The sequence below is a fragment of the Sebastes fasciatus genome, chromosome 1 (assembly GCF_043250625.1).
Source record: "Sebastes fasciatus isolate fSebFas1 chromosome 1, fSebFas1.pri, whole genome shotgun sequence".
In the NCBI taxonomy this organism is placed as follows: Eukaryota; Metazoa; Chordata; class Actinopteri; order Perciformes; family Sebastidae; genus Sebastes; species Sebastes fasciatus.
The window spans coordinates 8028280-8083467 of record NC_133795.1 but is presented as its reverse complement, the minus strand read 5'-3'; the positions used below and the strand labels follow the sequence as shown (position 1 = coordinate 8083467).

The 55188-nt window shown below is 41.2% G+C and overlaps 5 protein-coding genes and 2 non-coding genes across 8 annotated transcripts; 5 read left to right on the top strand and 2 right to left on the bottom strand.

The window, feature by feature from the left end:
- Window positions 1–8766: 8766 nt before the first annotated feature.
- On the bottom strand, window positions 8767–16515 carry rpn1 (ribophorin I). Its single transcript, XM_074611294.1, has 10 exons — window positions 16143–16515; window positions 13426–13490; window positions 13001–13307; window positions 12707–12916; window positions 12425–12617; window positions 11595–11694; window positions 11350–11488; window positions 10218–10337; window positions 9841–10086; window positions 8767–9750 (listed from the first exon to the last, which is right to left on the bottom strand). Exons 1-10 carry the CDS (start codon window positions 16374–16376, stop codon window positions 9568–9570), a joined length of 1797 nt encoding a protein of 598 aa, XP_074467395.1. The 5' UTR covers window positions 16377–16515; the 3' UTR covers window positions 8767–9567.
- An 867-nt stretch (window positions 16516–17382) lies between these two features.
- trnaf-gaa (transfer RNA phenylalanine (anticodon GAA)) lies at window positions 17383–17455 on the top strand. The gene has a single exon. It is a non-coding gene; the product is annotated as a tRNA-Phe (tRNA).
- A 2244-nt stretch (window positions 17456–19699) lies between these two features.
- Window positions 19700–26834, top strand: rab7a (RAB7a, member RAS oncogene family). The gene is made up of 6 exons (XM_074611173.1): window positions 19700–20124; window positions 22665–22727; window positions 22967–23093; window positions 23941–24159; window positions 24801–24929; window positions 25260–26834. The coding sequence occupies exons 2-6, from the start codon at window positions 22675–22677 to the stop codon at window positions 25353–25355; spliced, it is 624 nt and encodes a 207-aa protein (XP_074467274.1). The 5' UTR covers window positions 19700–20124; window positions 22665–22674; the 3' UTR covers window positions 25356–26834.
- Window positions 26831–30359, bottom strand: hmces (5-hydroxymethylcytosine binding, ES cell specific). Its single transcript, XM_074611058.1, has 6 exons — window positions 30171–30359; window positions 28678–28821; window positions 28363–28578; window positions 27923–28077; window positions 27648–27840; window positions 26831–27533 (listed from the first exon to the last, which is right to left on the bottom strand). Exons 1-6 carry the CDS (start codon window positions 30357–30359, stop codon window positions 27345–27347), a joined length of 1086 nt encoding a protein of 361 aa, XP_074467159.1. The 3' UTR covers window positions 26831–27344.
- On the top strand, window positions 30273–40704 carry LOC141752638 (tubulin monoglycylase TTLL3-like). 2 transcript variants are annotated; one of them, XM_074610823.1, is made up of 15 exons: window positions 30273–30413; window positions 31957–32086; window positions 33843–33988; window positions 34760–34846; window positions 34965–35077; window positions 35156–35312; window positions 35399–35454; window positions 35600–35728; window positions 36791–36905; window positions 37018–37291; window positions 37385–37533; window positions 37616–37859; window positions 38572–38831; window positions 39828–40003; window positions 40112–40704. In XM_074610823.1, the coding sequence occupies exons 3-15, from the start codon at window positions 33898–33900 to the stop codon at window positions 40115–40117; spliced, it is 1857 nt and encodes a 618-aa protein (XP_074466924.1). In that variant the 5' UTR covers window positions 30273–30413; window positions 31957–32086; window positions 33843–33897; the 3' UTR covers window positions 40118–40704. The 2 variants fall into 2 exon arrangements, with proteins under 2 accessions (XP_074466924.1, XP_074466854.1); XM_074610753.1 differs by having other exon boundaries at window positions 40108–40704.
- Window positions 40705–43158: 2454 nt separating this feature from the next.
- Window positions 43159–52333, top strand: uqcrc1 (ubiquinol-cytochrome c reductase core protein 1). The gene is made up of 13 exons (XM_074610932.1): window positions 43159–43319; window positions 45728–45868; window positions 46002–46088; window positions 46845–46974; window positions 47576–47774; window positions 48021–48100; window positions 48214–48329; window positions 48930–49073; window positions 50348–50508; window positions 50929–51014; window positions 51424–51512; window positions 51613–51688; window positions 51794–52333. The coding sequence occupies exons 1-13, from the start codon at window positions 43257–43259 to the stop codon at window positions 51856–51858; spliced, it is 1437 nt and encodes a 478-aa protein (XP_074467033.1). The 5' UTR covers window positions 43159–43256; the 3' UTR covers window positions 51859–52333.
- LOC141780507 (small nucleolar RNA SNORA26) lies at window positions 47153–47273 on the top strand. The gene has a single exon (XR_012596681.1). It is a non-coding gene; the product is annotated as a small nucleolar RNA SNORA26 (small nucleolar RNA).
- Window positions 52334–55188: the final 2855 nt, after the last annotated feature.

Below are 55188 nucleotides of genomic sequence, written 5' to 3'. Positions count from 1 at the left end.
CCATCAGCTGGAGCAAACTTTCTCATTTTACAGCTAAACAGTAGACTACAAGATGTTTCTGAACACATCTGAGGAGAGAAATAGGCATTACAGTAACAGTATATTGATTCATATTTGATCAGCGCTGCCTAGTTTCACCGTTTGATCAGAGTTCGTGAGTGATTGACAGCTGCCTCCGTTGAATGAACAGCCAACAGGAACGCTCTCAATCTGAAATGACCTGTGATTGGCCAAAGTCTCCTGTCATGAGCTAGATTTTTTTAAAGCCTGAAAACAGAGACATGAGGAGGTGCAGAAGTCTAGTTATCTCTCTTGAATTACAATATGCTGAAAGGTTATTATGGAATTTTTGCCAAATAATGCCAAAAACATTCTGCCTACTGAAGCTTTCATGTGTATTTGCACTAGGGCTTGTGGGACATTGTAATAATGAAGCAGCCCAGAGAGGGAGGGAGACTATTGCACAGCTGGAATGTTCCAGCTGGGATTCCCGGTGGCTGGACAGGAAGTTAGAGGAGCTCTGACAGGAAGTGTGCTCTCAGGGAGGGCCAGCGTCGGGTGGAGAGAGAGAGAGATGTTTCCTGTTGGCTCTCTCCACATGTTTAGACGCCTCGCTCATTCTGTCCGCCCCCCCCCTGTTTCTCGGTTCGCTTCACACCCAACATGAGCACATACATACCGGTATGCAAATGCTTTTACCAGCATCCGCCCTACGTTCACAGTATTAAATTATAGGAATGCTATTAGAGGACAGTGGTGAGCCGAGACAGTACATCATGTATGCAGGGTAGGATTGTGTCACAGGATACAGATGTCACCACATGAAGTGAGGCTTCCTGCCCATCAAAGCAGTCAGTGCCAGTTTAATGGACTCAGGTTCAGCAGCCCACAACAGTGGTGATCATGGAAATAAGGCAAGAAAATTTCAAGAGGGAGAGGAGAGGAGGAGAGAGCAAGTGGGGGAAGATTGTAGGTAGAGATGTGATGGAGCGATATGTGGATTGCAAGAGGAAAAATCTCTTTGTCTCTCCTGAGCTCAGTGGACAATCAAAGTTTCCTATCAGCTCTGGAGTAGGGGAAATTGGCTGCCCTGGGAAGGAGAGGGCCACTCTCACAGCCAATGGGAAGTGCCCCTGTCACTCTAATCAGGCCCGATAGAGAAAGTAGGAAACGTGTGCGCGTGTCCGTGCACGCGCTCGGACAAGAGTGCTTTTTTAACAGAGGGCGGCTTTGTTTCACTCGGCCTTCATGTGATCCAAGATGATACAAAGTCTAAAGTAGCGTTAGACCTTCATGTGCCGCTCATCCTCTGCACTGAGGGACATGTATGGGTGCGTTTTTTGGCAAAAACTTGCCCTGAGAGGCATGCCCATCGGGGCTTTGATGGAGCGCCATGTGGCAGAGATCAGCGGGTCTTAGTGGGAGCTGTGGACAGTTGCACACAAGGCCTGCAAGGGAAGAGGATTACTGTCTCATCGATACAAATCCATACAGAGAGGGAGGTTGACATCAATATGCACACAGATATAAGCAGAGCGCAGGGGCTTTGAGCAAAAAGTGTAGTAAACATCTGCACCAGAGGAGTACGACTGTGGACTTTGATGCTCGCCGTCCATCTTTTCCCGCTCTCCCTCTGTCCCCCGCCTCCTCCGTGCCAGACAAGAATGCGTCTCTCTGCACCCAGGGCCCAATCCTCTGTTTGAAGTCCCATCTCCATCTCTGCGCACCCTGCGCTGTCCTTCCCTTCCTCCATCTTTTGCGTCCGTCTGACTGTCTTGTCTGTCAGCCCCGCTCCTCCCCGCCCGCCGCAGCTGCGACGAGGGGCCCACAGACGCCTTCATTGTCCTCCTCTTACTCGCCCTCACGCTTCTGCACCCGGCCAGATCACACCTGCCACCTGCACAGGACGCGGGGCCCCGGGACCTTAGCCGCGGGGGCTTTCATCCATCCCATCACCTCGCCCTTCAGAGCCTCTCATCCCCTCATCCCGGCACCCTGTCACTGAGGAATGGCCGGTGCAGAGGGCCAGGGGCAGAGCGGGACACAGAGCTGCTGTTGTGGAGGATGTGTGTTTTAAGCAGAGCCAGAAAGAATCAACGCAGGTGAGGCGTGTTTGAGGGCGAGTTTGGAGCTCAGATTCGAGTCATATTTCCTCTTTTCGATGACATCCTTTTACGGCTGCTGGGTAGCAGGATTGACTGAATTGTCGTGAGGAGCGTGGACCTCAGTGTGTGTGTGAGTGTGTGCATAATAACATGCTGACAGTGAGGGTGGTGGCTCTGTCTCAGTGATTTATGAGAGTGTGCTGTGAAGGGTCTTCTGAGCAGGATATTGTTCCCTGACTGGTGACTTCTGCCTCTCTCTTTGTGAGTGTGTGTGTGTGTATTTCAGAGCGAGAAAGATTAAGAGGGAGAGTACTGCAGGTGAGCCCTCAATGTAATCAATCACCACCACGTCACGAGGCCCGGGGCTCGTGGATTACCCCTCCAACTGATACCTAGTTTGACAACACATTTCTTTTTTGCATATTCATTATTTTTCTGGCAGATAAAGAAAGAACACACTCTGCATCTTTACTATACTTCAGGAAAGGAAGATAATAATCAACTGGGGTGTGGGGTGGGACCATGACAGCTCAACCACATGGCCCAACCAGTCCACCACCCTGCACAAACCCCCTCATCCACCTCAAACACACACTCACACACACGGTTTGCCACATCAGGATACAGTGCTGCACATGAATTCCGGTTTAAACAGTATTCTGCTCGCTTTACGCCAACAGATAAACCGCAGTTCTTCTGCGACCGGTAATCACATCCTGGGCCAGAGGACAGGGCTGGAACTGAAAAGCGTGAGGTCCCAATCAGCCAAATACCAAAACAAGACTGTCAGTGATATAACGTGAGTTGTATGGGGAAACAAATGTATCAACAAAACATGAGCCTTATACAGCCATGCCCTTTAATGAAGCAGGTAACAGTCCAGCAGTATGATACTTGCTAACTTCAGATACAAAGACTTTTCAATGGCTTCATGAAATTGATGGTCTCAAAGGTTTAGGTTAAGTTATGACATTGGATCTTAAAAGGCCTCGCCTACGTAGGATCAGTGCTTGTAGTTATCTAACTTTTAAGAATTACACTGAAGAACACTTCATCCCAGTGGTTCTCAACCTTTTTCCTTAAGGGACCCCTTTTCTATCATTGAGTAAACTGACGACCCCTGACTAAGTGATATATTTTATAGGTATTTCATATTATGTTCAATGCATAACAATAACAGAAGCTGATGAACAGTACAATCAACCCAAATAGTGAACGCAATAACTGCAAGTTTGTGTAAAACGAGTGATTTGGATGAATTTTGAGCTGATTATTTCCTCTGAATATTGTATCAGAGATGAGTTTTCCTTTATTTTAGGAGCTTGTATGTATTTTCTCAATTTTTAACAATCATTTAACACACTTGGGATCAGCTACAGCTCCCCAACGCCCCTGAATAGGATAAGCGGCTACAGATAATCTTAATATACTTGTTTTGTTTTTTTGACAAATTCTGTGTTTTCTCCTCCCTGACACTTGGTCATCGTTCTATCAGCTCTTTGGTTGATTTGACTGCGTACTTTTCTAATGCAGGACGAGGCTGTTTAGCAGAGAGGGATGTCTTAAATAACAATCCAAACTTTAAAAATAACAGTTTCATTTAATTTTCTTCACAGAAATGAATAAAATGCAGAGATATAGGCCAACTGTATGTTTTTTAAAAAGTTGTCTTACACCCCTTAAAATCAAGAAGGCCTCGCGACCCCTAGTTGGGGTCGGGACCCCCAGGTTGGGAACCAGTGCTCTAAGGAGACAACTAAGGAGTGAAAAAGTAATTTGTTGTGAAAGTGAAGAATAGGACACATTCATTGAGGGACTTACTCCCACTTATAGATGATCACATGAGTAATCATGCCTATGCTCTGACAATGAATGACAAGTCTACCCAGTAGTCTACTATTCTGCCCCACAAAGCCAAAACAGTAACAATATATTTGGTGACAACTGAGTTAAGACCAGAATCAAACATCTGTTTTACTATATAAAAGATATTATGCCAAAGAAGTGTGTAATTTTTGATTAAGCATGCAACATGTAAAAAACAAACTGCAGTGATTGAGATACCCTTAGCTAAAGCTAATTTACTCACATTTTCCTGTAATGAAATAATCAAATTTGATGCTCCAACAAAGAGATTGTTTTTTATTGTACCGCATAAATAAGACGGGAACAATCATAATCATAATGGAGAAGAAAGTAAACACCAGATAAACTGGTCCTGCTAAAAGCTAACTAGCCGAGCTTAGCAGAGGAGCAGTAACTGTCATCTCTGCAGTCTTCACGTGATTTCATGTTGTTAAAGGGACTATTTGTAAGATTCAGAAATGCTTCTTAACAGCGACATCTGTGGCCTTGAAATCAACGAAAGTCAGCGTCGAGCTCGCGCTTGCTCGCTCTACATAGACATGAACGAGCATCGCTCAACACAGTGAGGCGACACACGTCAGCTAAAACCACAATATCTCAATATATTTCAGCTGCTTGGCAGTAATGTTAGCTGACCAGACGAAGGTCTCTCCATGAATCAATGCTGATCCTAGTGTTGGCTTTTCCTGCTCAGCGCAGGCTTCAGCAGCGGGGCTCCTCAACGAGTTACGTTATCGCCTCCCGACCGTAGCCGGCAGCCGAAGACACTGGCACCCGGTCGGTAACGAGACGATAACGTAACTCGTTGAGGAGCCCCGTCACTTCACAAGACACGGGAAACCTCTGTTAGTATGGAGGAGCTGCAGCATTTATTTCTGCACAAACGTCCACTCTACATTCACTAGATATTCTCAGAGGTAAACTAACTCTTCTGCAGTGTGTAGTGAGCGCGCGTTCACGTCTAGAGGTGGCGCGAGACAGCGAGGACGCGCGCTGTCTGAGTGAAGGAGAGCAGGCAGCGGAGACGAGGCTCCGGCCACACGCGAGCGCGCATATGCGAACGCGCATGTGTGCCGACCCGCTACATTTATACGATTAAAAAGTTACAAACAGTCCCTTTAAGCTTCCTTTAAATCACATTTACATGTATTTGCTTAAAGATGTATTTACTAAACTAGCTCATTAGCTCAAATGGACAAAAGAGCTAAAAAAAACAACAAAGAAAAACATACAGCGCAGTATCTAAATGATTTTTAGGGGGATAATATTAAGTTTTTACAACTTATACATCTGTTACACAAAGAGCCTGAAAACCCTTTTTCCAAACTTCTGTTTCTGTAGTTACTGTCTGCTATCTGCCTTTGTAAGGCAGTATTTAAGTAATTTTATTTGTGTGGTATTGTTGTTTAATGTCTCCATTAGCATTTAACATAAGATATAAACAATCTATATATTGATGATATGTAAAATATAAATACAGATCAAATCATAGGAACTTGGCCGATCCCTAATTGGCTGGTAGAGGTGGTAGCCTACATTAGAGAAAACATAAAATAAGGTTTGTTTAATACCACAGTGACAAGTGTAGACAATGTAAGTGCATGGAAATTGATTGCAAACAATATCAATGCCAGCTTTATTTTATCCTCCCAACATTTTCTTAATTTTACATATTGCTTCAGATTACATATCGGTCATCATGGTCGATGTTATGTTGTTGTCATTGCAAGACGCAGAAGCTGCATGCTCAGCTCCGTCTCTGGACTCTCTTAACCAATCCAAAAGACTTATGAAGCTCTCTTAAAGGGACTATTTGTAACTTTTTAAGCGTATAAATGTAGCGGGTCGCCACACATGCGCGTTCGCATACGCGCGCTCGCGTGTGGCTGGAGCCTCGTCTCCGCTGCCTGCTCTCATTCACTCAGAATGCGCGCGCGTCCTCGCTCCACCTCTAGACGTGAACGCGCGCTCACTACACACTGCAGAAGAGTTAGTTTAGCTCTGAGAATATCTAGTGAATGTACAGTGGACGTTTGTGCAGAAATAACTGCTGCAGCTCCTCTAGACCAACAGAGGTTTCCCGTGTCTTGTGAAGTGACGGAGCTCTTCAGAGAGTTTCGTTACCCTCTCGTTACCGACCGGGTGCCGGTGTCTCCCTGCTCTCTCCGGCTGCGGGCGGAGAGAGCAGGGAGACATGCTGCAGAGCCCCGCTGCCTCAGCCTGCACTTAGGCAGGAAAAGCCAACACTAGGATCAGATCTAAATCATGTTCATGGAGAGACCTTCGTCTGGTCAGCTAACATTACTGCCAAGCAGCTGAAACACAGAGTGATATTGTGGTTTTAGCTGACGTGTGTCGCCTCACTGTTTTGAGCGATGCTCCTTCAGGTATATTTAGAGCGAGCAAGCGCGAGCCCGACGCTGACTTTCGTTGATTTCACGGCCACAGGTGTCGCTGTTAAGAAGCATTTCTGAAAGTTACAAATAGTCCCTTTAAATTTAAGTCAAAGGACATTTGATAACAAACTTTAGATATATTTAGACTGTGAGTTGGATGGAATAAAATTGAAGGGTTTTTCTTTAACTTAAACTTAAGTTCAAAATGTTATTTTAACAATTTGATAAATACAGGCTTTAGTCCCAAAATCCAGGTTAGATTAATTTTTTTAACTGCTGTGGTGTAAGTATGAATATCCATCATGGTGTTGATCCTATGATGGAGAGCAGGCCACAGAGCTTATTGACTAAACTGATGAGTTCTTTTATTTTTATTAAAAAAATAAAGTATTTTCAAGGCCAATAATTCTTTCTATAAAACCTCTTAGATCCTCAAATTTTAATGTTTTTTCAGCCCCCAAACAAACCCTTCAATCACATCAGTCCAGCACTCAAACTCACAGAGTGACCTGGCTGATAGCATCATGACAGACAGCGAGCAGACGTGAGCTCAGCGGTTTGTTGGACACAGTCGCTGGTGTGGAGGTGGACGTGTGCGAGCAGCAGCAGTCTGTCTGCTGTGAGAATGAGACTCTGCGGCTCTCCGAACTCTCACCGCTCCAAATCTCCACTTAAGTACAAACACACAAACAGAAATGCTATTGTGTGGCCTTTCACCAGCACCGAGCATCAGCGCTAACAGACATTGTCTTTGCTTTCCCCCCGCTGTGTATTTTCAGAATGATTATTGTACGGCACATACAATACGTTAACATGATCATTGTGAGGGGAACGGGGCCGGTTATTATGGAGCAGGAAATGACCTGCCGGGACCCTCTGGTGACCTCACAGGGAACGCGGTGACCTCAGACTGACCCTTGTGTTTGTCTGCAACTGTGATCGAGGCAGGTCGGCTGCTCTGCTGACTGGGGAAGAGAGGGCGATAGGTGGGGTTTCTCTGAAACAAACGAGGAACGCAACAATGTGCTGGAAATTCCCCCTGAGGTGCCAGTTTTTAAAAAAAAGGGGCACCAGACATATGTAGCTGATTTATATTCTGGGATGTCAGGATGACATTTTATCTGCAGAGGATTCAATGGCAGGGTCAAAAAGCCTCCAATGTGGTTAAGTTCTTGACACAAGTGCGCCCTCTTTTGATCAACCAAGGGTACTGCCGGGGCGGATCTGGCTCAGAGGTAGAGCAGGTCGCCTACCAATCAGAAGGTTTGATCTCCGGCTCCTCCGGTCCACATGTCGAAGTGTCCTTGAGCAAGATACCTAACCCCAAATTGCTCCTGAAGGCTGTGCCATCGGTGTGTGAATGGGTGAATGCTGACATGCAGTGTAAAGCGCTTTGAGTGGTCGGAAGACTAGAAAGGTGTTATATAAATGCAAGTCCATTAGTTTTACTGCTTCCCCAAATGCACTAATACACCAGCTGTCAACTAAAGCCCCATTTCCACCGCAGGAACTTTCCCCCAGAACTAAGAACCTTTTGAGGAACTCATTGCATTTCGACCACAGGGACCACGGTCTAAATTAAGGTAAATTAAGTTCTGAGGCCTTTTTACCCCCCAAAAAGGCCCTGGTCGGAGATTAGTGCTTTCTGAAAGTACCGGAACTTTCAGGGTGGAGTTTGCAGGGATGACCGTCACTGATTGGTGAAACACAGACGCACCATTCATAAACAAGAAAGTACTCTAGTATCGGTTTATGACCATTTTAGGACTAGGGGAGAACATTTCTTTTTGTTTGACGACATTGAAAGTAAATTTAGGCTCTGCTGTCGGGCTCTTGACTCATTTAAAAAAAATACAAAAAGAGAGAGGGATTGCGAGGGCGAGCTGCAGAGAACGATGTCACGCGGCGGTGAAAAAGTTGTTTTCTGATTGTTTCACGGAGTTAACTTTCTAAAGCACAAATACATAACCATCAAACACTCAACAGATGGTTTATTGTGGAGACAGACGCTCTCGGTTTCATTTTCCTCCGCTGCATTTCATTCATTACATCCAACATGCAGCAGTAAATATATGCAGCAGTAAATGTCGTCGCAGTGAGACGAAACTTTACGTTTTCCGTTTTTTTGATGAAACATGCGGACACACTGAACTGCAGGCTGCAGAGTGTGTTTACCGCTGTAACCACCAGTCTCATGCTATGTTGCTTTTTCATACGTCTGCGGACTAATTAGCTTAATCTTCACAGGTCTTTGGACCGCGGTGGAAACGCAGACAACAATGGGCTGAAGGAACCTTTTAATTCCCTGAAAAGTATTTCCAGGGACTTTTGGTGGAAACCCATCTCATAACTCCATCGTCCATCTCCATGTGTAATCTAACAAAAACATGCTAAATGAGGACTTTCTCAAAACTTTATTTCAAATTGAACAGCTTTCCATATCAGTGCCCATTTCACAAACACCTATGTCCCATCTCCCATGTCTTTCATCACATACGACCTAATCTCATGTATTCACTAATCTCATGGTCAAAACTTACAAAACAAAATCATACAAAATGTAGAAAATATGACTGAGGAACATCAAAAACAAGCATTTGGGATGACACGGAACTAGAGCTTCAAATTTGTTCAAATATTAACGTCAGTCCAGGGGTCGAGTAGAAAAAAGTTGAAGTGCAAAAGAGATACGATTGGAAGAAGATCACCTTCATACTCAAGAACTAGAAATGATTCAATCTTAAGAGTATGTGAGTAAAGACATGAGAACGAAAACACTTGGGCCCTTCTGCTATTAGTTTCCAAAAAAAGTCCCATAACCATACACACTTAGGAGGGAAAAAAAATACAAAGTCCAGATTTGAACATCAAAATGAAAACGTGTCAAGTCTGAGCAGTGCGACAAAGTTTAAGTTTAGCTCAACAAACTCAAAAACAGACAAACAAAACAAAGTTGTGACGTAGCTGCTGTAGAGCCGAGCGTGCAGTGACCTCAAGTTTATCACAAGGCACAAGTGTTTGGATAAACCCATCACTACCAGAAGATGAGATGTTAATTGTCCATGTCTGGCTTCAAAGATGGTAAAAAGAAAGAGATGGTGTCACATTTAATTTAACTCTCATTCATACAAACAGTTGGTTGTATGTTGTAGCCGGGATGGTGTGTGTCTGTTTATGTGTGCGAGTGTGGCCGGAGTAGTTTAGAGGGCGTCCAGCAGACTGTCGACGCGGCCGACGAGCTCCTGCCTCTTGCCCGTCAGATTCTTCTCGCTCTCGATGTAAGCCTCCTTCTTGACCTTACCGGCCACCAGCCGCTCCGCCTCCTGGCTGGAGCGGCACACCAGCTCCTTCACCTGGCCGTCCAGCTTCTGCACCTCCCCGACCTGAGAGCACAGAGAGAGGGGAGTTAACATTACTGTACTTTCAGATTCACGCCATTTCAAATCTGTGCTCTCAAAACACACGTCACTTGCCTTATCAGCCAAGTCGGAGCCCTCGGCTTTGAGGCGGGCCTGCAGCGAGCTGATTTCATTGGTGAGGGTGCGGTGGTCGGCCTCCAGCGTCTTTCGACCGCTGTTTAGCGCCCCCGTGTCGCGGGACTGCTTGTAGCGGTTGACCACCTCGTCCATGTGTCGGTACAGACCCAGACGCTTGTTGACCAGAGTCAGCACCTGCTCGGTGATGGAAGCCACCTTCATACGCACCTCAGCCGCAGGATCCTGAACAAAGATAACAAGCATGAACACAGATTTAAAACTGTGAAGTGACAAGAACTGATTGAAGATAGAATTATGCAGAACATCTGCCAAAAAGGCTCCCTTTATACAAAAACACATGACTGTTGTCATACCTTTGTGATGGCAAAGTCCAGGCGGACATAGATGATGACGGTGAAGAAGAGGATGTAGAAGGCCCCTACGACCAAGAGAGGCTCCTGCAGCATCAGGATCCTATTGAAATTATAATGAACCTGTAATCACAAAAAATAGGTTTATTAACTCAGATTTGTATACAATTTCACAGCTCATATTATAATAGCTTTCTTTCTTCTTATTTTAGCATTTGATGCTTTTATTAGATAGTTATAGTTGACAGATGTGAGGAAATGAGAGAAAAGGGGAACAACATGCAACAAAGGCCGTATTAGAACTAGGGACGTTTGCAGTCAATGGTCTGTCTTAACCCCCTAAGTCATGGAGGCGCCCTGTAAGAAGAGAGCTAATTAACCCAAACAATTATTTGATTCATAAGTTTGTTGATAGACAAGATATTAATACTCTGATCATTTATCAAGTAAAAATACAAAACCTATGCTGATTAAAGCTTCTCAAATAAATCTAAATAAAAATACGAGGCATTGCATGATTTTCTCTGTAACATCTTGTAAATTGAAAAACCTTCTTTTGAAAGTACAGTATAGCCAGACAGATCTTAATAACAGCACTGAACAGCCCCTAAAGACTGATATTCAATAGATCCCACAAACAAAAACAAACGGGTCATTTAGCTGTTCTTTCCTGAGCCTTGTTCCACAAGGCAAGTTTACCAATTTATATAGATAACTTTGCTGAAAAAACTCAGAACCTCCTCAAATCTGGAACTGATGTAAAAAGTTGTGTTCCTTATCTTTTACTCAGCAAAGTTATCCAGATAACTCAGTAAACCAGCTTCTTGGAATATTTTGTCCTGAGGATGGCTCCATAGGTAAGACCAAAGGGTCTTTACATTATTTTTTAAATCAAACAAGTTCATACTACTGGTGCCACAAAATAACTCAGTGCACTTTAAGATACCTTGTGTGCAAGAGTTACATTCTTGAAGCTAAAAAAAAAAAAGCTTCTGTATAACATTAATAACACTGTAGTAGCTACATGTTATGTTAGTCAAAGCAATCTTCTAAAAATCTGCTGGTAATAATACATATGTGGGCATATGATATAGAATTAATCCAAATTCCCGTCCATTTCCACCCGTCCTCTTACCACAACATCCTGAATGTGATGCTCCACCAGGTTGTTCTTAGTGGCGATCAGCACTGGTCGGCCAAACGTATCCAGATACGTGTAGTGCAGCTGGTTTGGCAAGCGATCAATTTTGTAAGGTGTTTCCACGTTGATGTTTCTGATAAGACATGACAAAGAAATATGTGAGAACTCAGCATCAAACACTGCAGAAATCTCTACTAAACTAAACCGAACATGCTGTAGATCTGCTTGCAAACACCGACCTGGCCCCCTCTGGGAGGATGATTTTCACAGTGAGGGAGTCGATCACCTGGTCATCATACACATGGTCAACTAGCCTCATCTTCAGTGCATACTGGTCGCCTAGAAGATAGAATGATGGGACACATTAGCAACACACCCTGGGTGGCTATTTTTCCTCTCACTTTTGAGTGGTCCTTACAGAATATAGGTGGTAGGAATCATTCTCCTTTGGCTACATCCACACTAGTAGGTTTTAGTCATAAAACTGCGTTTTAAAACGAAAACCATCTCCGTCCAGACGAGCCTTTTAGGGCAGCTTCAGAATTAATCTCGGTCCATACTACCATGCCTGAAAATGCACATCACATGACGATTCACATGCTGGGCATGCTGAGCATGCATGTGCAGGTGTAAACAGGAAACAACGCGGTTGGTTGTTCAGTTGCAGAAAATACTATGAAGTACAGCAATGGTGAAAAGGAAGACCAGAGATGTCTTTGCTTGGACCGACGACGAGGTGGAGCTGTTACTGAAACTAACACACTAGTATAAGCCGACAGATATTGTTTGTTTTCTTCTGTAAAAGGTTCACAGGATAGCGGCGTTTGTGTCTGCGTCATCGTTCTTAAAAGGTCTCCGTTTCTGTTTGTCCAGACTAAAACGTAACACCGGAGTTTTAAAACAAAGTCAGCAGCATTTCCAAATATCTCCGTTTTAGGGGCTCGAAAACACCGGAGTAGTGTGAACACTAGGCAAAAACGTTACAAAAGTTATGCTTTTCAAAATGAAAACGTATTAGTGTGGATGTAGCCTATGTTTCAGTTGATTAAATTATCAAAAGTCAACTCACCCAGGGTGTAGAGGTACTCGTAGCTGGGCAGATTGTAGCCGATGATGTAGTGGGTCTTCCAGCCTCCGAACAAGGGGAAGCGAGGCCTGACCTCCACCTCCACTGAATCCTCCAGAATCTGCAGATGGGAGGTGGAGATGTTGCCAATCTCATCTCTGTAGTAGACGTCCTGGGCCGAGGCAGGGAGGATAGTCTGTTGAGGAGAAAGAATATATAGTCGTCATCATCACCTTTAAAAGTTAAAACAAGTCAGATGACAGTGGTTTATGTTTAATACAACACCTTGAAGGACTTGACGGATGAGATGCCGCTGTCTGACTGACGCTGATAGTCGTAACGTGAGAAAGGCCCCTTCAGGACAGCTCCTGTGTGCCTCAAGTTGATGGTCTCTTCCACAGCTATGTTGCCCCAGTGAGAGACCTCAATGGTCCGAATGATGCTGCTGATGGTGAGGAAGGGCGAGTTGTTTTCGTAATGGATCTTCATTGTATCCTGGACAGGAGAGAACATACACAACATTTTAGCAACTTTCTCGCAGCTTCAGTCGAAGTTTGCCTAATCTGGTCAAAGCCGTACCTCGCTGAACGGAGCCACGTCACGGAAAGGTCCGTACTCAATGATCTCATCGTTCTTGCTGGGGTTACCCAGCTTGGTGTAGGTCTCCACAGTCTTAGAGGCCAGGCGGACACGCGTAGTCTGGCTTCGAGTGGGGTACGGGGAGTACAGGTAGTGGTTCCCCATGAAGACCACCAGCTGGCGCTCAGCCTGTGTGATGTGTGAGGGGAAGGGCTTCAGGACGTGGCTTAATGTCATGTCCACCTTGGCTTTCAGCTGAGCACCTGCTGCCAGACTGGAGGGCAGCAGCACTTTGAAAAAAACGCCACTGTATGGGAACAGAGAGGAGCATGGGTAAATACATTTGCATAATGCTGTAAAATATCAGTTTCTCAGGAACTAAAAAATTTAATCTTGTTTTCAGGAATTCATTTTTGGTCTCATACCTTTGGCCCTGAATTGTTGTCTGTTGGAGTTCCAGTGTGCCATCCTCCTCTTCATCACCCTTCACCTGTGGAAACATGGTGGTTTGAGTAAAGAAAAATACTTTCAAGTTAAACCTGATTGACAGCTGCTCAAAGACGGCATGCTCCGGCTCGGCTCGGCTCGGCTCGGCTCTGATTGGTTGTTTTCCTCCGGTCTGTGAAATCTTTCAGATGCCATTAGGAGCCCCGGAGGACACAGAGACACATGATTTTTTTCCCAGCATTGCATACTGTAAAATTTCACCGGGTATAGTATGCAATTCACATACTATTGGTTTCATACTTAGGTTTCGGACATACTAAAATATCTCACATACTGTTTTAGCGTACTAAATAGCATGTTAGTGTGGAATTACGGACGCAAACTTTCTCATTTTACAGCTAAACCGTGCACTACAAGATGTTTCTGAAAACATCTGAGGCGAGAAATAGGCATTACAGTAACAGAATATTGATTCATATTTGATAAGAGTTTGACCATTTGATCGGAGTTCACGAGTGATTGACAGCTGCTCAGAGACGGAAAGACTCCAGCTCGGCTCTGATTGCTGGTTTTCCTCCGGTCTGTGAAATCTTGCAGATGCCATTAAGGAGCACCAAAGGACAGAAACACACATGATTTTTTTCAGATTACCTGTCTCATGCACTACTGTCAGGATATTGTGATTTTATAAAAATAACTTTAAAAAAAAAAAAAATCATATTTAGGCCAATTCTACCTACTCCTACCTAAACTACCTCTCAGATATGCTTCAGCAGTACACACCTACAAGACCTCTAAGGTCACTGGGAAAACATCTATTAGTAGTACCCAAGGTCAGAACGATACATGGTGAGGCTGCTTTTAGCTCCTACGCTGCTCAACTGTGGAACAAACTTCCAGATGAGATCAAATGTGCACCAACAGTGGTCACTTTCAAATCTAGACTCAAGACCAAAAACTGTTCTCAGATGCTTTTCTTAATTGATCAAATGCTGCACTTTAGTGTCTTTTGATTGTTTTTATCATCCTTTTAATTTTTTTCTTTTAACTTACACTTTTATTCACATTTTCATCTCATGCACTTTGTGCTCTTTTATCTTAATAATAATAATAATAATACATTTTATTTATATAGCGCTTTTCTAAAAACTCAAAGACACTTTACATAGATAAAAAGATTATAAAACAAGGACATCATAAAAAAAGATATAAAACACAATATTAATTACACATTAAAAGCAGTTCTAAAAAGGTGAGTTTTGATGTGTGATTTGAATTTGGTCAGCACTTTGTGCTCTTTTATCTTGCTTTTATATATGTAAAGCCCTTTGAATTGCCTTTGTGTATGAAATGTGCTATATAAATAAACCTGCCTTGCCTACTGCTGCTTTAAATACAGGACAAGTTTGTAGTCTGTAATGCAATTAACAATAGTTCCTTGAAGGAGCCCTGTGTTTAGCTATTATTATATTAGATATTAATATGTGTTTAGCTTATAATTCTGTCTAAAAACAGTTACAGTTTCATTCATTGGGTGCAGAGGGTGGGCAGGCCTGCAGCAGTCACACCCGGAAGTGAGCTGCTCAGCTCATACGTGTCATTCAGCCACTGACAGAAGCGTGCAGCGCTAAGGAAGTTAACATCACACTAACATCAACCACATCCTTAGCAATGCAAAATGAATGATCTAATCCAGGTTGAGCTGTTGCAGGTACATTTCTGTGCAACCAATGAGCTCATACCAACACTGTGAACACCATGCACTAAGAAATACAACATTACATGCTGCATAGTAGCTAACTGGCTGTTTGACTTCTTACTGGACCAGATCACATGAAGCCCAGCTAGTAGCTGTGATTTCATACATTCAGTTAACACACTGTAACATCATATATCAGCATGCAAATGCAACATTTCTTTACAGTTACCACTGGAAAGCTGCTCTGGTGGATCTGCTATACAGCTCTCATAGTAGTCTCATGATGTATTTTGCAGAAAGGCACAGAGGAGCAAGTCCATTCAAACATTTAAAACACTTTTACATAATGAAAATCAATAAAGTTTGCAAAACTTAAACATGTATTTACTACAAAATGCAGCAATGATGGTACCTTATGTGCTTTTTGTCCAAGATTACCTATTTTACAAATGCAATTACCTCTGTTTACATTACATCTATTTTTTATATTTTAGACTTCTAGTGTTCTGTTTATATTCATTTATTTATTACATCTACTTTACCTGTTTTATATTTGCTTTATAACTATGTGTGTTTTACCTGTTAGATATGTTTTATCTGCCTCGTTTAGTCTTGTCAAGTATTTGTTTTAAAGCAATGATCAGAAGAAGTGGCAGCTGTGAATCTTGTATTTAATACAATGATAATAAAGCTTTCTATTCTATTGTATTGTATTTATCAGGGCCTTATTGTAAAGACACTGGGTTCTACTACAGACTGGTACCAGGTACTACAGGTACCAGGTTTGGTACCTCTACATCATATATTAGTATACTAGTAACCTGTGCAGTATTGCTGCTGTGCACTTAGAGACAATGCAACATACAGAGCAGGAAGTTTCTGCACAGCCATAAACAGAGCAGCCTGCTATGAAGAAGCTAACATGCTAATGGTAGCAGGTCGGTTACAGACAGTAAGAGGCTGTTCTGTGTTATTTAGTTTAATATTGAGACTCACCGAAGCTCCGATGTGAGCCAGGTGCGGTGCCAGGTCAGGCTCCACCGCTAAGATGAAGCTGTGGACGGCAGAGTGTCCCTGGTTGGACATCACGATCTCGGTGGTGATCTTAGCCAGATGAGTGCCCAGATCCACGGTCCTCTTCACGTCCTCGTTCAGCATCTCCGCTGAGACCTGAGCGCTCACAGCGGCCAGCAGGAGAGCCAAGAGAAGAGGAGACTTAACACCCGTCATGGTTGTTGGGAGAAACACTCAGAAGCTGATATAACCGGGATAAGAGCGGACAGACTGTGAAGGAAGGAGGAGAAACGTAGAGCAGCAGAGAGAAAGGCCGCCGTGCCGCTCTACATCAGAAAAGGATGACGCTTCATTCGGTACGACGTGATGACGTCACGGCGCGCTATTTACGACGCGCTTTGCGTCGGGCGGAAGTGATTGTTTAGAAATCTGACAGAAAAACAATAATGTTAAGATGTTTTTTAAGATAAACCCATTTAATATAACGCGACTTTTTATTTTGTTTACGAAATTGGAAATATTTTTTTTAAAAATTGATTTAAAAAGTGTTTTGTTTTTTTACTTTTTTTATTTATTGACTCCAATTAAACCACACATGTACTTTCTTCTCAACGTTAAAAATAATTTCATCATTCAATATCGATGATTAAAACAAAGAATATGCCGTAACATAATCATCATATGTAAATCCAAAAGCAATATTTTATGTTGGAAAAAAAAATAAGAAATAGATAAGAGAAGAGAAGATGATGTCATGGGATGTCCGTGTCTTGCACAGGACAAAAATATACCTTATGGGTAGTGGGCGACAAGTGCATGAGACTGATATAACAAATGCTCACCGACAAAGACTTTGTTGATTACAAATATGATGCAATTTGAATGATTTTATTTTTTTATTTTACGATATTTGAAAAAAAAAGAAATTCCTGAAACTGATTTAAAAGTGCTGTTTTCTTTTCTTTTCTTTTTTTAACTTTTTATTTATTGAATTTACCTGTAAATGTTGGTCCCTGTTGGACTGTCTGACTATGAAATACCTTGAAATGGTAGTCAGTGACCTTTCCTACTGATGGCAGCTGTCAGTTTACCGTCAGCATAGCAATAACAGATGTTTGTGGCGCGTGACAGACTTCTGGTCATGTAAATACATAACCATAGATACAGTACGGGTGCGACCTCTGTGGTTATGATGAAACACTTCGGCTGTGAGTGTGTCAAAGCCGAAATAGCTCAGTTGGGAGAGCGTTAGACTGAAGATCTAAAGGTCCCTGGTTCGATCCCGGGTTTCGGCAGTGATGGGTGACATTTTAAACATTGTGGTGAGTGACTTAGTCCTGTTAATGCTGTTACTGAATGGGGTGATAGACAGTTGGTAATGCACCAGAAACCTGTTTGCCAGAGCCACAATAGAAAGGCACCTGCGAAACTGTTAGAGTATGTTTTTGATGAAAATTGCAAATACTTTTAAATACATATATTTGTGGATTTCTGATACATTTATTTAAAAGAATAAATATATGTGTGTGCATCAGAAATATATTTGTGAACCTTATTTTTTAAATGTGGAATTTTTTTACATTTATATACAATGATAACTATTTTTTTCGTGCTTTGAAAAATATTTTTGTGGAGAGAGTCATGTATATACATATACATAAATCACAAAATACATTTGTGAATCGTTCAGTGTGTATTCATTAACACTGAGACTGATCTGACTCCATATGAGACAGGGTTAGCCAATTGATCACACATTATTCGCCTCATAACACTGAGACACTAATTGGCTACGATAATTTATAAAATGGGGTTCAAAACAAAAAGTAGTTTTTTTAAGGAGGTGGATTAGTATTTTATTCACAGCAAAATAGAAATCTGATGACACACAAAGTTTGAATTAAGAGCTAGCCAAAGAGCCATGGCAAGCCAAGACCCTGACATCAGGATATCCTACGTAAACGTAAACTTTATTAGATTTTTCATATACATACATGACATTTGACCTCTATATAATTTATAAAATGGGGTTTAAAACAAAAAGGTTTTTTTTTAGGTGGAGGATTTGCATTTTATTCGCAGATAAATAGAAATCTGATGACTTGAGATGTAGTTGACTGTCATAATAAGTTAAAATAAAAGTCAGTATTAGAATACAATCTAGATACCAGGGGACATAAATTAAGTTTAGGACATAGTAATTGTAATTCTATTGCATTTAACCCATCTTTAGCAGCAGTGGGCTGCTGTAAAGCACCCGGGGAGCAATTTGGGTTCAGTTCAGTGTCCCGCTCAAAGACACTTCTACATGTAGACAGTAGGAACAGGGGATCGAACTGCTAACCTTGCGGTCAGTGGCTATAAGGCTGGAGAGAAGGACAACAATTGAGGCAGTAATCATGGCAGAAGGGGGATCACACTTTTGTCTCAGGCTACCTTGCAGGTTATTCTGACCAACGACATTGCTAAAAGAAAAAAAACACATATTTTGCTTGCAGCATTATAATTGATGTGTTATCGTGACATCTCAGGTTCCTGGAGGAACTAGATGTGTCCAGCGCATAACGTCAGCCCTCACGACCAGAGCTTGTTTTGGAGGAAGTGAACACAGCTCGGCTGGCAGCTAGCCTGTTAGTTTGACCTAACCTAAGGAATCCATTGGTACCAACCATGTCATACTAGCTTGTCGTGAAGGAGGCTAATTAACGCTCCAAACTTGAGCTAAATTTTGGCAAGGAAAAACTGTCATGGCCATTTTTAAAGAGATCCCTTGACCTCTTTAAAAATGGGTTCTGTTTGGGTACCCGCGAGTCTCCCCTTTATAGACATGGCCACTTTATGATAATCACATGCAGTTTTGGGGCAAGTCATAGACAAGTGACAGCTGTTGTTGCCTGTTGGGCTTGAGTTTGCCATGTTATGATTTGAGCATATTTTGTATGCTAAATGCAGTACCTGTGAGGGTTTCTGGACAATATCTGTCATTTTTTTGTGTTGCTAATTTATTTCTAATAATAAATATATACATACATTTGCATAAAACAAAAATGTTTCCCCACTCCCATGTTGATAAGAGTATTAAATATTTGACAAATCTCCCTTTAAGGCACATTTTTTAACAGATAAAAAATGTGCGATCAATTTCCGATTAACTGATTGACAGCCCTAATAGAATATATACTGTACATGAATAAAAAACATAGAGGAATCATAAGAAAATATAAATAAGAAATATGTATAACAGCAGTGCTAATAATAATGCTGAAAATACGATCTATCATTAACTGTGCTAAAATGCAAGAATAGTATAAATAAATAAGAATGTTAGTGTTCTGTATGAATAAATGCAGTAATAATGCCGATAATGAGTATACCAGATTATTGCACATCTGAATTATTATAGGTTATTCTGACCAACGACATAGCTAAAAAACAAAAACAACCACACACATTTTTTGCAGCATTATAATTGCAGCATTATAATTGGTGTGTTATTGTGACATCTCCTCTCTCAGGTTCCTGGAGGAACTAGGCGTGTCCAGCCCTCACGTGACGTCAGCCCTCACCGACCACAGCTTGTTTTGGAGGAAGTGAACAGAGCTCGGCAGCTAGCAGCTAGCACAGTTAGCTTGTTGACAGGAAAAGCAAAGCGAGCGTCAACGGGAGCAGAAGCGAAACAGACCAACAGACCATTGTACCAAACTGAAGGGAGATACACATCGGCAGTGGCAGCGTTGACTTTGATAAGCAGGGTTAGCTGCGAGGCTAGCTGTCTGAGGTTATCCAGTTAGCTGTCGACGTGTTGTTTTCTCACGGCGGACGGTTAGAAGAGCTGCTAGCCTGTTAGCCTGTTAGCTTCTTAGCCTGTTAGCTCGTTAGCTAGCCTGTTAGCTAACGCTTCCAACCAGAGGCAGAAGACAAAAAGTCTACTTTTGATCTTTTCTACCGCAGGATCATCACTCAGGTTGGTTTCTTGTGACTTCTTTTATTGTGTTTACTAACTATATACATTCACAATACAGCTGTGGTCAACCAAGTGTGACATTTGTTAATAAAACCTTTGCTTAGCTAACTAAACGTTAGCTTAAATTAAGAAGTGTCACTGTTAGTTGACACAGTTTGGCTTTAATAACACTGTCCACCAACATATGTGTCATTGTTTCATTGCATTTGCCTACTTATCTAGCTCTAGATATCCTAATGTGATGTTTATTCTACCCTGATAACAGTGTGTTTGATGTCTTTATGGTTGCAAATGTTGACTCTCTACTTTATAATGTGAGAATATACATATACAACCAGATAGGTGGACAGATTGATCATAACTATGGATTATACCGGTGTGTGTATTGTTTTATTTAGAGCATTTGCTTCCTTATCTAGATATCCTAATGTAGTGTTCATCCCACCCTGCTAACAGTGTGTTTGATGTCTTTATGGTTGTAAATGTTGAGACTCTCTGCTTTAGTATACAAAGTGAGAATATGTACAACCAGATAGGTCGACAGATTGATCATAACTATGGGTTATAATGGTGTGTGTATTGTTTGCAACTACAGCTATTTGCTTGTGCTAATCATGCCTACTGCCAAGTCATGGTTCCGTTAGTCCTGTGTTTTAACACCATGTGACCAGTTCCTGACACAGTGTCATGGGGTGCAGATTATGGGAGCCGCGCAGACAGCTCTGTGCTGGTTTTGCTTCATAATGTGGTGTCAATAGGGGGCTTTTCTTTAGCTTCAGTGTTCTGTAAAACCTTAAGTGATGTTAGGAGAAAACCTATGACTGATTTTCTTTTTTTCCAGTAATGCTTTCTTCAAGGTCTAGCCTTCAAAGGGAATAGTGATTTAAAGCCCACCGGTAATAGAGTTGGACTTTGGTCATTACAGCTGTATGAGGTGGTTTATTATTACACAGCAGCACACTCGGGCAAAGTCGGAAATGCTTGGTGATGTCTTGAGTTAGTGGGAAAGATGAGAATCTTTGGATTTTAGTACCATAATAAGCATGATCCAGATAATTTATTAACAGACATATGGTTGTGATTTCAGATGTTTTTATCAATGAATAAGACACATTTCAGCATGACATTATGTGAAACACACACAGTGGACAAATAGGGAGGATGAATTTAGAGATGTTTGTCAGGGATCTTATATTAACGAAATATAGATTAGTCAATGGGGAATGGGTGATTACATTTAAAGAAGAACTGAGGATAGCTAAGTCCTATAATGAGTGCACCCATTTGACCAAATTTAACAAATGTTGGAGCTGTTTATTTATAGTTTCAGAAAAATCTGTGTAGGGATGCACCGAACTGACTTTTTCAGTCCAGATAGCGATACATGGGCTTTGGGTATCGGTCGATACCGAGTACCGATCCAATACCAGTGTTTAATTAATAAGCTGTATGCTTCACTGTGTGGAAGTGACTGGGATCATTCCTTTATGAGTAAGGCAACATCAGGCTTGACTTAAACATCGCTTTCCTAACTTTGTAAAACAAAATGTAACAAATAAATACATAGTTTTATATTTACTGAATTGTTATTCATTATTAAGATAATAAAATATCAGGTGTAAACCTTTTTAATGCAGCAACAAATTGATCAAAACTTAAAAGGGAATTAAAATTCCAGTAAATAATGTATATAGTATATAAACATAGCACTGAACTTAATAGATTGGCCCCATTGTCACCGATATCTGATCTGGTATTGGTATCGGTGCATCCCTAAATCTGTGTGTAGATAATGATTGGAGAACATCTGCCTGTTTGTTTTGTAGGACAAATACAGGTCTCAGTTGGGAAGCCATCATGATGCAATACAACATAGACATGAAATTAATTATTAATACCAATCATGTTTCCATTCAGTATGTTTTGGAGTAACTGGGTGTGTGTTTAATTTTTTTTTTCAATTTCTTGTAATGTTCAGCTTTATAAAGGTACAAGAATTGTATCTTGGGAATGAAACAATGTCCTTTTTCTCCATTGAATGGCTTGTATAAATATATAAATATCACAAAATCAATGCATTACAGTATAACAATCACCACCAGCTGTGATGCTAAAAACAGCAGATGTCATCTCGGCTCAACAGCCCTAGCGCTGCCATTGTTCAACATATTTTGGAAAAGGGTGGAAAAAAGCGTAGTGAATTGTTTGTTTCATGAATTGTATTTAGAGCCTTGCGGTACAATGCGGTGCAGCATATTGTTTTATCCGTATTACTCTATTTGTTTTTGTCAGTGAAGTGAAGGAAATGCACGTATGGGAGACATTGCTCTTGGTTTCATTCCTAGAACAGGCCCATTTCTTTGGAGTGTATTTCTAGATGCAAACAGGCCTTATCATCTTTCAGTGAAACCTGTGGGCCCATATCAGAAGGATCATCACTAGGGCATGGCTAGATCCATCATGATTGAGCAATTCTGACGAAGTCCTGCTTCTATTCAGAGTTTTCGTCTCCCCTCTAATCTACTTATTTGTCTTTACAGCTGTGGCACAATGACATCAAGGAAGAAAGTACTACTCAAAGTCATCATCCTCGGAGACTCCGGGTGAGTGTTGAGCCATAGCGACAAAGCTAAAGGGACGGGACAACAATGGGCCTGATGGTTTAATGTAAAGACAACACTTAATTTTATCTGGTTTAATCATAATCGGCTCACTCTCATACAACGAGCAAGGAACCGTTACTGTGCTTCACCAATCAATCCGTCACAGTGACTTTTTTTCTGTTTCTCTTGTTTCTGCCCATCATCTGAATGTCGTCCTGTGATTATTTCCTCCTCCCTAGAGTTGGGAAGACCTCGTTGATGAACCAGTATGTGAATAAGAAGTTCAGTAACCAGTACAAAGCCACAATAGGCGCTGATTTCCTGACGAAAGAAGTCATGGTGGATGACAGACTCGTCACAATGCAGGTAAGGAGAAGAGTGCCACACTTGCTCATCTGCTATTGAAACACAAATTATCACAGAATGCAAATGTTTTGATGTAAAAGACATGCTAATTCTTATCCCCCACATTAACATTGGACTGCCAAGGGTTTTAATAGTGTACCACAGTAAATGCATTATTTATTTCTGTCTCTTCTGTGAAAGACATTTATATATCCATTAAGCACAACACATTTTCAAGGCTTTAATTTTGGATGTGTATTTTCATAACCACAATCATTTTGTAACAGTCGTCTTTAGTTAAAATCAGAGAAATCCACTTTAAGGATCAACAATGTAAATGTTTCCTTTTTAGTGATTTAAAAAAAAAATGGAATTCATGAAAACTGTGGAGGATGGCACGTCTGTCAATGCATTTACAGTCACGATAATAACTTCCTAATGTAAACTCTTAGTTAAGATTAAAATGAACAGAATTAAATTTAACTTGAGCTGGATAACTGGTCAGTTTAGCTTACTTTGAATTTGTATTCTACACATGCACCACAGTGAGACAATGAATTGATTACAAAGCTGTGTTTTTCTACACAAACAGCATTATGGCTTGAGATGCTGGGTTAAAAAAAATGTTTTTAAAAAGGCAAACAACACTGTTATCATTGATAAACACAAACAACAACAAAGTCTCTTCATTTTCTTCTAAACTTTCTTGTTTTGTACCACATATAACTGATAGGTAATTAGGAAGATCTGGTTAATGTGAACCATGTAAACACTACAGTCATCGTATTACCTTAATCTCTTTATTTGCAGTAATCTGATTTATTTTGTGCATGTAAACACAGCGTGGTGTCTCTGTTCTCTATCTCAGATTTGGGACACAGCCGGTCAGGAGAGGTTCCAGTCCTTAGGCGTAGCGTTCTACCGTGGAGCCGACTGCTGCGTCCTGGTGTTTGACGTGACGGCACCCAACACCTTCAAGACTCTAGATAGCTGGAGGGACGAGTTCTTGATCCAGGCCAGCCCTCGAGACCCGGAGAACTTCCCCTTTGTGGTGCTGGGCAACAAGATTGACTTGGAGAACAGACAGGTGGGTCCAGATAATCACATTTGTGTGTGCATGGGGTGTCATTATGTGCACCATTTTGGGTGTTTTTTCAAGGAAATGTACAGTTGTGGTTAGTAATTTTTGACGTCTTAAAGGCAGGGTTGGCGATCTTGAGAAACTAGCAACAATACACTAGATTTTTTTACATAATCCAAACCAAGCTCTGTGTTGCCAACTCTTTTCCAATGAAAGTAGCCAGCAGCACTGGCTCCAAAAGTCCCTAAATCTGGCGAGAAAGTCACGAATCGGCTTCAGGCCTCCCTCCAAAGCCAACCCCCCCACACTATTATCATTATGACCATAAACATATAATGAACGTAAAGAACAAACATGACTATTGTTTGTACTCACAGCTGTCAAGCTAGCAGCTTGTAGAAGATTCCGGTGACGTGCAATCATGGATGTATATAATGTATATGCTCAATGGCTCATGAAGCCAAAATGTCTCTACTGCCGGGTGATAAAGTACCCAGATTTTATGTCAGAGCATTTGATTCATTGATTGTTTCTAAAATATTTACGGATTCTTTTTCTTTAGAAGTGTTGAAAATAGCTTGGATTAAACAGTCATGCTCTTTGTGTCTGATGTTTTCTAAGTATGACACATCTCCTTTGTGTTTCAGGTAACAACCAAGCGAGCACAGGCTTGGTGTCAAAGCAAGAACAACATCCCATATTTCGAAACCAGCGCCAAGGAGGCAATCAACGTGGAGCAGGCCTTCCAGACTATCGCACGCAACGCCCTCAAACAGGTAACGGAGGATTCTGACAGTTTGACTTAGTCTCTTGAATGTGGGGCTTAGAGTTAGAGTGGGTTGTCCACCAATCAGGCTCCTCCAAGATACTTAAGATACCTAACAAGACCTACTTAGCGAGATAATGAACCCCAAATTGCTCCCGGATGCTGTGCCATCAGTGTATGAATGGGTAAATGCTGACATGTAGTGTAAAGCGCTTTGAGTGGTCAGAAGTCTAGAAAGGTGCTAGATAAATGCAAGTCCATTGACCATGTTAAGAAATAACATTTTTCTGCATGTGTTTCTGTGAAAGCTTGGAGATGCAACTCTATTGTCTGATTTCAGGAGACCGAAGTGGAGCTGTACAACGAGTTCCCGGAGCCGATAAAGCTGGACAGGAACGAGCGAGCCAAGCCGTCAGCGGAGACCTGCAGCTGCTGAGGACTCTGAAGATCTCTGGGGGGGGGAGGGGGTTGTCACTGCCCTCACTACCCTGTCTTGCCTTGTCTATATACCCCTTATCCCATGGCCCACTGTGTTAATCCCTAATGCCCAACATACAAGCAGCATCCCACTCATTGAGTATACTACACACACACACAAACATGCTGCACTCACCTCCTTACGTATACAAAACACACATTTTGTATAAAATATGAGTCTCCTAGCCCAAAGAACACCTTAAGGAAACATTATGGAATTTACTTGTACGATGCTTATTACTTCCCAGTGTTTCCCTACGTACTTTTTCATGGCGGTGGTGGTTTGGGCTCATTTTCAGTTCCATGTATATTGCTGCTTTCACACCCAATTTTTGGTTCTAACTGCTTTTATTTGGTAAATCAAATCATTATATCTACATGTTTGTGTTGATGAGTATAGTTAGAAAACTAATCCTTTTTTTTTTGTTTTGTTTTTTTAAATCAAAGTTTCTTTAGCAGTGCTGGTTGTTTTCTTACTTTCACGGCCCGCCGCTGCTGCATGAATAGAGGAAACACTGCTCCCCCCCGTTTTACTCATTTGTGTTGTGGCTTAAATTTGTTTGACTCAAAAAAACACTTGTTTCCGTGCTTTCACTTTACCTCTAAAAAAAGAAGTGGGAACTGAAGTAGTGAAGGATCAGAACGTGTGCATGTGGGTCACATTAATATGCTGCCTGCTGGTTCTTGTTAATTGGCACAGAATTGAAAATCCAGTTTCATGACAGGTTTTTTGTTTTTGTTTTTTTTGCACTTTGCTGTCATCCACAATTACTGAAGACTTGTTCAGACATCTCATTTTGGAGTCACAATAAATGTAGCTCAGGTTGAGGACATCGTGTGAATCCAGATGTGAGTGTAACACGCTAATCCTCTACTGGGGGAAATGAAGGTTCATCTTGTAATTAGCTATTCTTGGTACAACATTTGACGTGGGAATGAACCATGAGGACAGCATGTCATTCTACCCCGATAATCCTGCAGAGGAGAGATTTTTCTCCAGTATAAATATCATTCATAACTGAGTACTATTAGTTAGTACCTTTCTTTTTACTGTCAACTATTGCAAGACTTTGTATATTTGCAAACCTCTCAATCATTGTGTGGGGGAAGGCTAAAAGTTGTGTTGTAAATCTCCATATCCGACTCTGCCAGTTGCTCGTGTTGGCAAACAATTTAAGTGCTTGACATTTCTTTTAACCGATCAGATCTTTAACAGTCTGTTCGTATTATGTTAAATCTTTGAAATGCATTATAGATTACGAGATAGCATACATACTGTAACTTTGAAAGAAGAAAAAAAAAATGTATGGGGGGGAGGGGAGGGAAGTATCGGCATTCATCATTATTATATTATTAATATGATAAATGCATAGCATCTACATTGTTTCGAAATGTCTCTGCGTTTCAAGTAATAAGGGTAATAAAAATCTTGAATAAAGCTTGCCATGTTTATTTCTGACATTTATTGATAACATTTGAAATGAAACGGGATGTGTAGCATTTTTTATTACATTTAAAAGTGTTGGTAACTAAGCAAAAGTACATTTACTGTCAAAATAGTAAAGTGGAATAAATAATACTTAAATGGTTTTAAACACTGCAGAGTAGGGCTGCAACTAACGATTATTTTCATTGTCGATTAATCTGTTGATTGATTAATCAATTAGTTGTTTGGTCTATAAAATGTCGATCAGTGTTTCCCAAGATGACGTCCTCAAATGTCTTGTTTTGTCCACAACTCAAAGATATTCAGTTTACTGTCATAGAGGAGTAAAGAAACCAGAAAATATTCACATTTAAGAAGCTGGAATCTGAGAATTTTGACTTTTTTTTCTTAAAAAATTACTCAAATCAATTACCAAAATAGTTGACGATTCATTTAATATTTGACAACTAATCGATTAATCGTTGCGGCTCTACTACAGGGTTTCAGTCCCAGTTCATATCTTCACTTGGTTCTTGTTTTCTTATTGGCTCCCTGAAGCCACTGCTGAAGTCCTGTAGACTTGGACTGACCCTCTGCTTTGCTTTCTTGCTCTTCTTTACTCTCACATGTGTCGGGCTCCTTCCTCTTTGAAGGTGTGCTGCTCTTCAGCCAGCTCATCATCATCTTACTGCTGGCTGTGGGTTTGGGCTCCTAGGGGCGGGGTCAAAGGTCACATTTGTCAGCTTAAACCTCTCTAGTTGCCAGACAACTTCATTGCTAAATTTTCCAACCACAGTGAGATAAATGCCACAGTAAATCTGTTACCTTCTTGCTGTTGAGATCCACCGGCTGAAGGCACTCTGGAGAGTTGTTGCGAGAGTTGTTTACCAGTGAAGAGACGGGATGAAAAGTCAAAATGTTTTTAGACTGGAGCAGTTTCAAGGCATCTAGAGACTTCACTTCTCCAAAATCCAGCCAACTCCTCACTTCTTCCTCCCCGTCCAGGACTGCTGGCATCCTAAAATACAACCACGCAGTGATTTAGGATTTCATACAGACACTAATGGAGAAATAAAAAAGAGCCCATCACCTATCCTTACCTATCATGGATGCTATCCAGGCTTGGGGAAGCGTTCACAGTGATTACACTGTACGTGTAAAGGGGTTCTCCACCATCTGGAGGTGTCCAGCAGTCAAACAGTCCGGCCATAGTCAGCAACTTCCATCCAGTCCACTCACCTGCTGCTTCTCCTCCCTGGCCAACACACAGCGTAGAGCAGATTTTATGACTGACAGATTTTGTTGGTGTGGTTGTATTTCTTTTACAGTCCTTAGCCTGGCACCAGCATCAAAACTAAATCACGTTGAATGCTAAAGAAACACCTGGTGGGCACATGCACATTTTTGCTTTAGCTCCTCTCCCACACAGGATATTTTCATCTGTGGCAATTTCCTCCACAGCTGCATTCTCTCTACTTCCACTCTGGATGAAAGCAAATGTTCATGCTGATTATATTGCTATAGAAAACCCAATATGTACCTCTGTCAGGTCAGGAGAGGCCTCCTCCTCTGGAGGGCACGCCGTCTCTGAATTCTCCTTATTGCGAGATGAGGTCGTGGGGTCATCCTCATCCTTTGTTTTCTCCTGAGTCTGAGGGAAGTAGATAAAGAAAGGCTGCTTGTCCTTTTCCTGCCTCCTCCACTCATAGAAGCCATCAGCCAGGATGACGCAGCGCTGCCCTTTTATCATGGGGTCCTTTGGGGAGACGACAGAGTGATTAGACACTCATAAGGAACAAGACATAAAACAAGAAAAACAATACAGCTTGGTGGTGGCCTCAAACTGTATATGCACCTTGTACGTTTTCTTCTGCAGTATATTCTCGCTGCGGCAGTTGTTGGTGCTGTATTGCATCTTGCTCGGGTCCTTCTCCTTGAACCACCAGGGTACCAGACCCCAACGCATGGAGGCCAACACACACTCATCGACAGGAGCATCCTGAAACATAGTGAACACAACAATAACATGAGCAACTACAATCAGGGTCTGAAATTAAGTTTTTGTGGCAGGTCACTGAGCATTTCTACCGGCAACTCATCATTTTTGTCTGCAACTTCTGAAATCTATGTTAAACGCTTTAGAATAGTAAACACTGAGTCAGAGGTACCAGACTGTAGAAATATGGAATATATCTTGCAACCTGAAGACAATGGAGTAGAAGCGCTGCTGGGTCTCTGAGGTAATCACATACAGGTGCTCTTTGGATCTTTCAGGTGTATTTGGCTCATTCAGTTTTGTGAAGGGCTCATTGCATGGGTGGAATATGGTCTCAAAAAAGTACAAAATGCAAGTCTCCCTCAAAAATAATCCAAGGCACACTGTAGTGTTTGAACAAAATTAAAATGCCTTTATTTTACATGGCAATAATTTTTTTAAATGACCAACGCGTTGCGACTAACAGGTCTTCATCAGGGTCACTGCAACCCATTTGCTAATTGCTTTTTAAAAATAATATTTTTTAACATAAGGATAATCTATCTGCCATGGTGACAGGTGACCTGAAACTTTTACCTTTTACTTTTTAGGTATTAATTTCATACCCTGCCTATAATATATAATGGTATTCAATACAATAACTCTGCAGCACATACTACATTTTGGGGGCTTACATTGGTCCATATTGAAACTGTGACAAAGAAGAGTTTATAATTTATGTCTGTGGTTTAATTTAGCTCCCATTTGTGGTGTTGTTGCATTGAATTGCATTGTATATAGTAATAAGATAAGATACGATAAGATATTCCTTTATTAGTCCCGCAGTGGGGAAATTTGCAGTGTACAGCAGCAAAGGGGATAATACAAAAAACAAGATGCATCAGCTAACACAGTAAAAAAAAAAGAGCTAAACAAAGTGTAACAAAATATGAACCATTTAAATAGAAGGAAGTATAAAAAAAAATTGCACAAGTGGAAAATGATATTGCACAGTATGAATTACACCTAAGTAGTACTGATAGACAGTTGGTGTACAGTAAAGTGCAGTTCTTGTCAGTTTCTTGGTGTGTATGTGGTCTACTGGGAGTAGTGCTGGTTGTGGAGTCTGACAGCTGCAGGAAGGAAGGACCTGCAATAGCGCTCCTTCACACACTAGTATCCGTTATAGGGCGAAATCTCCACATATGTTGGCGTCCTTCACTTTAAAACAAGATACAGGTATAGTTTACCTTGTTAAAGTGCCTGTGTGACAGATACAGGTATATCTTACCTTGTTGAAGTGCCTGTGTGACAGATACAGGTATATCTTACCTTGTTGAAGTGCCTGTGTGACAGATACAGGTATATCTTACCTTGTTGAAGTGCCTGTGTGACAGCAGCACTGGGCTGGTAGTCTGAGGACTCTTGTTGTAGGAGGGTCTGTATTTGTCCTCGTCTCCATCCCTCCAGCGAGGCTTCCTCCGCTGTCCTCCCCGGTCTCTGTAGCTGCAGGCTCGGCTCACCTCGTCCGGATCCAGAGTACACGCAGTTCTTCCACACATTATAACTGTTCAGCTCACCTGACTGAGAGAGAGAGGTTAAAGTTAAACTAACAGGTAAGTTAGTTAACAGTTCTTCTCTGTTTAGCATGTTAGCTTGAGTTGATTTCAGGGGAAATAAACATTTCCTTTCCACTGGATGTTTAAAAACGTTGCTCGGCTCACCTGTGTTCGAGTGTTCTCTGATAATATATAAAGTTATTTAAGTTACTAGCTGAGCTAGCTAGCTGTATGTGTTGATGTTATGAGCGCGGATGTAGACTGGTTGAAAGTAGTGCGGGGATTAGCTGTATGTGTTGATGTTATGAGCGCGGATGTAGACTGGTTGAAAGTAGTGCGGCGGGGATTTGCCCGGGCAAAGAGCACGCAGCAGCGTGACGTCAAACCGTGACGTAGAGCAGCCACAAGATGACGCCAGAACACGGAGAACACATTTCTTCCTCACCAAGAAAAAAAGCAATGAAAACAATTAATGTATGCAATATCTTTGTTTATGTTTTCGCTATGCTTCTTCTGTATGTATATTATTTTAATATTTTCTGCTGTTACTATGTATACTGTCATTTTGAAATAAAAAAAATATATATATGTATATATAAAAAAACAAACAGAGAAAATATTTTCTTACTAATAAAATGAAAGAGGTGACGTTTAAAATTAATTTACAAGTTTTTTCCTATTTTTTAAGAATGAACTCAATGTGGATGCTATAAAATAGTGTTGCCCTTTGGTTATTTTGCCTCTACACCCTGGGCCTTGTATTGTTGATGTTGTATTTTACGTGTTTTTTTTACCATTGACGGAGCATTTTGGCAAGTTTTTCTTGGTCGCTACTCACATAATCAGCTGTGCTGCTCATCCCACAAATGCATGATCCTTACAAGTTGGACATCATTGCGAAGGTAAATAAACAGGCTTTCCAACGATGTAAAAAACAATGACCATTAGCATTGTAACAACAGAGAAATAATCCACTAAACACAAGTTTCCGAACTTTGTTTTTCCAGTTTATATTGTGTATGATATTGTCTTTAAAAAAATTAAAACAGAGAAATATTAAAAATACAAACAATAAAACAACATACCACATTCAAATAGCCTTTTCCACAATAGGGCCTATGAGGTCTACAATATACTGTACGTAACAAATACGTATTTTGATCTTTAATTCACAAGTGAAAGTAGCAATACCACAATGTGCAATTAAAGTAAAACAATATTTAAATATCCTATACAGCAGAAATAATAGCCTAGGTATCAAAGGTTAAAAAGCAAACAAACACAATAAAAACAGCTTAATATATAATCGTTTATTCCCTAAAATAATAATAATATTTCCACGGACACAAATTTACACCAGGGCCACGTAGGCTACATTTCAAGGTGTTTTTCTTTTTTGTTTGCTTTCAAAACTTTCTTCCTTCCTTTATTTACAACATACAACAATTGTCATACAAAAACATAGAAACAGAAACAAATACAAGCCAGGAGTCCAAAGTCCATTAATTTTAGTCCTTTCAGAGTTCAGATAAAATGTATTTCTTTTAAAATATTGAAAGTCTTTACAGCTTTGTGTTGTAACATTGGTGTCTGTCTGCAGATACTGTGGTGGCATCAGGAGCTATCCAGCGGTTGCCATGGTAACAGTAAACAGGTAGTAGAGCTCACCGTGCGTTCCTCCGGTGAAACTCAACCGGCACCGGAGTTAACACACCTGAGGACTTCAGCAGGTAAGAGGAACAAACACTAAACCATGAGGTCAAAGCTTTTTATTAAAAAAGTAATCTAATATTCCAGTCGAGAGGAAAGTGTTTGGTGGTTCTGTAGAGACTTTACCAGTAAGTTTTAAAAAATAATGAAAAGGTTGTAACTGTGATGCTAATGTTAGTTTAAAAGAAAAGGACTTGTAGCGTGTGGTGGCTTTATTGCAAATATTTATTATTATTAAAGGTCCCATATCATGCTCGTTTTCAGGTTCATTCTTGTATTTTGTGTTTCTACTAGAACATGTTTACATGCTGTAATGTTAAAAAAACAACTTAATTTCCCTCATGTCTGTATGAATATACATGTATTTACCCTCTGTCTGAAATGCTCCGTTTTAGTGCATTTAAATGGAATTGCAATGGAATTGCATTGCTAGGCAACAGTTAGGGACCATGTTTACTTCCTGTCAGCTGATGTTATTCACATACACTACAACAGGAAACAAACTGTGACACATTTAAAATGTTTACGTTTAAAACCGTGTAATGGTCTAAATATTGTATATTTGTGACATCCCAAATGTACAGAAATCCTAACGGCTTGTTTCAAACTAACAATTTCTGAATACAGGCTGTGTGTGTTTTTCCGTATATTGAGCGTTTTGATAGTTTAACAGTATTTTATATAGCACTTAAACCTGCTTTATAATATAAAATACATGAAAATCTCACTTTTTACAATATGGGACCTTTAAGATATGAAGATATTTTGTGTATGCTGTGCCTAGGCTGTTGTGAGAGATCTCTTTGGAATTGATTGATTAGAGTTGGATTTTAATGAGTATTTCAGTTGTTGTCTGGTTTTGGGCCTCTGCTCAGCAGGTAACTGAAGGAAATCAGACTGAGTATCACACCCTGCCTGGGTGTTAGGTATAAACCTTACAGGTGTAGCCAAACAAGCAATTTGACCCCCTTTATAGTCCAGTGCACTTGGAGAGAGACTGATCTACAAGACCAGTAGCCAGAGAGATGCATGACACCTGCAGTTGTTTACAGCTTTCTGGGGCCAGGACCTCTTATATGGGAGAACATTTTCCAAGGACCCGCTCATAATCGTAACACAGATTAAGCATAATGCTTACTACCATTTGTACTCTTAGATGCTAAACTATTTGTATTCTAAAACTCTTCAACCTAAATACTTGAAATCTGTTTCATAGTGATAAACAGAAATACGTTTCAATTTGAATCATGTTAATACCACTTATAAACTGTTAAACAGAGGGTAATTTTATTTAAATTGCATTTGGACTCATTTTGACGGCATTTATAACCTTGATTTCAAGTAATTGATAAAGAAGCTTTCAGAAAATGACTAGCATAGTCCTAATAAAGCCAAACTTACCAGTCTAAAGCTGACTTTCAGTAAGAGCTTAAAATAATAAAAAAATAATTAACCTATTGCTGTGTGTCACAATCATATCAGAGTTTCTGTGGGAGTAATGGACACAATATGCTTGTTTTATCGGTGCAAATGGTCCCCATCTGTACATATGTACTATTTAATGATGAAGCACAATTTTATAATTTATAACAAATTATTTCGCGGACCCCCTGACAGTGTGCCACGGACCCCTGGGGGTCCCCAGACCTCACTTTCAGAATCACTGAATCACAGCATTTTGATCATTGTACACATTATTTGTGTGGCATTTGTACACACCTTTACACTGTATTGTATGATTGTTGCCCAATAAATTCTGAACTGTGTCCTCTGCAGCAGTTTGTGTGACCAAACCATGAAACAGAGCCGAAGAAAAGGTTCCCCTTGAAGAATGAGAGCTGATGTTAGTATGGAGGTGAAACAGTCTGTCCAGCTGGGTCAGGAGGCTACTGATAGACGCTGCACACCACGCCCACACACTGGTGAGAGACAGATAGCAACAAAGGAAATCACTAAGATGGGAACCATCTACTATTTCCAAATTGATTGACAATTCTTGTAGCAGTAACACGGGCCTATGATTCGATTTTAACTCTGTTATTTTATGACTTCATATTGTCAAATAAAATCACAGATTGGGCCTTCAGTAGGAGAAATTCTGGGTTTTCCTGTTGTAACTTGCTGATCTGGAACCCATTTCTAAACTGAAAGACAACTTCTGTATGAGTTCACACCTCCAAAGGACTGCATTCATAGAGTCGCCTTATAGATCATGAAAGCTGAATTAATCACGAGGTCACGTTCAGGACACGTGGCCAAATGTTTGAACTAAGAGGCCACATATTAAAGTTTTATGACTTTGCTCTTTTTGGCTCCAAACTGAAGATGTCAAGCCTTAATCTGTAGTTACATTATCTTTGGCTTTGCCCGTGTATTACATCTACTGTATGTGCTCTCCAGTTATACAGTATGTGGTTTATGTTTAATGCATTTAGGTGTATATCTTATTAATTTTGTTTTGTAATAGATATATTACAGTTGCAAATGTTAGAAAGAAACTGCAGGTGTTTGTGAATATTTGCCGGCCTCTCCTCCTTCATGTACTGGACTGCTACGTGTTGAAGAGGGCTATGCCATTTATGTTGTTCCAAGCGTACAACCCGGCCTTCTGGCTCAGTTTTCAAATGTATTTACATGAGCCATTGTACCAAAATACTGCGTACTGCACTGTAACAATCCTACTGTCACTGCAGGGAAGACACGAGGTCGGTCCAGAGGTCAGAAGGTCACAGCTGTGGTCCAGCAATGCAACCAAGATGAAGGCAAAAGCTTGCAAAGAAGTAGGTTTACCCTGCAGGTCGACAAGCTGAATGAGTTCACTTGGTATATATAGTACTCCTCAAACTGCATGATCATCTCTGATGAGCTTTCTAATTAACAGTATAATTTACTCAACAGATTTGTTAGCTACACCTGCTGAGGGCAAAGTTCGCCGCAGTTTTGTCAGTTTACCTGCTCTTAACCCAGAGAGACTGAAGACAGCCAAAGCCCTTGCGGACAAAGCCGTCAGGGTGAGTTTAACGACATTTATGTGGTCACATACATCTCTGATTGTCCATTACTTAAGTGTCTGCTTTCATTCCTCTCAGATGCACAAGGTGTTCACTGTCCAGGGCCCTTACCCTGTCATCAGGGCAGCGTTGAGGGCCAGAGGCTGGGTGGAGCAGCGTGTGCACCGCCCGAACCACCACGTTTACCAGCGCCACTGCGATGAGGGCAGAGCCAGCTCTAATGATGAAGATGACGGTGAGCTGGATGAGTTTCAGAAATCACATTATTACTGGGTGTGGATATCTGTCCTACCATTTATTAACATTACTCCGTCTTCTCAGAGAACTCTGACCATGTGGAAGAAGAGCAGGATCCAGATGGACTATATGGTATCATGGTAAATATAATATTTAAGGTCGTAGGCTAACATGAGGCTAAACAGGCACAGCAAGTGAAAGACTGTTGCCCACCTTGTTATACACGTTGGAAATTTAAAGTTCATAAACAGATTCAGCCCTCATCCTTTCCTTCTTCTCATGCAGTCTCGCCTGGTGCGGAACAAAATGGTTTATTTCTATTGGACAAACCGCAGAGACGCCATCTACACCAACAGCTTGCAAAAAGAACAGATTACCAATCATTTTGCAAAAGCAGGCAGCTTCACCACCAAGGTATGTTTATATGCTGTCATCATTTCTTACAGCAAAAAACACCTGATTCGACTGTTATCAGGCCATTAATAATAGTCATTATCGGTCTCTATGCATCATAGATGTGAGTCAGTAGGGGCCTACTATGCCTACATACGTTGTAAAAGTTAAAGCGGAACCTGAAAGCAACATATTATAATGTTTTGAACACAAACACAACAGCTTCTTTAGGTTTAGGCAAGAAAATCGCTTAAAGTTTAGGGTAAAACATCATGTTTTGGCTTAAAATAACTATGTTACCCAAGCGAAAGTGAAACTTAACGCTTGTGAACACAACACGTTGTTGGTTTCACACCTAATGCAAACCCTGCATGCCTGGGTGAAAACCCTGTGTTTTGTGCCCCATCATTTGCCCCTGACGTCCACCTGACATGGAGTTTCACACTCAGATGAGAAATGTTAAACTATCATACCAGAGGCTTAAAATTATCATATTTTAAGGAAAATGATCGTACGCGAGTCATAACCACGAGAAAAAATAGGCGCGAATGTGTAATTTTGCAAAAAAAACTTTTTGACACACGTACAAAACTACCCACATCATTTTATTTAAAAAAAAAAAAAAAAAAAGCTGGCGAAGGGGGCAATGTGTCCATAAGTCTGAAAATTTGACAGTATTTTTGGAGGCCTGTTCATATTCTGCATGCACTTTATAATGTACTTTTGGGCATTATTGATCGTACATCTTACAGAGAGCAATATTATCATACAAATACAAAGAATTATTGTACATTTGGCAACGCTGTCTACAGTATACTACAGCGCCTGACTTCTGCTTCTGCTCCTGTCATAATTACTACGGTCACTAGAGGTCGCTGTTGTCTTCTTTTATACCTTCTTTTGGTGATCAACCATGTAAATAGACGATAAAACCTACTAGTGGGTGTAGCAGGGCCCTACTGACCCACAACTATGGGGTTTATAACCACCGATAACGTCTATTTAATGACCTGATAACAGTCGGTCGGCTGATTCAGTAGTCTCCTGTCACACGCACCGTCAATATTTTCTTTTCTTTGTCAGGTTGGGTTGTGTGTGAACTTGAGGAACCTGCACTGGTTTGACTCAGCTGACCCCGACACCTTCTTCCCTCGCTGTTATAGACTCGGAGCTTTGGATGAGAAGCATGCTTTCATTGGTAACAGATCTGACTTTACGCCCCATCAAATGATCTCTTTTTAATGTATTTCAAGCATCTTTATACTAGAAAGCTAACAATACTTGCCTCCCCGTCTCTGTCCTTTGTGTAGAGGACTACAGGAGGACAGCCTGCACCAGTTTTTTGAAGTACATTGTGGAGAGGGAGCAGGGAACAAGCCACAACATTCAAGCTGCGAGGAAACAAAGCAAACAGCGATCTAGACCGATGAACCTTTCACTAATGATTTCCAGCGCACTCAAAGTATGCCATGAGTTTCTAGAGAGTCTGGAGCACAGGGACATAGACATAAACATGGAGACACCACAGACACTAACCAAGGAGGAGTGGGCAGAGTTTATCAACAGTTACTACCTTGTTGTTCAGTGAGTACTGTGTGTGTGAGCGATATAAAAGGAAATCAAAGTGCTCTCCAGTATCTCACTACAGTGCCTCCCTCTCTCTGTTTCCTCGCTCAGCGGAGGAGCATTGATCGAGGACAGTGATCGTTTTGTGTCCTGCTGCAAAGCCATGCTACAGAGGCTCGCGACGGTCAGTCCACAGCTGGACATAGATGGCATACACAACATCTGGATCATCAAACCTGGAGCTATGTCCAGGGGCAGAGGTGAGAAGTCAGACACTATCAACAAGTTCACATAATATCTGACAAATGTCCTGTCTGACCTGCCACTCCTGCTGCCTTCCAGGTATCAAATGCGCCAGGCATCTGGATCAGATCCTCCAGCTGGTGGACGTTGATCCAATCCTGATCAGGGAAAGCAAGTGGGTGGTGCAGAAGTACCTGGAGTGCCCCTTGCTGGTCCACGGCACCAAATTTGACGTGCGGCAGTGGTTCCTGGTCACCGACTGGAACCCTCTGACTGTGTGGTTCTATAAAAAGTGCTACTTACGTTTCTCTACGCAGCCTTACTCGCTAGACACAATGGACAGGTAAGACATACAGTATATTTCTACAGAGATGTGAATGAGATGTGAAACCAGATGTGAAACCAGATGCACGTTAAATTTAAAGGGGAAGTGAGAGTAAGATACAGAATAAATGAAACGGAACACAGGTTATGATTATGCTTGCGATCTTTGGCGGGAGATCTGATTTTGTCAGTGCGTGGCATGAAAATAAGCAACATTCAAATCAACTCCAAAACTGCAAACTGCCTCTACAAATAAATATATAAATAATAAAATTAAAATAAATTAAAGTAGAATCAAAATTGAAAAAAAAGAAAATGTGCTTCAACTGGTTTATATTTGGCCATGCTGTTAAGGAGTATATTGATCAGGGGCCTGTTACAGGCCGAGGATATCATGTTGAAACATAAGCAATCAGTCAGGAGGATGAACAGACAAGCCATTAAAATAGGAGACAAAGGGTTGCCACTCCTTTAGAAAGCTAAACTTTATCTTTTCTAGATGCAAAAACGACATAATATCATTCAGCCAGGCAGAGAGATTTTGTGTTTTCATACCTGTTACTAAATATATCATGGTCTGATCATATGGTAAATATAACCATAGTCAAAGTCAGTAGAAGTAGTGAGAGGTCCTCTTAAATCAGGTTTCATTATACTTCTCTCCATTCCCTATCATCCATTTCATCTCATCTCTCTTTCCGATCTTGGCCTCTTTACCCTCATCCCTACAGCTCAGTCCACCTGTGCAATAACTCCATCCAGAGGCACTTGACACCCTCCCGACAACGCCACTGCGGCATCCCAGCAGACAACATGTGGTCGGATGACCAGTTCAGGACCTTTCTGTCCAGTCAGGGCCGAGAGGCTCAGTGGCAGACGGTGGTAGTCCCCGGGATGGAGAAGGCTGTGATCCACGCGTTACAGGCAACTCAGGATCTGATGGAGTCACGCAAAAACACCTTTGAGCTCTACGGTGCTGACTTCATGTTAGGTAGGATGGGATCACTGTCAGTGATGCTCTAGAATATGTTATACTGCCTGTTTCAACATGCATCAACTCATATTCTAAAACTGCTGTAAAAAATATTGATAATAACATAAACATGGCATTCAATTCTAATTTAGATTACATTTTAAAGGGATAGTTTGGGTGTTTTAAAGTGGGGTTGTATGAGATAGTTATCCATAGTCAGTGTATTACCTACAGTAGATGACGGTCGGCACGCCCACAGCTTGGAGAAACTGACAAGAGATACCGCACGGAATCAAAGCAATGTACTGCTGTGGACGGGGCCGACAGCAAAACGTATTTTAGCCAACTAAAAGAAAGGTTCACCTAAAGAAATCAATATCAGTTTAAGTGTACGCTTTACCTTGCCGTCAGACAGCCCTTTGCAACTGGAAGCTGAGGCCGTGGTATCCATCTGTGCTCTCACCAAAGCCACCAGACTCCATTGAAAAAATCTGTAATTTTTTGGTGAATCCAAACTAACAAAAGTCACACAAAAATACAAACAAACTAAGCGATCGAGGCAGCAGTAGACCAGCAAATCCCCAGTTCTGTGAGGTAAGAATTAGTGTTTTTTCAATGGAGTCTGGTTGCTTTGGCGGGGGCATAGATAACGGCTTCAGTTCCCTGTCAGAAACAAAGACTGCAAGGTAAACTGCTGAAAATATTCTAAATACAGTGTACACTTAAACTGATATTGATTTTTTTTAGGTGTGCCTCTCCTTTAAGTGGCTAAAATACGTTTTGCTGTTGCCCCCGTCCACAGCAGTATATTGCTTTGCTTCCATGCGGTAACTCCTGTCTGTTTCTCCAAGCTGGAATGTGCCGACCGTCACCTACTGTAGGTAATACACTGACTATAGATAATTACCTCATACAACCCCACTTCAAAAACACCCAAACTATCCCTTTAATAAACAAAACTATGAAAACAAAAGGAATCATCACCACTTAGATATTTTGTTCTGTGTTTCTTAGGTCATGACCTGCGTCCATGGCTGATAGAACTCAATGCCAGTCCCACTATGGCTCGCTCCACCCCTGTGACAGCCCGCCTCTGTACTGCTGTGCAGGAAGACACTCTACGAGTCGTCCTGGACCTGAGAGCAGACCGCACTGCAAGCACTGGAGACTTTCAGCTCATATATAGGCAGGCAAGGAAGAGTTATACCTTCCTCTTCAGGTTATAGTGTACATTGAAATGGCCCACATTGTGAGGGTGACATACATTAGTTTAAATCTCACGTTTTGTTTCTAGGCAGCAGTAGACGTGCCACAGTATGTGGGAGTCAACCTGCTTGTTGAGGGCTCCAAGATCAGGTGTCCCTACCGACTTCCTCCACTGAGGGCCTCCGCCTGTTCATCACTAAAGCGCCGCAGCCCCATCAAGGAGAAGAAACCCGCAGCAGAAAAAGTAATGCCTCTGCCGAGGTGGTTGAAGAGTGCAGAGACTCGGCTCAGAAACATCAGCAGTGTGCTTCCACCACCTCCTCTTTTTCCTCTTCCTCATCCTCCTGTACCTGCCCCCATCGAAACCTTCTCACTTCCCCTGCCAATGACGGTGAAGTCCACCCACCTGCCCATTAGTGCCAAGTCCCACTCTGTACGTTGGTGTAAGAGGAGACCAAAAGTCCGCTCATAGGGAGTCCATCTCTGTACGATAGAGAAGGACAAAGGTCCGTCTTTGTCTTTGGAGATTACTGCTCCAAAACAGTCTAGACAATCAGCCACCAGCACCTTGAGTGCCTAAAAAAAAATTTAAAAGATGATTTGCTGACCAAATCATTCACCTTCAGCTTGAACTTAGTGAAATCAGAATTTAATAAATTGTCATCTCTTGTTTTTCACTCACTAATTTCAAAGTTTCATTATAATAGCACATGAAAATGGCTGGGGTCTTTTTGCATTTTGCCTTATGAAGAAAGAAAGAAAGAAAGAAAGAAAGAAAGAAAGAAAGAAAGAAAGAAAGAAAGAAAGAACGAAAGAAAGAAAGAAAGAATTTGGCTGAAATTAGTAAAACATGAATCATTAGGTCCAATTAAGTATTTCAAACCATAAAGAAAGAAAGAAAGAATTTGGCTAAAATTAGTCAACCATGAAGAAAGAAAGAAAGAAAGAAAGAGAGAAAGAAAGAAAGAAAGGAAGAAACAAAGAAACAAAGAAAGAGAGAAAGAAACAAAGAAACAAAGAATTTAGCTTAAAGGGATTATTTCTAACTTTCCGAATTGCTGCTTAACAGCGACACCTGTGGGCGTGAAGTCAACGAAAGTCAGCATCGGGCTCGCGCTTGCTCGCTCTAAATAGACATGAACAAGCATCGCTCAAAACAGTGAGGCGACACACGTCAGCTAAAACCACAATATCACTCTATAGTTCACCTGCTTGGCAGTAATGTTAGTTGATCAGATGAAGGTCTCTCCATGAACATGATTTAGATCTTATCCTAGTGTTGGCTTTTCCTGCCTCACCCTCCTGCGCCCGCAGGGAGACACCGGCACCCGGAGCCTCTCCTCCGCTGCCTGCTTGCCTTCACTGACACAGCGCGCACCAACAGAGGTTTTCAGTGTCTTGTGAAGTGACGGGACTCCGCAGAGAGAAACGTGAACCGTGACACCGGCACCCGGTGTCTCCCTGCGGGCGCAGGAGGGAGACAGTAACGTTTCTCTCTGGAGGACCTGCAGCATTTATTTCTGCACAAACGTCCACTGTACATTCACTAGATATTCTCAGAGCTAAACTAACTCTCCTGCAGTGTGGAGTGAGCGCACGTTCACGTCTAGAGGTGGAGTGAGTATGCGAGAACGTGCGCTCTGTCTGAGTGAAGGCGAGCAGGCAGAGGAGACGAGGCTCCGGCCACACGCGAGCGCGCATATGAGAGCGCGCATGTTTCCCGACCCGGTACATTTATACGCTTACAAAGTTACAAACAGTCCCTTTAAATTAGTAAAACATTAATCATTAGCTCCAGTTAAAGGGACTATTTGTAACTTTGTACACGCATAAATGTAGCGGGTCGTCACACATGCGCGCTCGCATATGCGCGTTCGCGTGTAGCCGCTGTACCCTCCTCCTCTGCCTGCTCGCCTTCACTCAGACAGCTCAGCTCGCTCCACCTCTAGACGTGAACGCGCGTTCATTACACACTGCAGAAGAGTTAGTTTAGCTCTGAGAATATCTAGTGAATGTATAGTGGACGTTTGTGCAGAAATAACTGCTGCAGCTCCTCCAGACCAACAGAGGTTTCCCGTGTCTTGTGAAGTGACGGAGCTCTACAGACATTTACGTTGTCTTCTCGTTACCGACCGGGTGCCGGTGTCTCCTCTGCTCTCTCCGGCTGCGGGCGGAGAGAGCAGAGGAGACACGCTGGAGAGCCCCGCTGCCTCAGCCTGCACTTAGGCAGGAAAAGCCAACACTAGGATCAGATCTAAATCATGTTCATGGAGAGACCTTCGTCTGGTCAGCTAACATTACTGCCAAGCAGCTGAAACATATAGTGATATTGTGGTTTTAGCTGACTTGTGTCGCCTCACTGTTTTGAGTGATGCTCGTTCAGGTATATTTAGAGCGAGCAAGCGCGAGCCCGACGCTGACTTTCGTTGATTTCACGGCCACAGGTGTCGCTGTTAAGCAGCAATTCTGAAAGTTACAAATAGTCCCTTTAAGCTAAATTCTTTCTTTCTTTTTTCTTTCTTTCTTTCTCTCTTTCTTTCTTTCTTTCTTCATGGTTGACTAATTTTAGCCAAATTCTTTCTTTCTTTCTTTATGGTTTGAAATACTTAATTGGACCTAATGATTAATGTTTTACTAATTTTAGCCCAATTATTTCTTTCTTTGTTTCATTCTTTCTTCATGGTTTATTCATTTTAGCCAAATTCTTTCTTTCTTTCTTTCTTTCTTTCTTTCTTTCTTTCTTTCTTCATGGTTTACTAAATGACTTGTCGCCTCACTGTTTTGAGTGATGCTCGTTCAGGTATATTGAGAGCGAGCAAGCGCGAGCCCGACGCTGACTTTTCGTTGATTTCACGGCCACAGGTGTCGCTGTTAAGCAGCAATTCTGAAAGTTACAAATAGTCCCTTTAAGTCTTTCCAACCTGACCACACTGAACTACCCTCAATAACACACAGAGGACAGCTGGTGGCGACATTTCCCCAGTTGAAGAGATAATCTACATGTTTTATCTGACGGAGTAAAAGAAGAAGTGAAGCCCTCCCACCGCGCATGCGCTCCCACAGCCTCCCACAGCGCATGCCCTCCCACCGCGCATGCGCTCCCACAGCCTCCCACAGCGCATGCGCTCCCACGGCCTCCCACCGCGCATGCGCTCCCACAGCCTCCCACAGCGCATGCCCTCGCACCGCGCATGCGCAGACTCCCCCTCCACCCCTCCAGTGTATCAGAGCTGAACGATGGCCTCGTCTGTGTGTCGGGTCGGGAGCTCCGTAGGTCGAGTCCTCGCCAAGAACCGCAACGTGAGTTTACATTTGAAGGCTAGACATTAAAGCTTGTTTTGCAGTATGAAACGTCCCGGTGCTGTTTGTTATTGTGTCGTAACGCTGAAGGTAGTGAACCTGCTGAGCTAACAGGCTAGTTAATGCTAACTAGCTTAGCAGTTAGCATCAGTGAAAGCAAGGTCAACTCAGATGAAACAGTCTTGTATTAATCTTGTAATAATCGCTTAATGTGTAACGTTTACTCTATATACACGTGTTTATCTAGATGAGCTGGTCGTCGTCTCGGTGTTTCACAAGGTCACCAGCTGTAGTTTGACTCTGTTGTCCTCCTCTGTCCTCATACTGCAGCTGAACTAGCTTCCTGGCTAGCAGCCTTAGCCTGGTGACTTTGGACAGACAGTGCTGGACTTTAGTGGATCATCGAAATGTTTGATTGTTGAAAAGGTGCTTTTGTATCATGTAGAACAATATGTGAAAACTGTTCACTGACTTGAGAAACTAAGCTACTTTAGAAAGTGACATTAGCTGTGTTCCCATATTTTATAATACAGTACAGTAACCCCAGATCATCATTGCACAACATGTTCTTGTATAAATCTGAATAAACAGTCAAATTGTTCTCAGAAATAATCCTAAAACCAGCACTGCTCCCAGTAGACCACTTACACACCAAAAAACTGACAATAACCTGATATTTTCAGGTGTAATTTAATTTAATTCTCACTGTGATATATCATTTTCCACTTGTGCAATTTTAGTCTGTTTATTGTCAATACTGTATATACTGCTCCTATTTTTATACTTCCTTTTATTTAAAATGTTCATATTGTTACACTTTGTTTATCTCTTTTTTACTGTGTTAGCTGATGCATCTTGTTTTCTGCACTATCCTCTTTGCTGCTGTACACTGCAAATTTCCCTACTGCAGGACTAATAAAGGAATATCTGATCTTAAATATTGAAAATACTGTCTGAAAATTAAAATATTTATAGAATGGCATCCCATTACCGTACAGTACAATGTGATGGATATATATATGTAGTAGTAGTATATATATATATAGATATCTAGATATCTATATATAGATATCTAGATATATAGATATCTATAGATATCTATAGATCTATCTATAAATAGATAGATCTATAGATATATAGATAGATATATAGATATATAGATATAGATATATATATATATATATAGGTAGTAACTTTATTGATCCCAAGGGAAATTCAAGTTTCCAGCATCACAGTTCCATAGTGCAAACATATTAGTAAAGAGACACAAGTAAGTAATACAGAGTATAACAAATATACCAGATATAAAAAATAACAGGAGATGAAGAAACTGTTAAAATGAAGATAGTGCAGGGTAACAACTGAGATACGGGACTATTCAAAATGTGAATATAGTGCAGAAAGTGATATAGTGCTGGATAATAAAATATAGGAGATATAGATATTAAGAAATTTCAAATGTGGAATATAATGCAGGATAAAAACTGAGGTAGAGTTTTTTAAATAGACTAAAGTGCAGAATAAAGTTGTACATTGTTTGTAGAATAGAGTAAAACAAGTCTATAAGGGATATGTTAAACTAGACAATTGTACATGTTTTACATCTGAATATATTTGATTTATACTGATATTGTGTTCTGGTTCTGTCTATTTTTAGTCATTAGCAGATAGTAGAAGGTGGCAGTGGTGTCAATGTCAGCAGCCAAGTTTAGATGTTGTCCTGTGCCAAACATTTATACTCTGTATGTAAACAGATTGACTTAAAGTGTTCAATACAGTCTGACCCAGAGATAGACTTTTAGATTTTATTTGTTTACACATATAAAAAAGGTACAAGTTGATATTATATAAACAACAACAAATGTGATGGAGAGGTGCAAAACACCCTCAGCGGGGCTTGATCAGGGCACTCTCCAGTGCGTACCTTAATCAATTATAAAAAGAGAATAAAATACTAAAAGGGTTGTAAAAAAGAGAGCGAAGAAGAAAAAGATACGATTACACACACTTGCAAACATCCATATATGCAAGTAGAAAAAGTGATGAAATAGAATTAAGATTCACATTATTGTATCATCAATGAAAAGCAATTATTCATAAGCAATTTACAGAGATAATCCACAAGGAAAACATTGGGGAGATAAAAACATTACTTTAACGGCTTCTGGTGCCAACTTTAAAATATGAGATGGCAAAGTGTTCCATATCTCTGAACCTCGGTATATTAAACCAAACTATAACTGAGATGCTCGACACAGGAGGTCTGAGTTTTTTTCACGATAACATCTCTAAAGCCTTCAGATTATGGAGGATGAAAATATATAAAAGTGGCTTCCAATGTGTTTAATGTTAGCAGAAATTCATCTTATTCTAACAGTATTTGCCTCTTGGTGTCTCTACCCATCCAGCCCATCCTGCTGTCTCTGAGGCGTGGACAGGCCTCAGTCAGCTATGCCCAGAGCCTGCTGGGAGCTCCTGAAACTCGACTCACTACCCTGGACAACGGTTTGAGGGTCGCATCTGAGGATACTGGACATGCTACATGCACTGTAAGAACACAGTAATACGGGATCTATTCACAACCAATGTAGGAGGTTGATTTAGCACTTGATAGACTCGCCATTGAATGGTATGTGTTGTTGTAGATTCATATTTTCTTCACATATCTCTTCCCCATCATAGGTTGGACTGTGGATCAGTACTGGCAGTCGCTATGAGAGTGAGAAAAACAACGGAGCAGGCTTCTTCCTGGAGCACATGGCTTTCAAGGTATGTCAAGTTGTCACTTCCATCCAGCTTTTCTAATTAGATAATTCACATACAAATGTTTAGATGGAAGCGTGGTGTTATAAGAGTAGCAGGGGGTCCTTTCAGAAATAGCTTAGTGTGAGCATAGCGAGCGAGAGAGAGTGATGGTGGCTCAGAGTAGAAATTAGCAGTAAAGTTGTCTAGTATTAGTAAATGTACTGTGTAACCCTGAAGTGAGCATCAACTTCAGCCCTGGAGGCAAACAAAGTCTCCCCTGTGTTTCCTTACCACAGTCTGGAAGCTGAAGCAGGAACGGTTAACACTGGCTCTGTGTTTCCCCGTTGCATGTTAACTTTTGAAAATAAAATCAAGCCTCCTCCTACATTAATTCACTGTCTTGAACCACGTTTTCGTCACATTATGTCAGCCTACTCAACAGTTTGAGAACAAACTATTTAAAATAAATCAATGTGCAGCAGAAATACAGGTGAAACACTGCTTCCGCAAAATATTTGGAGATGAATTGACGCTCCTTTTCCAACAATTAGAAATTAACGACATGGATTTAGGTCTAGTTGCAAAGCCAAACACAACAGTACCACTGTGTGGCATAAAATGAACAGAAAAACACAATTAAATCGTTAATTGTAATTATTTGTATGACAATCAATCGTCAACTAAAATTCATGATTGTGACATCCCTAGATATTTCTACCTGTTAGCCAAACAATGCCATCACACAGCTCCTTCCATTCACCTTTTGTTCTCACTCCCCAGGGAACCAAGAAGCACCCTCAGTCAGCCCTGGAGCAGCAGGTGGAGTCTATGGGTGCTCACCTGAGCGCTTATACCTCCAGGGAGCACACTGCATACTATATGAAGACCCTTGCCAAAGACCTGCCCAAAGGTGAGATGACCTGCTTACAAGCAGTGAAATAATCCTAATTACTTGGCCTTACTTGGCGCAGAAATGTGCCTCTGATGCTTCAGCTCGCGAGACGATTAACATCGTTCCCATGTCAACTCGCTGTAACTAATACCTCCTAAAGTGAATTCATCTTATGCAGCAGTGTCCCCTCTAAGCTTTGCCCACTCGAGGTTGTTAATGTCTTGAGTGGCCATTATTGAGGGGTAGACTACGATACTCTCTGAAAACCTGGGTCAGGGGTCTCACCCCTGCCTCTGGACCTGTCGGGAGGAACAAGACCTGAAATACAAAGCGGCTGCTAAAAAATTTGTTTAGTCATGGAGTAGGGTTGGGCGATTGGACAAATATATTGATGATTGGCTGAGTACATCGTTGATGTTTCTTTGGGGCAATATGTTTGTCAGTTATTTGCACATATAACTCGGTGAAATAAGGGTTTATTTCGACCAAACCAGAGTTGGTGATTGTTCGAAAGACAAATCAAGATGGTTTTTGGTGAGTCATACTGTATGAGGCGGTAAGTAATATCTTTGCTGTTTCTAAGTTGTGAATACTTGTTTTTTCCTATGTGTTTTCCCAGCCGTGGAGCTGCTGTCAGAGGTTGTGCAGAGCTGCTCACTGAGCGAGGCGGAGATCGAGCAGCAGAGGGGCGTGGTGCTGCGTGAGCTAGAGGAAGTCGAGGGTAACCTACAGGAGGTTTGCCTTGACCTGCTGCATGCCACAGCCTTCCAGGGAACTTCTCTAGGACACAGTGTGCTGGGACCCTCCAACAATGCCAGGCAAGAGGAACTGCATGCTCACACACACACACACACACAAAATAATTAATAATTCAATATTAATCAAAAGCACACTGCTGTCAGTGAGCTGCTACGATGATGCTAATTATGGCTTCAAAAGTTGCACAACTACAATTTGTCATGATTTAACTTCTCATTTTGCGTTTTCTTTCAGTATGTCTATTCCATATTATATTAAATTCTGCACCATTGTGTACTTACAATACTCATATTCAATTCTCCCAGGTCTCTGACCCGTCAGGACCTAGTGGACTACATCAGCAGCCACTACAAAGCCCCTCGCATGGTGCTGTCTGCTGCTGGAGGTAGGTCCTCTATATCCTAACACACGCACACACACACACTGTGAGGAGGCACTCTGTGAATTTCTACTTTTCCTGGATCGACTTGGCGTTTATCTGATGTGCATCCTCTACAGGTGTGAACCACGAGGAGCTGGTCGGTTATGCCAAAGATCACTTCAGCGGAGTGTCGTTCGAGTACGAGGGAGATGCCGCCCCCTTGTTGTCACCCTGCCGGTTCACAGGCAGCGAGGTGAGATGTGTTGAGAGTGTTTTGCAGTAGTGTTTTTCTCTTCATTGTTTTGTGAGGTTTGTGACATGATCTCTTATTCCACTGCTATTTCACATGACCATTAGTTCTTAGGGGTGGGACAAAAAATCGATTCACCTATGTATTATTATTATTATTTTTTTTACCATTTAGAAATTGATTTAATAATGCCAGAATCAATAGAATTGCTTCATTTAAGTCTATGCAGACTTGTTGAATTTAGCGCAAGTACACTCGTGACTACGATTTTTATCAAAAAAAGCAATAAATCGTAATATCAAAACGCAATACTTGTGGAATCACTATACTTATCAAATCAGCCCCCAAGTATCGTAATAGCATAGAATCGGGAGATTAGCATATCATCCCAGCCCTATTATTAGAAATCGCTGAACGTGACCATCTACGGCCGAGTATTGCAGCAGTCACAGACTAATTTCAAGTTAATTAACTTCTATTTGAGATTGATGTTTGATATTGTAGATGTTTATTCTGGCCTGTGACAGACCAAAGAACATGGTTCATTTTTCACAGTCATAGTTAATTGTTTTGTTGATCTGTTCCTTTCCTGCCTCTCCTCAGATCCGTATGCGTGATGATGTTATGCCTCTGGCACACGTTGCCGTGGCTGTGGAGGGCGCCAGTGCTGCCAGCCCAGACATCGTGCCACTCATGGTGGCCAACTCCATCATCGGCAGCTTTGACCTCACCTATGGCGGTGGAAAGGTTGGTGAAATATGTTTTTGTACAGGTGTGTTTTAGTTTATGCAATTAAGAAAAGACAATGATGAAATTGGAAGCTGTAATTAATACCTCCTAATTCATCTTATGCAGCAGTATCCCCTTTAAGCTTTGCCCACTCGAGGTTATTAATGTCTTGAGTGGCCATTATTGAGGGGTAGACTACGATCCTCTCTGAAAACCTGGGTCAGGGGTCTCTCCCCTGCCTCTGGACCTGTTGGGAGGAACAAGACCTGAAATACAAAGCAGCTGCTAAAAAAAGTCACGCAGTGCCCATCCCTGCATAGAATAGCAATTTTAGATATTTTACGGTTTCATTTACTGAAAGCTAAACTGTATTATTTTTTTACTACGATTATAACATTCTTGTGTCAACATATTTAAATGTTGGATTAATGGTAAAATGCTATAATTGGCACAGATGTGGGGTGGAAGATGTTGTACTTGCTCTACACACCTGTTGTTCCATCTTTGCTGTAGTTGGAGGCTGACAACGTGTGGCATGTTATACAGAACTATAATAGTTTTTAAAAGTCAGTTTATATATTTATGTAATATTCCTACGCATCCTGAAAAATCTGGAAAAAAGTTGACCAATTTTCCAGTCATTGAAAACACATGGAAAATGAACGAAAAAATCCTTGTGTTGTCCTGGAAATTTATTTCAACATTCTCTTATTTCCCTTGAGCTGTGAATGAATTACCAGGTAATCTATCAGGACTCAGGGCTAAGTTATATTCAGGAACGAATTAATGTTCAAATTTTAGTTTATGGACGAGAATATTTTGTACAGGCTGCTCTCGGTTATGTTGTGGAAACGCTGTGAATGTCTCATGGTAGCACATGTAGGTTGGATGACATTACAGTTGTGGCTGGAACTCTGAATTATTGTAAGTTACATTATCCTTCAAATGTAAATATTAGTCACTGATGGCTGTTAGTTTGTATTATTATATTGTAATATATATTATAATTTCTAAGCACAGAAGAGATGATTTCAGAGATCCCTGTCTGTCATATCAGCTAGATCATCACTGGAAAAGTCCTGGGAAATGATCTCTAGAAAAGAGTGGGGACCCCGGTTTCTGTACTGCTTCAACACTGTACTGCTGTTATTATCACATACTCAAAGCAGGTCAACCTAAATATAACACCATAAATATTTAGACCTACTACCTGATGATGTGTGTGATTATAATCTCATTTTAAATTGTAAACGGTTGAATATCAGCATCCATTTCCTTCCTCTCACTTGCAGCACCTGAGCAGCCGCCTGGCTCGCCTGGCGGTGGAGCAGGAGCTGTGTCACAGCTTCCAGGCCTTCCACTCCTCCTACAGCGACACCGGCCTGCTGGGAATTTACTTTGTGGCTGACAGGCACAAAATTGAAGATATGATGCACTGGTCCCAGAATGCCTGGTCAGTAATGACTCTGGGACACACACACACACACACACACACACACACACACACACACACACACACACTCACAGGGTTCAACCTTTTTTTTAACTTGCCCGACCGGGCAGGTGGGTTAGAAATCTTTTTACTTGCCCTTATACAAATTTGTATTTATTAGTGGTTATCAAATAACAAAAACTAAAGTTAACTGTCATGTTTTATCCACCTTTTAAAATTGCGACAAACTGCACAATACATAGTTGGAGTTTTGCCCACATCCTCTCTAACACCACCCAACTAAACTCCTGTTTCCAGGCGGGCAAGCCTTATTGTTGAGCCCTGACTCACAGAACACCATAAGTGTAATGTTAAGTCACTTTTAATTATAGGACAATGTACATATTTTGTCTTATTTCCTCCACTTTCTGCTCCCCGCAGGATGAACCTGTGTACCACGGTGACAGAGAGTGATGTAGCCAGAGGCAAGAACGCTCTGAAGGCCAGCCTGGTCGGACAGCTCAATGGTACGTAACATGTCTGTCATGCATTTAAACGTACATACAAACTCCTCCGAATCACAATAAGGTTATAATAGTTTTGAATTTTCAATTAGTTGTTTTATTTTTTATTTTTAATTTTTCATTTTCAGTTTAGTTTACCTAGTTTTCAGAGTGTGTTTGCTAGTTTAAGTTTAGTTTCAGTTTAAAAAAAAAAAAAAAAAAAAACTGAAATTAATTTACGTTTGTTTTTATTTTATTTGAATTAGTTTTTACCCAGGTAATATTGTTTGTTTAGTTTTTCTTAAAGGATTTAGTTTTTATTTAGATTCTGTTTACTGAAAATGTTTTTCACTGCTTATTTTGGTTTTAGTTTCAGGTTTGGTTTACTAAAATAATCCTGAATCACAAGTCAACACACCCGTTTGTCTTTTAGGGACAACACCTATTTGTGACGACATCGGCAGACACATCCTGAACTACGGGCGGCGTATTCCTCTGGCAGAGTGGGACGCTCGGATCGATGTGAGTTGACACTCTGAACTGGACTATTTGTACAATTGAGAGAAAACATTTTATTGCGTGAAGCATTGCCTCTGACTTCCCTCCACATCTCTTCTTTCAGGCCGTGACCCCCAGGATGGTGCGTGACGTCTGCTCCAAATATATCTACGATAAGTGTCCTGCTGTGGCAGCTGTTGGTGAGTTATTTTTGTGTGTTTTAGTCCTTTTGTAGCAAGGTTAGGGGCCCACGCTGCGATATCTGTCTCTAATCTATCTCTCCTGCCTCTCTCTCCACCCCTCAGGCCCCGTCGAGCAGCTACCCGACTACAACAGAATGCGCAGCGCCATGTACTGGCTGAGGTTTTAAGATACGTTGTTGCGTTGCTCCGCGTGTCCCACGTTTGCTCCTCATCTTCCTCCTCAACCTCGCCCCGCTCTCCTCCCGCCATCACCGCGAGAGTGAACGCCTGAGGATTGTCCACTCATCCATCCTCTCTCTTCTCCCTCGCCTCCTTCTCTTATCCCGCCCACTGATCACTCTTAGTTAGCCATGAGGGGTGGCAGCCAGTCTGCACATTGTGAGTATTGAAATTACACATCGGTTACCTCTTGATTGTACTGTCCAGGTCCTCGTTATACCTGGTACTGACCTGGAGAGAGGAGGAGAGAGAGGGCAGACTTGAATAGTAAATAATCATCTACTGGACACAGCACAGCCAGTACTGAATACAACCAGTTTGGAGCAAGAGTATATTTATAATTTCTGTAACATTTGTTTCTGTCCTCTATTGTACATAACAGAAGCTCTCATTCCGACAAAATAAAAATACTGTAAAACATCAGCACAGTGTGGTTTGTCTCATTCATTATGTACAGTGACGTATTGCTCTTCTAAGTTTCAAGTGCACAATACATTTTATATAATAGATCTTCTTACACTTTTGTTTATAATATGGGTGTTGCAATATACATGATAACCATGATATTAAAAAAAAGAAAATAAATATTGATAGGTTAATAATACACATGATAATATCAAGTAAATAATCCAGCGCCTCTTAAATCATTTCCGTTTCTTTTCATTCTCGCTTTGTGTCTCTCCCCCAACGCCCCGCACACAAATTCATGTAATTAATTTACCAAAAAAGAGACGAAACGCACAATAAATAAAGTTAAAGATGATTTTGACTGATAGCTTTATTTTGGTTAGTGCTAAATTTAAGAGCAGCAAAACTAAAGTAATTCTTTAATAAATATTTAAGGTACAGTATGATAACCCTGTCTTGATTTTTATTTTTGTTTATTGCTTCTCACTGACCTCATGGTGCATAATCACTCATATTACACAACATAATGTCCTAAAAGTAGATTTGGAAATTAAGTAGAAAGGCTGTGAGGGAAATGTGCCTCGTCTTAGCGGCTCCTGCGCTTTAAAAGCACAGACACACATTTAGGGCTTCAACTAATGATTATTTTCATTATCGATTAATCTGCCGACTATTTTCTAGATTAATTGATTAATCAGTTGGTCTATAAAATGTCAGAAAATCCCAGTTTCTCAAAGTCCAAGGTGATATTTCTTGTTTTGTCAGTTCAAAACCCAAAGATATTCAGATTAATATGATATAAATCAGAGAAAAGATGGACATTCCCTTATTTTAGAGGCTGAAATCTGCATTTTCTGCCATTTTTGCATGAAAAATTACTTAAACGATGAATCGATTATCAAAATAGTTGGCAATTGTGTTTCTGTCCATTGACTAATTGTTGCAGCTCTACACACATTTTGAGGACACTTTGCCGAATCCACATTTGATTCTACAATTATTGCCAGGACTGAAATCCACACATCAAAGAATTTAAATGCCACTCTGTCTAGTAGTCTTCAGATTTCTAGAAAACAAGGACACTAGATAATATTGATGAGCACAGGTTATTTTTCTCCTAAAAGCACATTAGTCCTCCAATGTCCATGTGTTCTGACTTCTGATTGTTTGTCTGGTTAATCAGTGATCTGAGGTGCAATTTCAGGTCATGAGCAAATTCTATATCATCAACTTGTGATGTTGTCACTGTGAGTAATGTTCTCAACATTTGCTATTGTCCTTCTGTCTTCTTTTTTACTACCACCAATTGATATCATGATTAAATTGTTTGATTTGTTTTTCACATTTTTGCACAGGTTTATAAGCACACAAAACAAAAGGTAGACCTGCTCAGGGTCTGAGTTTTGCTCCATGAAAACCAAACTAGTAATGACCACGACCGACTCAACAACACAGAATTACAAAAACAAAACAAACGCACACACAGACAATGGGGAGAATCACATTTTCTCAAGTTTTATACTCTATAGAACCTCTTTAATCCATCTATCGTGAGTGGGGGGGGTGAAACATGTTTCCACTTTAAAAGGATGAGACATCGATCGAGCCAATAAAGTTTATTAAAGCCAGAACCCTTACTACTGCAACAGTATGGGATAGTTTGCTGCGAGCGCAGTGCCAAATATTGCTGTGAATGTGTTAGGATCAACGACCATGTTGCAGTTACCCTGCAGACTTTCAGATCCTTTAGTCCAATAGTCTCGTAGCCTGGAGCAGGATCATAACATATGCATTATGTTAGCGGGTGAGTGTTTACACCTGTTAAAGGCGTCACTAGCATTTGGGTACACCTTAGCTAATCTAGCATTGGTATAGTGGATTCTCTGCAGAGTCTTTAACTGTGGCAAGCCGTGCTTTGCACAAATCAAGGATGAATTTTGTTTGATTATTGATTTAGAATCAAGTCTTTCTTTCTAATTGAACCATATTGAAACTTCAGTGTGCAGAACAATCTGATTGACGTCACTGATCAATGTAACTGTGATGAGATGCTCTCTGATATATCCAGTTTATCGTATCCAGAGCCTACATCAGTAGGCCACTTGAATGATAAAGCAGGACCTGCCGTCATATACATGTTTGATCTTGAATCCTAGAGACGACATAATTTCTAGTCCTGCGTCATGCAGCATCTGTGACAATAATATTATTGGTAAACAACCCAGGACATCTGTGATTGCTGCTGGATGACATCTGTGTGACCCATGTTTGTTTATCGCAGGGAAATTGAGACGGCTAGTAATCCTGAAGACCCCCGAGGCCCCAACTATTGTAATCAGGCTGCACTTGTAATATTCATTAGCCAGATGAGGATAAGTCCCTTGATGGGCTGGACTGGAGGTGACTCAGGAAACGAGGTAGGCTTTGTCTCGTTGGTCTTCCTCCTGGGCCTGACAGCCTCTTCCTCCTTCTTCTCCAGAGGGCTTTCTCTAGGATTGTTCCCGTCTCACCTCCCAACACTCCCCTCCTCTCCTCCTTTCTTTAAATAGAAAGATACATTATGTTCCTTTAAGTATAGCTACAGTGCACAGTGTGCAGCATTGTGATTGCATGTTTCCATGTCCTACCAAACATTTCATGGCGCCACACAAGGAGACACGTGCACATACTGTAGCTGCGGTCATTACACAAAATCAGATCTGAGAAGTGGACAACATCAGTACAATGAAAAAAAGAGCTAATGCGGATTATTACATCTTCAATCATTTCAAAATTGGAACCCAAGGAGCAGATTTGCAGTTCCTTTCATTTTACTTAAATTATTATGAAACGCACAAATCCTATTACAAGACATGCAATCGCCTCCCTAA

Excerpts from the sequence above, each read along its gene's own strand:
- rpn1 (XM_074611294.1), bottom strand. The coding sequence starts at position 16,376 with ATGACGGGTGTTAAGTCTCCTCTTCTCTTGGCTCTCCTGCTGGCCGCT. Across the intron at positions 11,695-12,424 it reads CGAGTACCTCTACACCCTGG|GCGACCAGTATGCACTGAAG; the intron begins GTGAGTTGACTT and ends TCTATCTTCTAG. Across the intron at positions 11,489-11,594 it reads ATCCTCCCAGAGGGGGCCAG|AAACATCAACGTGGAAACAC; the intron begins GTCGGTGTTTGC and ends ATGTCTTATCAG.
- rab7a (XM_074611173.1), top strand. The coding sequence starts at position 22,675 with ATGACATCAAGGAAGAAAGTACTACTCAAAGTCATCATCCTCGGAGAC. Across the intron at positions 24,160-24,800 it reads TTGACTTGGAGAACAGACAG|GTAACAACCAAGCGAGCACA; the intron begins GTGGGTCCAGAT and ends TTTGTGTTTCAG. Across the intron at positions 24,930-25,259 it reads CACGCAACGCCCTCAAACAG|GAGACCGAAGTGGAGCTGTA; the intron begins GTAACGGAGGAT and ends GTCTGATTTCAG.
- hmces (XM_074611058.1), bottom strand. The coding sequence starts at position 30,359 with ATGTGTGGAAGAACTGCGTGTACTCTGGATCCGGACGAGGTGAGCCGA. Across the intron at positions 28,078-28,362 it reads CCTCTCCTGACCTGACAGAG|GGAGGAGAAGCAGCAGGTGA; the intron begins GTACATATTGGG and ends TGTGTTGGCCAG. Across the intron at positions 27,841-27,922 it reads CTGGATAGCATCCATGATAG|GATGCCAGCAGTCCTGGACG; the intron begins GTAAGGATAGGT and ends GTTGTATTTTAG.
- LOC141752638 (XM_074610753.1), top strand. The coding sequence starts at position 33,898 with ATGAGAGCTGATGTTAGTATGGAGGTGAAACAGTCTGTCCAGCTGGGT. Across the intron at positions 35,313-35,398 it reads CTCTAATGATGAAGATGACG|AGAACTCTGACCATGTGGAA; the intron begins GTGAGCTGGATG and ends CCGTCTTCTCAG. Across the intron at positions 38,832-39,827 it reads CGGTGCTGACTTCATGTTAG|GTCATGACCTGCGTCCATGG; the intron begins GTAGGATGGGAT and ends TGTGTTTCTTAG.
- uqcrc1 (XM_074610932.1), top strand. The coding sequence starts at position 43,257 with ATGGCCTCGTCTGTGTGTCGGGTCGGGAGCTCCGTAGGTCGAGTCCTC. Across the intron at positions 46,089-46,844 it reads TGGAGCACATGGCTTTCAAG|GGAACCAAGAAGCACCCTCA; the intron begins GTATGTCAAGTT and ends CTCACTCCCCAG. Across the intron at positions 48,330-48,929 it reads GCCGGTTCACAGGCAGCGAG|ATCCGTATGCGTGATGATGT; the intron begins GTGAGATGTGTT and ends GCCTCTCCTCAG.